This window comes from Podarcis vaucheri (assembly GCF_965113315.1).
Source record: "Podarcis vaucheri genome assembly, chromosome: 9".
Taxonomy (NCBI): Eukaryota; Metazoa; Chordata; class Lepidosauria; order Squamata; family Lacertidae; genus Podarcis; species Podarcis vaucheri.
In genome coordinates this window covers 78515293-78587225 of record NC_138767.1, presented here as the reverse complement: position 1 = coordinate 78587225, position 71933 = coordinate 78515293, and the positions used below count along the sequence as shown (strand labels likewise).

The 71933-nt window shown below is 45.2% G+C and overlaps 1 protein-coding gene across 6 annotated transcripts; it reads left to right on the top strand.

The window, feature by feature from the left end:
* Positions 1-23583: 23583 nt before the first annotated feature.
* Positions 23584-64276, top strand: C1QTNF7 (C1q and TNF related 7). Of its 6 annotated transcripts, XM_082238586.1 has the most exons (4): positions 23827-24192; positions 26167-26290; positions 62340-62585; positions 63259-64276. In XM_082238586.1, exons 3-4 carry the CDS (start codon positions 62348-62350, stop codon positions 63888-63890), a joined length of 870 nt encoding a protein of 289 aa, XP_082094712.1. In that variant the 5' UTR covers positions 23827-24192; positions 26167-26290; positions 62340-62347; the 3' UTR covers positions 63891-64276. The 6 variants fall into 6 exon arrangements, with proteins under 6 accessions (XP_082094713.1, XP_082094712.1, XP_082094711.1 ...); XM_082238587.1 differs by lacking the exons at positions 23827-24192; positions 26167-26290 and adding an exon at positions 23584-23810; XM_082238585.1 differs by lacking the exon at positions 26167-26290 and having other exon boundaries at positions 23828-24192.
* Positions 64277-71933: the final 7657 nt, after the last annotated feature.

Genomic DNA, 71933 nt, shown 5'->3' with positions numbered 1-71933 from the left:
TCATCTCTATACCACTTTCTAGAACAAATCTCAAAGCAGTTTTAAAGAACAAGCTTTAAAGAACAAATCTCAAAGCAATTTGCAACACATTAAAGCATCAAATTAAACAATCCAGGGAGGGGAAATAACAAATTCAAGCTTCAAGGAAAATATTTCAGATCCTTCTCTAAGTGGAGAGAAGTTGCCAGCCTGGTATCCAGAGATTTCCACATGGTCACAACTGGACCTGTTGCAGACACAAAATGTGCCTCGCGCCTGGCTCATTTCTAACTGTTCACATGCGGTCACTTTCAGCTGATGGCTGCTAACAGCAAACCCCCTTAGTAGCCAGTCCCAATGGGGCTTGTTTGTTTGTTTGTTTGTTTGTTTGTTTGTTTCCCACCTTCTTTGTTGACAGGGTCTCAAAGCAGCTTACAGATAAACTCAGAACAGCTAATACATTGCCAGATTTACGTATAAGCTAAACAAGCTATAGCTTAGGGCCCCACTTTCATTACATTTCCAAAATATAAGATAAGTTCAACAATTACATTGATAAAATACATATTTTGTTATGTGCAAATGGCTTTAGATACCTATTAGGTCCATAAATTACCATATAGCATATACAGTGGTGCCCCGCAAGACGAATGCCTCGCAAGATGGAAAACTCGCTAGACGAAAGAGTTTTCCGTTTTGGAGGTGCTTCGCAAAACAAATTTCCTATGGGCTTGCTTCGCAAGACGACAATGTCTTGCGAGTTCCTGCTGGTTTTTTTCCTTCCTTTTCTAAGCCGCTAAGCTGCTTATCAGCTGATCCGATCAGCAGATAAGCCTCTAAAAGCCGCTAATAGCGCTAATCCACTAATCCTTCAATGGGCTTGCTTCGCAAGACGAAAAACCGCTAGACGAAGAGAATCACAGAACGGATTCTTTTCGTCTTGCGAGGCACCACTGTACTGAACACAAAACAGTGACAATTTGTTGTTGACAAAGGACAGCTGGGCATATAAAGGGCCCCATTACCTTCAGAAGCTTGGGGCCTCGTCAAACCTGAATCCGGCCCTGAGCTAATAACACACACAGAGAGAGAAACAATCATTTAAAAACATGGCACCAGCCCTTTTATTAAAAACTGTCAGTTCCCCAAAAACCTGTTGGTGGTGGAAAGACTGCAAGAAGAGAGCCAGTCTGAGCTTCCTAGGGAGGAGTTCCAAAGTTTTAGAGCAGCCTCTGTGAAGGCCTTCTCCTGCATCTCCACCTGTCCCCACCAAGCGTGCCTGGGGGGATGGCATACCATGCCCCCTGCCCAAGACCCCAGAACCTTGGCCAACTTATATGAGTGCTAATCAGCAAGCCCTGCTTGCAAAGGAACAAACAGCAGCTCATTAAAACTCCTGGTCATTCGTTTGCAACTGCATCCTTACCTGCCCCACATCTAATGTCACATCTGACATCAGGTGGGTGCAGTTTCTCCTGGGCAGTTCCTCCCCCCCCCCCCGCCTTATATCTTGCGTCAAGAGGTTTAGCATTCCAAGGAGATAATAACCTGATAGGTGAGCCACACAGACCTGCAGATATTTATTAATATTTTCCTTGTGAAATGTTGCATCGGGGCAGGGTGGGGATCTTCAAATCTACTTTTGGGGAAAGAGATTTAGAAAAGCCAAGTACAATTAATTTTCAGTGTAATCTGCTTAGCCCGCTGGATATTTTCTGCAGAAGCTGAAAGGTATTTCAAAAAGCTAGCGCTCATCAGAAGCTGCAGGTGTTCTGCTAAAGTGCAAGGACCATTAAACCAGAGAGCTCTTTTCTCTATTGAGTGTGACCTTGGCAGAGAAACGGATTCTGGGAAAATAATTTATGATTTTGCAATCAGAAAAGCCGGGGGGGGGGACACAATTAATGAACTGATTCATTTATAAAATGTTTGCAGCCATGTTGTCCCTTTTGGAAGAGAAATCAAAATATCAGCAGGATAATACCATTATTAAGGTAATTTTAAATGTACAAGATATTTAGCATGGTTTGTAGAATGCTGCTTCGGGGTGAGGATTAAGGTGGAACCATGATGGGCAATGGTGTAATTTAGGTGTAACAAACCTGCTCCCCCCCACACACCAAAACCAGACTTCTTGTGTTAAGGGAAGGGATGGGAATTTGCACTGGAATGTGTAGGATAACAATTGCTTGATGCAACTTCATATATACTCCCCACAAACAGAATCAATGCTCAGTAAATAGCTGCCATTGTCTACTTCCAGCCGCCCTGCAAAATTAATGCAAACAAATCAGGCTGAATATTCCTTAAACAGATTGTCTAGAAGCAACTTGCAATCATAGGTGCCGACTCCATGGGGCCTGAGGGGGCCCGAGCCCCCTCAAAAATTTGATTGGGGGGGCAGAGCCCCCCCAATAATTTAAGAAAATTATTAGTGCGCGAACCTTCGTGTAAAGTCTGGCGGGCGGCGACATCAAAAGGACTGGAGAGTCCCGAGGAGATTGCACGGCGGGGGAGAGAGAGAGGGAGAGAGAGGCAGGAGGTACACTCGCTCGCCGCGCGCATGCACACGCAAATACAAACACACCGAGGGAGAGGGGAAAGTGCTGGCTCTGTGGCTCCCGGGGCCTGGGCGGCAGCAAGCAAAGCAAAGGAGCCACCAACCGAACAGCAGCAGCAGCCGCCTGCCTGCCTGCCTGCCTGCAAGCCTGCCTTCTATACCAAGGTCCAGCTTCTATACCAAGGTCCAGGCAGGCAGGCAGGCATGGGACATCCACGCACCCTGGCCTGCTGCCTTCCTGCCTGCCTGCGGCCGCCTAGCACTTCTAAACAGAGGTACAGGTTCTTACCCGGTCTACCTGGAAGAAGGCAGGCAGGCACGGGGGTCCTGCTCAAGCAAGGAACCGACGCCTACCCGGCCAACCCGCTGCCTTGAGGCAGGAGCAGCAGCTGCGCGGGGTCTCACGTTCTCCCTCCCCCAGGACCCGATATGGGCCCCCCCAATATTTTTTATAAGTCGGCGCCCCTGCTTGCAATGCTGCTGCAGAGTGAAACAAAGGGTGGATTTTCCCATTCAGATCAATACAGAAAATAAAATTGGCTCATTCAAAGCCAAGGCAGCACCAGGTGCCTTAATTATCTTTCTGCTGGATGTTGGTTTATTGCTGTGGTCACCAGTGCCTCGTGATCAGCCTCGGCACCTGCGTTCGGCAGAATATCGTGGCATTTTGCTAAGCAAGATGAATATTGCCCAGATGGTGACTCCAGAAGGACGCATTTCACAGAGCATTCTTCCTGCCCTGCAGTTCCCAGTACAGGAATTCTGAATGTCATTCTAAAGATGGAGATGAACCCACATAAACAAACCAGCTAGCCAACAGAACAGTAAATTTGGAATAAAGAACCTTGGCAGAACTTTCACAGGAGATCAGGTGGGGGTGGGCAGATCATAAGACTCGAGAGCAGCTTGCACTTAATTCCCTATTTAGTGACATCATTTATCTTAAGCGCAGCGGCTGGACCAAGCTGAAGACCACTGAGGAAGGCTAGGTGTTTATTACTATGAATAAAGAAAAGCCCAATTTCTTGATTCATTCCACAGCACAGTACAGTGGTGCCCCGCAAGACGAACGCCTCGGAAGACGAATAACTTGCTAGACGAAGGAGTTTTTCGTTTTCTTAGCCACTTCGCAAGACGCATTTCCCTATGGGCTTGCTTCGCAAAATGAAGCTTGCCCCGCAAGCTCCGGGGATAGCGGGGAAGCGCAGCGCGTCTTCCCCGCTGTCCCCGGACCTCTTTTGAAGCAAGGGGTGGCGGGGAGAAGATCTCTTCTCCCCGTTGCCAGCCCCGCAATCTCCGGGGACAGAGTGGAAGGCACGCACAATTCTCCCCGCTGCCCCTTCCCTTGCTTTAAAACAGGTCCGGGGAGATTGTCCCTGGAGATTGTGGGGCAGGCAACGGGGAGAAGCAATCTTCTCCCCGCTGCCCCTTGCTTTAAACAGGTCCGGGGACAGAGGAGAAGGCGCGCAGCGCTTCCCCTCTGTCCCCGGTCGGTCTCCATAGGAACGCATGGATTGATTTTCAATGCATTCCTATGGGAAACCGTGCTTCGCAAGACGAAAAACTCGCAAGAAGAAAAAACTTGCGGAACGAATTAATTTCGTCTTGCGAGGCACCACTGTATAGTTGGTGCACAGAAAGATCCTACAGGAAAATCCAGCACCCTTAGAAGCTTATTCATTAAAAAACTTATTGGTCTTTAAGGCAGTGGTCCTGAAAGGGCGTGACAACCACATTGGTGTGGCAGGAAAGGATGGCAAATGTGGCAGGAAGAATCAAGTACAGTGGTACCTCGGGTTACATACACTTTGGGTTACATACACTTCAGGTTACAGACTCCAGAAATAGTGCTTCAGGTTAAGAACTTTGCTTCAGGATGAGAACAGAAATTGTGCTCCGGTGGCGCAGCAGCAGCAGGAGGCCCCATTAGCTAAAGTGGTGCTTCAGGTTAAGAACAGTTTCAGGTTAAGTATGGACCTTCGGAACGAATTAAGTACTTAACCTGAGGTACCACTGTACAGTCAATATTATAAAGTGAAAGGGACCCCTGACCATTAGGTCCAGTCGTGACCGACTCTGGGGTTGCGGCGCTCATCTCGCTTTATTGGCCGAGGGAGCCGGCGTACAGCTTCCGGGTCATGTGGTCAGCATGACTAAGCCACTTCTGGCGAACCAGAGCAGCGCATGGAAACGTCATTTAACTTCCCGCTGGAGCGGTAGCTATTTATCTACTTGCACTTTGATGTGCTTTCGAACTGCTAGGTTGGCAGGAGCAGGGACCGAGCAACGGGAGCTCACCCCATCGCAGGGATTCGAACCGCCGACCTTCTAATCAGCAAGCCCTAGGCTCTGTGGTTTAACCCACAGCGCCACCCGCGTCCCTATTATAAAGTAGTTGTGTTTTATAAATCAGGCATTGCTAGAAGTTGTATCTTTTTTAAGTGTTTTCCAGTATATTTCTTAACCATAAAAAATAATAATGTGGTGCAAGGAAATTTTTATTCTGGAAGTGTGGCCCAGATAAGAAAGTTTTGAAAACCACTGTTTTTTGGTATCACCAGACTCTGCATACTTTGTAGAGAAAGTTATTCTCCGAAGCAAGATGGTCATACATGAATGCAAGCTTTGTGTGCAACAACTGAAATCCAACAAAGCTGAGGAAGATAACTGATCAGTAACTAAATCTGCAAGAATCCTGTGTACCTCTGAATAAATGTGCATAGAATGGAGACACACAGACACTGGTTAGCCAATCCACACCCCCTTCCCCGATTCCCTGTGCCTTCCCCTACCTAGTGGCCATGAAGCCACTCACAGCATTACTTCATAGTGGGTTTTGTGTCAGCCTGGCGTGAAATCGGAGATGAGAGGCAAGAGAAATTGGTAGCCCTGTTCCTCTCCCTGTAAAGGCCTTGTGCTTTCAGTGGCCAGGTGAAGATGGAAGTGATTTTCAGGAGCCAGGCTTGCCCACTGCAGTTCTTAGAATCATAGAATCATAGAATCATAGAATCATAGAATCATAGAGTTGGAAGAGACCACAAGGGCCATCGAGTCCAACCCCCTGCCAAGCAGGATACACCATCAGAGCACTCCTGACATATGGTTGTCAAGCCTCTGCTTAAAGACCTCCAAAGTAGGAGACTCCACCACACTCCTTGGCAGCAAATTCCACTGTTGAACAGCTCTTACTGTCAGGAAGTTCTTCCTAAGGTTTAGGTGGAATCTTCTTTCTTGTAGTTTGGATCCATTGCTCCGTGTCCGCTTCTCTGGAGCAGCAGAAAACAACCTTTCTCCCTCCTCTATGTGACATCCTTTTATATATTTGAACATGGCTATCATATCACCCCTTAACCTCCTCTTCTCTAGGCTAAACATGCCCAGCTCCCTTAGCCGTTCCTCATAAGGCATCGTTTCCAGGCCTTTGACCATTTTGGTTGCCCTCCTCTGGACACGTTCCAGTTTGTCAGTGTCCTTCTTGAATTGTGGTGCCCAGAACTGGACACAGTACTCCAGGTGTGGTCTGACCAGAGCAGAATACAGTGGCACTATTACTTCCCTTGATCTAGATGCTATACTATTGATGCAGCCCAGAATTGCATTGGCTTTTTTAGCTGCCGCATCACACTGTTGGCTCATGTCAAGTTTGTGGTCAACCAAGACTCCTAGATCCTTTTCACATGTACTGCTCTCAAGCCAGGTGTCTTGTATCCTACCAGTGGTGTAGCGTTGGTTGCCGGGGCCTGGGGCAAACACATGTGTGCGCACCAGATGGGGGATGCCAGCCCAGCCCTCGCTGCTGATGCTGCTGAAGCAAAGCAGGGTCACACTGAGCCCCCCTGCCTGGGGGGAGCCCAGCCAGCCAATGCAGTCCTTGGCAAGTACAGTGGTACCTTGGGTTAAGAACTTAATTCGTTCTGGAGGTCCGTTCTTAACCTGAAACTGTTCTTAACCTGAGATACCACTTTAGCTAATGGGGCCTCCCACTGCCGCCACCGCACGATTTCTGTTCTCAGAGATACTATTTCTGGGTTAGCGGAGTGTATAACCTGAAGCATCTGTAACCTGAAGCGTCTGTAACCTGAGGTACCACTGTAGAGAGGAGCACTGAACCAGGCCACACTGGGGTCACCTACATGGGGTCACCTAGTTGGTGCCCATTCAAAAATTGTGAACCCAGGTCCATGGCCCCTCCTCACTTCTCATGCTATGCCTCTGTAACCTACTGTAGACAATTGTTTAAAATGCAGGTGAGAAGGAGGAAGGCAGAAACTCACAGGCCTCATCCACACTTATCTTTGGCCCTACACTTTAAATCTCTGAGTCTGAGCGCCCTTTTTTTTTTTTCACCCTGTAGATTTCCCTGTGAAAAGCCACGCTTTAAAGGCAAAGCACAACAATCAGCAATTTGGATTTTCCACAGATTGCTGTTTGTTCTGATTCAGCAATAAAGAGCAAGTTTTCATGGGGAAAGTTCCAGGGAAGAAGAAGAAGAAGAAGAAGAAGAAGAAGAAGAAGAAGAAGAAGAAGAAGAAGAAGAAAGCTTGGATATGTAGCTCTGAAGCACAGACTGTGCCTGGAAAGAGCAGAGGAAAGGTTAGTGTGGATAAGCCTACAGCGTAAAACTGCATCAAAGTCCACGTGCAGATTATAAGTGAAAAGAATAATGAATTGTGAAATACAGTTTCCACAAATACAATCGGATGATTTGGAAATGCAAAATCTGAGCAGAAATCTGCACTTCCAAAACCAATACACAAGCCAAAACAGCCATCTTTCAACATATGCACTTCTCTGAATTTTACAACGCAGTTCTCCAAAATGTGTAAAGGTAAAGGTAAAGGTACCCCTGCCCGTACGGGCCAGTCTTGACAGACTCTAGGGTTGTGCGCCCATCTCACTCAAGAGGCCGGGGGCCAGCGCTGTCCGGAGACACTTCCGGGTCACGTGGCCAGCGTGACATCGCTGCTCTGGCGAGCCAGAGCCGCACACGGAAACGCCGTTTACCTTCCCGCTAGTAAGCGGTCCCTATTTATCTACTTGCACCTGAGGGTGCTTTCGAACTGCTAGGTTGGCAGGCGTTGGGACCGAACAATGGGAGCGCACCCCGCCGCGGGGATTCGAACCGCCGACCTTTCGATCGGCAAGCCCTAGGCGCTGAGGCCCACAGCGCCACCCGCGTCCCAAAATGTGTACATCGGTGTAAATAATGTACAAAATGCAGTATGTTGTGGAAAATTGCAAACATATGCACATTAGAACATTGTGCATATTAGAAGCAATGTTTAGAAAAATAAGATTTTCATGGGGGCTTTAACATTCTTCCTCTGCTGCCAGACTGTGGAAATGAAGCAAACTGAGTTTAAGAATGGAAAAAGGAGAAACAGACAGAAACCAAAACAGACAAAAATCTGTCCATCAATAGCAAAGGCACCCTTCTGCATCTGATGTCAGCCTGCATTTGTGCATTTCATCATCAGCTTATTTACGCCCAAGAACAAAGAGTGTACAGGGACTGGGAAGCCAAACTTACTGAGATCAGCCTGCTCTTAACTTCTGCAAAGTTAATCTGCTGAAAGTGATTGGCAATCACCACAGATGGGAATGGGAATAAAATAGCACCAGGCTGAATTTAATTCTCTTCATAATCATAATTAAAAAACCCTGGCAAGGATGCATGCATTATTCATGGCAAGTAAGTGGTTCACCTCGGCAATATGAGCCAGGAAGAGACTGAGCTTGCAGTCTTCTTTGCCTGCTTCAGGAACTGTAGCTGCAAAAGATGGTGACCTCGGGCTTCCAGACAGTAGTTCTCATCTATGAAAATGAAAGAGCAAAGGAGTTTTCACCCCATGATTCGTCCTTTATAAAAGATTTGGGCTTTGGAGGAATTTGGGCAAATCCCATTACAAGCCACCCAGGCTTAAATATGTGCTTGCAGTCATCATCCTCTGTATTCTTTATTGAAATCAAATCAAATTTCCAGTGAAAGCATTTGAGACTTTCATCTCTTGCCCATCTATGGAGGGGGGGGGGAAGACTCTTCATCCAATAGAGTTTATTGCTCAGACTTCCCAGCTGATGGAGATGTTCAGTTGTCATATCTAGCTGCTTGGAAAATTGTGAGGGGGGAAATAAGCTGGTGGTGAGGCATCGCAATAGGTATAGAAACAACGTAGATGGCATCTAAATCAAGACAAAGGGTAACAGTATCATACTGGCATTCAAGAAACTTATTCTTAGATCCAATAACAGTGTGAAAATAAAGTCCAGGAGGCCAAACGCCCGAAATCCTAGCATGTGACATGTTGCAATGTGTCTTTCAGACACATGTAATTAACTTCAGTAAATGATGGCCCCCAATTGTATTTCAAATGCACCTTTGGGGGCTTATCCCCTGTTTGGATTTACTGCAGCTTGCAGGTGTTTGGAGCTGCACTGGAGCCAATGGTCTCTTGTATTGGGGACGCCCTTCTCCTCCTCCCCACAGTCACTGTTGCTCACTCATCTTCATCCTTGGGGCTGAATGCGCACAATGGACTAGAGCGCGAGAGAGCATTGCTTGCATTCTTGGACAGGCAGCAACAGCAAGAAGGAGGGGCAGCAGGACCAGGAAACTCGAAGTCGAGGTGGAGAAGCTCCCATGGGCCAAATTAGGCCTGCCAGGCAAGCCAGATTGGCCCTTGCGCTCATTCTCTGCTGGCCACACCCACCTGTCACTGCCCTGACATCAGATGTGGGTTTAGTAAAGCCCACCCAGGGCTTGCATTCAGCACTGCTTAAATTTGGCACAGAAGGCGAGCCCCGTTGGAACTGGTCCACTTGAGAGCTCTCACCTGGAGCTCCTGGGTGGAGGTGAGCTCTGCCGAAAGCAGCCAAGTGCTCCTTTTGGTGTTGAATTTGAGCAGTGCCAAAGGTAAGTCCTGCTCAGTGGCGTAGCGTGGGTTGTCAGCACCCGGGGCAAGGCAAGTAATTTGCGCCCCCTAACCCGTGGATTTGCGCCCCCTAACCCGTGGATTTGCGCCCCCTAACCCTAACCCCCAGATGTTGCACCCGGTGCGGCCGGGCCCCCCTGCACCCCCCACGCTACGCCACTGGTCCTGCTGCCAAGGAACCATCAGGAGAGCAGGGCTTAAAGGATTCTTCATTTTTTTCCTTTGCAAAAGGGCTTGCCTTTACGTGCTGTTTAAATTCAGCCCCAACTTAAAGCTCCACTCCTTTGGTTTGCAGTCTTGGGTCCGCAAATCTTGGAGGTCATGGGCCTCAAGGAGGTTAAACTGGCCTCAGACAGGGCCAAGGCCTTTTTGGCTTTGGCCCCAGCTTGGTGGAACACTCTATCGCAGGAGACCAGGGCCCTGCAGGACTTGACATCCTTCTGCAGGGACTGCAGGACGGAGCTGTTCCGCCTGGCCTTTGGTCCAGGCCCAGTTTGACCCCCCTCTATGGGACCCTGTAAGTTACCTCTTTGGCCCTTTTATCAGCTCACATGGGACCAACATGGATAGCTGGCCCTGGTGAATACTTGCGGTCTCTAACCCCATGGTTGTAATTCATGGGCAGTCATTTAATTTTATCCTGATTCTAATTTTTAAGCCATATTTTGATCAATTGTTTGATTGTGTTTTAATGTATTTGATATTTGATGTTAGCCGCCCTGAGCCCAGTCTTGGCCGGGCAGGGCGGAGTATAAATAAAATGTACTTACTTACATGACATCAGATGACTGAGAGGCCTGCCCACCTGTCCAAGGTGACCCAGAGAAGCGGCCCCTTCTGGGTTCAGCCTGCTTGACAAAAGTGGTTGCCTACCCCCCCCCCGCTATAGGGACAACAGGGGCACCTTGGCAGGGGTGGTTGAGCCTCAGCAAGTACCCAATGATGTTAATCCCTGGTGACACTAGGTCCAATTCATCAGTTACAAGAATCCTGAGGAGAAATGCCTCTGCTGAGACCTTGGAGAGGTCTTGGGGGGGGGGGCAAAGCTCCATCTTTGCCTGAAGTGAGAGTGAAGAAACTCTCCCATCTGAAAACAAATTCACCAAAATTATTCAGCAACATAATTCACCAAAATCTCTTATCTGGCCCATATCCCACAGTCTTCCCAATTTGTATGATTTATTAACATATAATAATTAAGCTCTCGCAGCTGTGTCTTAAGAATGAGCTATATCTTATTTTAGGGAGCTTCAGCAGCTCCTGGAGACATGAGATTGATGGAGCAGGTCAGGAACGCCAAAGAACAAATGGGAAGAAGGGGAAGCATTAAGCAGAACTACAGCAAGGAAGAACACCCGACCCTTGTCCTGAAAGAACCTGGCTCCAGGGAGATATCACTTTTCTGAAAACAGGTCTGGCACCATCTGGTGGAAGTTAAAAGAAGTAACCCATGAAATAACACCAGTTAGCAGGCGTATATTGCAATAAGGATTTGCTCTGTGGCTCTCTTCCTCTCTGTGATGCGCTGCTTGCTCTTTCTATTTTGAGAACATTCCTGTATCTACATTAGAACAAGAGCAAGCTTTCCCACCTTCTCCTGGTCTCAATAGAATTAAAAGAGCAAAGAAGCTCAGATTGGCATTCATAGGAACTAGAAGCAGAACTGAAGGCCAATGGTTGGGGTGATGTTGGGATATGCATGTTTGTCTGAAGGATCACAGACTCCCCACCATGATATATAGGAAGGTGAATATGAATACATAAGAGATATGAAAAATCAGCAGCACTGGGCAGATCGGCAAAAAACTGCATTTCTGGGTCAGACTAAAGATAAATCTAGCCCATCACTCTATTTCCCAAAATCCACTGTAGTTAGAATTTGCCTAAAACTGAAAATCAGTGGAAAGGGTTTTTTTAGTTTACATTTATAGCTCATTACATCCTGAAGGATTCAGAAAGGTGTGACAAGCAAGACCTCTTCCAAGCAGGGAAGAATCATTTTGAACCAAACTCACTGAAATTTCACTATCTTTCCCCAATTTAATTATAATCTCCAAAGACCAACTCAAACAGGCGGGTCTTAAAGGTAAAGGGACCCCTGACCATTAGGTCCAGTCGTGGATGACTCTGGGGTTGCAGCGCTCATCTCTCTATTGGCCAAGGGAGCCGGCGTACAGCCAGCATGGCTAAGCCGCTTCTGGCAAACCAGAGCAGTGCACAGAAACACCATTTACCTTCCCGCCGGAGTGGTACCTATTTATCTACTTGCACTTTGACGTGCTTTCGAACTGCTAGGTTGGCAGGAGCAGGGACCGAGCAATGGGAGCTCACTCCGTCGCAGGGATTCGAACCGCCGACCTTCTGATCGGCAAGTCCTAGACTCTATGGTTTAACCCACAGCGCCACCCACGTCCCAATTACACTACTTCTTAACTTCTTACACTACTTGTAAAACATACTCTTGGATTTGGGCGAATCTGCCATGGGAGGAAGTTCCATAGCTGTGTCTGAACCTTCCATTATGGTGCTGTCATTTGGAGAGCATCTTCTGAGAGTCTCAGAGATTATAATAGGAAACAAGTAATGAGGTTAGTCCTTGTGCATGTTGGAACTATGGCAAGTCATTTAGAGTTTTTAGGAACCAGTGAGAGAACCGAGGAATTGTGAACAGAGAGACAGACTCCAGCCAAAGCCCCCAAAGCCCTAAGAGCAGTTTGTCCATGTAACAGGGTCTCCATGCATATAGTTCAGATGCAGATCACAGATCTCTCCATCCTGCATATTTTTGTTGGGAGACATGCATTTACCTCTGCCCTCTCATAAGTGTCCCAAAACATCATTTTATGATGCAATTAGGAGTGGATGAATCTCTCAGTTTCAGTTTCTCATTTTCCCAAGATTAAGTTCAATTATCACACACCGCTGTTTTAAGCCATTAGGCTTTGTTTTGACTTTGGATTTTTCTCTTTCCCATTTAGGAATCTTTTCAGGATTCTAGAAGAAGTTTTAAAATTAGGTCTTCTCGTGGCTCAAGTAATCAATTTAATGATTTTAAACAACACCACCCTGCCAGTCTATCTCATATTGCCACAAAACAGGGAAATGGGAAGGTCAGCTATGATATTGTGGTTGCTTATAACTTATCCTCCAAGCTCTGAAACAGTTTTTCTTGGTCTTTCAGGTCCTAATCTAGATGGAGGGGATGCTGCTGCCAGCGACCAGCAAAGATGCCCCACACAATGTCCTGTTCCTATATGGCTTTTGGAAACTAGAGGAATCCCCCTGTGAAATTTCATAATAGGTATTGTATAGAGCACCCACCCTTTGCAGATACTACAATCATGGCAAAAAAAATATATGCTTAACTTTTGCTTTCAGATAAGCATTATTTTGCTGGAAAACCTTCCACAGACTTCAATGGGGTGGAAAACCATTAATAAAATTTTAGTTGGTGATCAGAGCTTCCCCAAACCAAAGACAGCTTGTGCTTCACAACATACCTGAACAAAGCACATTTGCTACTACTATTTTCATCAAAATTGAAAGAAGTATATGATATACTTTCTTTGGGGAAAGGGGTCAAAGTGCCAGTTTCCAGTCCTTTTTACCTAGCTGTATCTTGGGCCATTTTTACCAGAGCAGTTTGAAATCTGGCACTTTCACAGACCACCTGCCAAGTTCCATGTCATTTGTTCAAAAGGTGCCATTTATTATGTTGGCGTCCTTCTGCCTTGGGAGGCAACGAAAGAGTAAAAGGGTGAAGTCAAACCATTGGAGAGTTACAGCGCCTGCTGCGGCTGTAGAGACCGATACAGGAGAGACATGTTTTATTAAGGCTTACAATGATGGAGCCCTGCTGTTGCTATGGGTCTTAGCTATATGAGAACTTCTGTTGGGCTGTGTATGTGATAAAGGCGTCTTCTTCTATTTGTCCCCATGTCAGTTTCAGTTTACTGTTTAGTTTTTCCTAATAAGGCTGTTTCCCATACTATTTGATACCATTGGTCCATGCTTACTCCTGACAGGTCTCTCCAGTGTCTGGCTATGATGCTTCTGGCTGCTGAAAGTAGGTGGGTTATGAGCTTTTTATAGTTCGAATGGGCATTATTATCTTGGAAGATGTTCAGTAGGGCCAGTTCTGGGGTGACGTCTAGTACTTGCTCAACAAGACAACAACAAGAACCCGCCAACAGCATTTGAATCAATCTGGCTAACCTGCTCCACACACACACACACACACACACACACACACACGAAAACAAAGTTCACCACAGCCAATCAAAGACAACCAACCACACCCTAGGCCAACCCCAACCTCTCTCACCACCAAAGGAACACAAGCAAAGAGTAAAGAGAACCCACACAAGTGACGCTGACACAAAACCCCACACATACAATAAGTAGAATTGAAGCATTGCCACTCGACCCCCCCCCCACTCCCCATTCCCCTCTCTCCCTCATTCCCTCTTTTCTTCCTAAAAGGTAAAGGTACCCCTGCCCGAACGGGCCAGTCTTGACAGACTCTGGGGTTTGTGCGCCCATCTCACATCTATTGGCCGGGGGCCAGCGCTGTCCGAAGACACTTCCGGGTCACGTGGCCAGCGTGACAAAGCTGCATCTGGCGAGCCAGCGCAGCACACGGAACGCCGTTTACCTTCCCGCTGGTAAGCGGTACCTATTTATCTACTTGCACCCGGGGGTGCTTTCGAACTGCTAGGTTGGCAGGCGCTGGGACCGAACGACGGGAGCGCACCCCGCCACGGGGATTCGAACTGCCGACCTTTCGATCGGCAAGCCCTAGGCGCTGAGGCTTTAACCCACAGCGCCACCCGCGTCCTTTCTTCCTAATGTAACACTAATGTCTCACAACAGATGAAACTGATCTGTAGAAAATGCAACTGGGGAAAAGAGACCATTGCACATACTTTTGTAAACCAAGAAATCTTTAATAAAAATATATTAAAAACAAACAAGCTATATGAGAACTTCTGTGTTCCTATATTATAGTTTGAGGGTTTTTTAAAAATAAAAACTTTGCCAAATCTCTCTTTCTCTGAGCCTCCTCCTCTGAGCGGCCTCCTCCCCCAAAACACCCGCTTTTATATTTGCAACCATATTCTGAAGATCGCTTCCCTTTGATGTTTGACAGCCTGCCTTGTGCAACCCTTAGTCAGCATTTTTAAGCATGCCACCTCCAGGGGGAAATGTCCCTTTCACAAAACATCTCTTCAGTCTCAGCATGAAATGGTCCTAATCCCATAGCAACAGCAAAAGCCATTTACCAGCTGCAATGTTTAATTTTTTCTTTTTTTAAGAAAAGAACTTTCATCTCCAGTGAAGTAACGCTGGAAAAAATAAGATCTATTTACTGGGGAAGGAATCGTGCCATGAGAAAAAATAAATTAAAAAAATTCATTACCTTTACCATGATGTGCTGTTAGACACCACCCCAATCCTACCAGACTGTGCGCCTTCATTTACTAAACACCACTGCTTGGCTTCTAAGCTCTGCCTCCTGCATCTCAGAGTCTCAGCCTCCAGAGAAGAGTAACCCTAGTAACTACTATATTGCCAGCTATGTAATGAGAATAAAACCCAAGCATTACTACTCTTTGCTAAGGTTGCCATATGTCCTCTTTTTCCAGGACACGTCCTCTTTTTCATGGGTAGAGTCATCATAGCAATCCATAGTTAAAAGTATAAGTCGGCAAATGTTATCTCTTTTTTGCTCTTCGAAATATAGCAATCCTACCCTTTCTCGTTTACGCAGCTTCACCACGCAGTCATGTTGTTGTTGTTTAGTCGTTTTGTCATATCTGACTCTTCGTGACCCCATGGACTAGAGCACGCCAGGCTTCTGTCTTCCACTGCCTCCTGCAGTTTGGTCAAACTCATGTTTGTAGCTTCGAGAACACTGTCCAACCATCTTGTCCTCTGTCGTCCCCTTCTCCTTGTGCCCTCCATCTTTCCCAACATCAGGGTCTTTTCCAGGGAGTCTTCTCTTCTCATGAGGTGGCCAAAGTATTGGAGCCTCAGCTTCAGGATCTGTCCTTCCAGTGAGCACTCAGGGCTGATTTCCTTAAGAATGGATAGGTTTGTTCTTCTTGCAGTCCATGGGACTCTCAAGAGTCTCCTCCAGCACCAGAATTCAAAAGCATCAATTCTTCGGCGATCAGCCTTCTTTATGGTCCAGCTCTCACTTCCATACATCACTACTGGGAAAACCATAGCTTTTACTATACGGACCTTTGTTGGCAAGGTGATGTCTCTACTTTTTAAGATGCTGTTTAGGTTTGTCATTGCTTTTCTCCCAAGAAGCAGGCATCTTTTAATTTTGTGGCTGCCATCACCATCTGCAGTGATCATGGAGCCCAAGAAGGTAAAATCTCTCACTGCCTCCATTTCTTCCCCTTCTATTTGCCAGGAGGTGATGGGCCCAGTGGCCATGATCTTCGTTTTTTTGATGTTGAGCTTCAGACCATATTTTGCGCTCTCCTCTTTCACCCTCATTAAAAGGTTCTTTAATTCCTCTTCACTTTCTGCCATCAAGGTTGTGTCATCTGCATATCTGAGGTTGTTGATATTTCTTCCGGCAATCTTAATTCCAGTTTGGGATTCATCCAGCCCAGCCTTTCGCATGATGAATTCTGCATATAAGTTAAATAAGCAGGGAGACAATATACAGCCTTGCCGTACTCCTTTCCCAATTTTGAACTTATCAGTTGTTCCATATCCCGTTCTAACTGTAGCTTCTTGTCCCACATAGAGATTTCTCAGGAGACAGATGAGGTGATCAGGCACTCCCATTTCTTTAAGAACTTGCCATAGTTTGCTGTGGTCGACACAGTCAAAGGCTTTTGCATAGTCAATGAAGCATACCCTCCATCATTTCTCCACTGAAAATGAGGACGTCCTAAGGAAAACTGGGACATTCCAGGATCAAATCAGAAACTGGGATGGCTTCTGTAAATCTGGGACTGTCCCTGGAAAACAGGGAAATTGGGAGGGTCTGCTCATATAAGCTAGTTTCCACTAGTCTTCTACAGGGAAGGGCATTCCACGAAAGACTGGCATTTTTGGCTAAGCAAGGAATCACCAAGAGCAGTCTTCTTCCTATTGCATGTACTATTCCAGAAACCAGTGTTGCTCATTCCCCACGATCAGATCGCTCCAGTCTTTTTCCCCCCCTGGAATGAGTCTTACAAAGTATTCTTGTTGCCTGCCTCTAAAGCAGGAGTGATTAACACGCAGTTTGAGAGTAAAAAATGCCCCGCATCAGTTTTTTTCTGCGCTCACCCATTGTCGTCGTCGTTCCCCACCCCCCCCCAAATCTACAATACTATGTTATGTATTATATTTTTTCTTAGCCGCCTGAAAATTACACTCCATGCAACTGAAGAAATGCACTGCGGTCCACAAAGGTTTATACCATAACAAGCTGGTGCTAAGAGATTCTTTGTTGTTTTGCAGCAACAACATGGAAATCGTTCGGAAATATTGTGTCTTTTTAAAAAGTACCACTAGAGGGCAGTCATATACAGAAAGCAATCGGAAGGAGTACTTTCAAGCAGCCTGTCAGTTATTCATGAAATGTGCACACGTCTGATCATCATGGGTAACATGCGTGTTGCTGGCATGCTTTATTACAGATTACTTCATTGCAGGAATTTCTTAACGTTTCAAGCCGTTGCTTAAGTCTACAGGTAGCTCATCTTTTTAGTCTTAAGACTATTGTAACCTCTGGAAAGTTAATTTTTTAAAAAAATCTGAATCCATTGACAAATGGAAAGCCAGAAAACATAGTGGAGTGGGGGTGGGGCGGGGAGTGATTGGTGCAGATCCTGCACAATGGAACTGAACATGCACCAAGTCCCTGTCATTTGATCTAGAACTTCCTGGGAAGTATCCGCTCCCTCCTACGCAGAATGGTCTGTGAGCCATTTCCTCCACTGCCGCTTAGTGTGAGATGTCCCTGGTCCATGTCAGTTTGACAATGGGCAGCCATGGCTGCTGTGCCCAGCAAGTCTGGAGACCTGAGAGTGGAAGGTGAGCTGGGAAGCAGACATCAGTTCTGCCTTGTTCTCCAGCCAGCTGTGGCTTGTGCTAGTACATTAGAGGGATGGGCTTCCAGGAGTGTCCCCGTGGTAAGCCATTTTGGGGTAGACAGCAGTTGCCCCCTGCCCTCCTGCTATCAACAAAGGTCTGGTGGACATGGATATCCCCTCCCTCCACCGCCACCACTACGTCAATGGGAATCATAGAATCATAAAATTGTAGAGTTGGAAGAGAGACCCTGAGGGTCATCTAGTCCAACCCCCTGTGATGCAGAAATCTCAGCTGAAGCATCCATGACAGGTGGCCATCCAACCTCTTCTTAAGAACCTCCAAGGAAGGAGAGTCCGCCACCTTCTAAGAGAGTCTGATCCACTGTCTAACAGCTCTTACTGTCATCATCCTGATATTTAGTCGAAATCTCTTTTCTCATAACTTGGTTCAGATTCTACCTTCCAGAGCAAGAGAAAACAAGCTTACCCCCATCTTCTATATGGCAGCCCTTTAGATATTTGAAGATGGCTCATCATGTCTCTTCTCAATCTCCTCTTTTCCAGGCTCCTTCAACCGTTCCACGTAAGGCTTGGTTTCCAGACCCTTGATCATCTTGGTTGCCTTCCTCTGCACACGTTCTGGACTCTAGACTTCTGTTGATGATGCCCTGAAGAGCTTTAGCATTTTTTATTGCTGAATCCCACAGTTGACCCATGTTAAGCTCTGGTCTACTAAGACACCTATATCCTTTTTTTTTGCATGTACTGCTGGCAACCCAGGTGTACTCCATATTATATTTGTGTAGCTGGTTATTTATTGTTATGGTTTTCTTAGAATGTGTGTGTTGTTGCTGTTGCATATTAAATTTATATGCTGCCCTCCATCCGAAGATTACAGGGCAATTCACAACACAACACAGAAATACAAAATGTGTTTAGTGGTTCTTGCTTTTATCTGTAAGCCACCTTGAGTCTCTGTCAGGGAAATAGGTGGGTTGCCTTGACCCCACATCAAACATGAACTAATTCATACATTTAAACACTTCTATGTAGAAAACAGCACTCAACATACATGCTGATGATTATATATGTGAAGCATGTGCACTTTGTGCGGGCTACACGCCGTGGCATTTATGGAATTGCTTTCTTACTGTGATCTACTTTAAATCTTACCCTTCATTGCAGTTTTACTTCCTGTTTCCTGTTTAATTCTCAGTTTAGCAAATGTAACTTCCAGTTACTGCTGAGCTCCCGTGAGCTACTTACGGCAACGTACATTTGCCACGCTTTACACATAGGAATTATGCCAGGTTGTACCAATCCGCAGAGTCAGCCGTAATGCAAGGAAGACGGGGCAGTTATGAGTTTCTGAATGCAGATGTATTCAGTTTGTAGAGCACAAGGGAAATCGCAGATGCCGACATCAAAGACTGAGCCATATTTTATGCCACAGAGTCACATTCCTCCCTGCCAGACACTCGCTGTACATCAAGACACTCACTTGATTCCCAGTGCTGCTCCTTGCGGTGGAAATTACTTCCATAGCCCTGATTAGAACCTCCTGCATCTTGGAACTTCTTGGAAAGAGAGAGAGTGAGGAGCAGCCCTCCACAAGGCACAGCTGCCTGCCACATGAGCCCGTTAAAGACAACAACTACTAAGGGTATCGTGATGGTTTGCAGCCTCTGATACATTCACCTCCAGCTGCACATGTCCCTCTGTTTGGGCTTATTTTATTACCCTCTTACTCAAGAAAAGCATCTATGAACTACGAGGGAAATACTGGAAAGGAGCCATGATTTCCCTTTTTTGTGTAGTTTAAAATTCTTACTTTTAATATGCTTGTGCATTTATATATTTCAACTGCGAAGTGCTCCACTTGCATTACTTCAGAAAGTATTACCAACAGCCTTTTAAGGTAGACTATTATCATTTTCACTTACTGTCCCGTCTCAGGGTTTGGATCAGATTTTTTCAGGGTTTTTAGCTTCCTCCGCTAGTCTCGAATTTGGAGAAAATATCAGGGTGACAGGGCAGAAATCACAAAATAAGACATTAAAATCAAGAAAACGTAAAAATCATTCAAACACATAGACTTTTTGAGCAATGAGGAACCAAGCTGAACCTCCTGTAGGACATTTCACAGCCTAGGCATCACCACCGATAAGGCCCTGCTATTAGTCACTTCACCACAAGTTTCACACAATGGCAGGACTGCCAGCAGAGCTCCCTCTGCAGATCTTTATTGTCTGGATGGCAGATACTCCTTTGAGTTTTGGGGCCCAAGTCATTTAGAGCTTTATAAGTCAGTATCCAAATCTTGAATTGGGACCAATAGTGAACAGGCAGCCAGTATAGTTCATGCAGGAATCAGGCAATTCCAGTAAGATATATAATATTCCAGTCTCTAAGTTACCAGAACATGAATTGGTGTGCCAAAGTTATCTGGATCCAGGAAGCAGCCAAACCACTTGGATCTCGGCAGAGGCACTCCTGGCTACTGAAGCCAGCTAGCAACATTACGTCACTTTAATGGCATTTAATGACTTCATGGCCAAGAAGGGATTTGACACCAGCTGGTTTTATACTGAAATTACAGTCAAACCAATACCCTGCTGTGGCCCAAACATCTTGCAACTCACCAATCACAATGTTATGTACTGAGGTTCTCACCCTGGACCAGCAGGGGGATACTGTAGATAGTTTTCACTCAGGTCCACATATGCAAATAAGGGATTGAAAGTGACGTTCAGTGATTGGAAGGTTACAGAAAATGGTTACTGTTGCGTTCTGATGGAGCTCTATATAAGCAGGCTGGCTGAACCCTTCAGTTCAGTTCAGTTCTGGCCTGTGAATAAATAAGAGCTGTTTGAAGAATCGCTGTGTCGTCTGAGATGTTCACCCACAACTTAACACACAAGGCAGCCCCCCCCCCCCCCAATTTCAGCATTGTGGTCTTTCAGGTACTTGAGAACCCACAGACCCCCACATACACTAGTTTTCAGAGGGTGGGGCAAAAATATTTGAGTGGTGGAATGACAAGATTTTCAGCAATGTTTTAAGGCCCATTCTTGGATGAATTTGAGGTTAGATTACAGAAAGGAAAAGCCCAATATTCTATGTGCTTAAGTTAGCCAAGCATTCATGAGCAAAGTTCTAATGTCCCTCAAGCCAGGAGCGAAACTTTCATTTGCCCAGGTTGAAGACCCAGTTAGGCACCCCAAAACACACACACACACACACACACACACACACACACACACACACACTTGCATAAATGCACAGGCTGGGAGCCTCAGTGGTGCCCCCTAGAGGCTTAACCCAGGGCAGTAAGAGCTGTTAACATCTGGGCCCAGATATGTGGCAAGGCTCAGTCTTGATTTGGTGTTTGGGGCTCGTTTGAATAAAGGCGAGGTGGAGGGTGGGGGATTCCTTTGTTCCTTTCTTGTGGGTAGATCACTAGAAGGTAGAGCTTAGGATCACTGTGAATCCTAACTCAACAGGAATGGAGGACCACGCCAAAAACTGATGGACCCAAGACTGTTTCCTGATGTTTCCAGGAGATTTATTACATCTATTACATTGAATTACTGACATGTGTTCTCCATGGAGCTGCCTTTGGGGGAACATCTAGGATAGTGCCATATGAAGTTGTGTGGCCTTTGACAGGAGCCAATTGTTTGAAGCATCTGCATTGGCTTCTGGTTCATTTCCAGACTCAGTTCAAAGTCCTGCTCACTCCCTTGAAAGCCCTCCTGATATGCGAGTCTGCCCATTCTCTGAGGTTATCTAGAGAGGCTTTGCTGCATATTGTGTTGGTATCTGAGGCTCAAAATGGCAGGTGCTTGGAACAGGGCTTCTCAGTTCTTGAGCTGAGGCTTTGGGAATATCCTGCCCTGGAAGATCCATTTGGCATTCTGTTTAAGACCAAATCCTTGGATAGCTCCACACCATACATTGGAACACACATGATTTTCCTCAAAGAATTCTGAGAACTGTAGTTTCTTGAGGATGCTGGGAAACAATTCTCAGAGAACTACGGTTCCTAGGGTACTTTAGGGAGGGTCATCTGAGTTTCAGCCTATTTCATTGAGCTGCCTTGAGCGTGTCAAGCTGAGGCAGAAAGGTGAAATACAAACTCTCATCACTAACTAACTAAAAGACAACATGTCTTTTGAGCATGTGTTGCACTCACTTCTCGTAATGTTGTAGAAAAGGGAACAGCAACTGGAACTAGCCGGTAAGGAAGGCAGCGAAGGATGGCAGGCTCTACATGGCTACTTGGGAGTAAGCCCTGCTCAACCCACAGGGGGCTGGGTTTGCCTGTGTAGGGTTGCTTACTATGAGTGAGTTGACTGAGCTCCGGAGCATTTTCATCTGGGGCAAGGAAACAGAAAAGAGGCAAGAGGGAAAAGGCTGGCGGAAGCATCCCTGGAAGAGAAAGAGGAGGAACCTGGCTACTGAGGAAGCACAGACTTCCAGTATAAAGTGGGAACAGCAAGTAGGAACAGGCTGTGGCTGCCGGGGGGGGGGGGAGGCGATCTGCCATCCTTCCTGAGACAAGCTCTACCTTGAGCTTAGCCAGGTCATAAAATAGGGCTATAAATAGTCGACAGTGGCTCTCAAACACCATTTTACAACCAGCTGGGAGTACACATTTGAACTTTCTTCCTTTATAAGGCTCCAGCAAAAAGTACAGAAGGAGGGACTGAAACTGGATCAGTGCAGCAGCTCTTGAAGAGGAGCGCTTGACCCTTTCCCTCATGGCAACATCACCCGTCCAATCTTGCAGCGCAGCGGGTGGGTCTTTCCATTCAGCTGCGCCTGTTTGGTGCGCCACCTTCCTGATGCACTTGCGCTCACTGCTAAAACACAGTCCTGATGTGAGCCTATGCACAATGACATTGCTGGTCATTAAAGCACACGTGTGCTTTTGTGCACAGATAAAAACACAGCAATAACAAAAGCAAAGTTGGCTGTATCAATCAGGTGGGGCACAGGTGGTGCTGTGGTCTAAACCACTGAGCCTCTTGGGTTTGCCGATCAGAAGGTCAGCAGTTCAAATCCCCACGATGGGCTGAAAGCACGTCAAGTGCAAGTAGTTAAATAGGTATCTACTGCTGCGGCAGGAAGGTAAACAGCATTTCCGTGCACTCTGGTTTCCATCACGGTGTCCTGTTGTGCCAGAAGTGGTTTAGTTATGCTGGCCACATGACCCAGAAAGCTGTCTGTGGACAAATCCAGCTCCCTCTGCCTGAAAGCAAAATGAGCACCGCACCACATAGTCAAGTTTGACTGCACTTAACCGTCCCGGGGTCCTTACCTGTATCAATAATCTTTTTGCATAGCGGCCAGTGGATGGTCTCAAAGCAGGACTCCCCAGCAGTCAGTCTCCTGCAAGCCTCTCTGCTTCAAGCGCACCATCTAAGCTGCAGCACTGGCTGGCCTGAAAACCCAGTCAGCGGACCTCAAGGACTAGTCCTTGTCTACCAGACACCATAATTGCCTGGCTGCAATACTGACTAATTTCTGGTCCTGCCTGGTTTTGACTATCCACATGCCTGTGGGACTTCTGGACCTTCTTTGCTGTTCTGGAAATGGACCTCTTTCTAGGCTTGACAATATACCTGCCCACTTGGTACTTGTTTTTCTGGAGCCTGACCCTGGCCACAGCCCAGCATGTACAATGTGCAGGAGCAGGTGGATGCACATTGGTAAAACCAACATAGACTTGCAATATGGCTATACTGATGAACAATCACCCTGAGGGTTAGGAGGCAGCTGCCATTCAGGCTGGGAACATGTTGCTGGGAGAATAATTATTATTATTATCTTATTTTATTTTATTTTTTTTACATAGAGTTAACCCTTGTCCCCAGCTTTGTATCTACCATTTTCTAGAATTAAATCATCCACCACCACATAGCTGCATTAAACAAAACAAAACAAAAGCCCCAAAGAAGAACATGTTGGCTGGTCTCCAACCTCAGGTCTCGTCTGGCCCTGAGCCAGCCTTTATGGATGATCCGCTCGTTTGGTTTTCATTCAGAGCCTGGAGGTTTGTAAGGCTTGTTTCGAAACCCATCACCAATTCAGCTTTGGCCAGAAACAACAGGAGTTTCCCTTCTTTTATGTTTTTCTTTTCACAGGAGGAGACAATTTGAAAGATTGCCTTTCCCAAATATTATGTCACATCATTATCCAGAACATATGGTGCACCAGCGGAATCTTACACAGGTCTACTCAGAAGTAGGTCTTCTGGAAGTCCTTGAGCGCCACAGGGCTTGCTCCTAGGTAAATGGGTCTACGATTACAGTCTGTGCTGTAATACTTCAAGCAGGCAGTGAAGCAAGCCGCTTGCAGTGTGCAGGGACCTCTTCCCTGCATTTAAAAGTAAAGTTGACAGTTGCTTTAAATTAGAGTGGCTGGCTCAGGTTCAAGGCAGCGAGTGGGTGTTTATTTAGCTGAAGAAGACAGTTGCAAAACTTGGGAATCAAGCTCCAAATGAATCCAGAGAAATCTATTATTTGACAGAAAGACACCTCTCCTTGTTTTTGGAAGGACTTTTACTCATTTGGGACAGCTATATTTGCGTGAATTTTAACCAGTATGTTGCAGCTCCAAAGGAAACATACGGTTTTGCTGGGAAAGCTGAGATCGGTGGCTCCTAAGCAAGGTAAGAAGAAAGTGGCTTTGTTGCAAAACTTTTTCAAACAACAATTAATGAAGGGAACAAAAGTGGAGAGGGCTAAGATTCAAAATGCAGGTTTGTGCAAAATAATAGCTGAATTCCAGTGCTGTAAAGTTGCTGCAGAAGTTGTGTATACCTTAAATGCAGAGTTGTATATCCCAATAAAATAGGAACATTCCTTTCAGAGCAAACAGGGCTTGTAAAAGCCCTCTGTTGTACAAACAAAACAACTTAGTTTATAGCAGAAGTGTTTCCATTTTTGCAAGTAAGTCCCACCATGTTCAATGATTCTATTTGGGAGGTGGTGGACTCTCCTTCCTTGGAGGTATTTAAGCAGAGGTTGGATGGTCGTCTGTCATGGATGCTTTAGATGAGATTCCTGCATCTCAGGAGGTTGGACTAGATGACCACTGGGGTCCCTTCCAACTCTGCAATTCTATGATTCTATGAGACTACTGGCTAAGGCTTCAATTCTTGCCCTGCTTATCTGGGAATAAGTCCTAACTGAATTCACTTGGACTTACTTGTGAGTAGATATGATTAGTATTGTGCTATAAACATGCTTCAGATTACAGCTTTAATTATATTAGGCACAGGAAGTTAACATTTGAAACTTCTAGATTTCAGTGAAGGGGCTAGGTTTTTTTTGGTTTTTTAATTGCACAAAACCTTTTGGATGTTGCTATAAGAGTTTGGGCTTGGTACGGAAAGTAAGTTTCTCCATTAATTAAGAGGAGGAAATGGGTGCTTTCATATATTTTATATGCATATTAACAGAATGACCCTTTGGAGAGGAATGTGTAAATGATGAAGAACATTTTAGTGTAAAAAAATAATAATTAAAGGGGACACAATACAACCATAGTTAAACACCTTTTGTGTTCATTTGCTTTCAATGAGAATTGAGATCAGCAGGGTTTAAAACTGCTCAATTGCTCTTTCCTTTTTTTTATTTAAAAAAAGGCATACATATTTGGTTTGGCTTCTCTCATTCCTTTACCAACTGACTTGAATGTTTCTGGTTTTGCTTTCCCATGAAAGATGTGAACATAATTCCAAACATTCCCTTTAGCTCAGTTGCTATGGCTCCTCATGCACTTGTTTTTCTAACTGCTCTGTAAATACAAAATAAACGATAAGGCTTTGGAGTCATGCTTTAGCAAAGTTTGAGCAATCCCAAAACAGTTCTCTTTCTCTCTCTCAGACACACACACACAGAGAGAGAGAGAGAGAGAGAGAGAGAGAGAGAGAGAGAGAGAGAGGTTGGTCAGTCAAGCATCATTTGAAACATCTATCACAACATGTTAAAGCAGCAGAACTTACTGAGCTTTCTTGACATTTGAAGGATTGCGGCTGCTTAACACTTGGTGGGAGAAAACATGCCAGAATGAAAGGAAGTCTTCCATTCTCTGCTCACGCCCTCTTACAAAGTGTGAGATGTAGGTTGTGTACACATGAGCATTTACTTTGGCACCTGTGTGCTCCCACTCCTCCTGTTTGAAGCTGCGTACACATGCAGTTGGCCATAACCCAGATGTTTGCTGCAGTTCCTTGAGAAATACTCCTGTTTGGAGCTTTTCCCCTCAAACCAACTTCCATTCAACTTGAAAATGTAAGTCACAATTACAAACCCTCCAGGTATCCCTATTTTCCAGGGACAGTCCTAGATTGACAGAAGACATCCCGGTTTCTGATTTGATTCCAGCATGTCCTGCTTTTCTTAGGATGTCCCTATTCTCATTGGAGGATACGTCTGGAGTTTTGAGACATCCCAAGCTAAGGAAATAACCACACAACCTTTAGAAAACATCTGAAGACAGCCCTGTATAGGGACGTTTTTTAATATTTCATGTTTCATTGTTTTTATATATGTTGGAAGTCACCCAGAGTGGCTGGGGCAACCCAGTCAAATAGGCAGAGAATAATAATAACAATAATATGTCCCTATTTTCATCGGAGAAATGTTGGAGGATATGCAATCAAGCTGAGGTGTGTATATCCGAGGCAGCCGTTGCATGTGTGCAGATGACAGCTTCATTGAATAGGCATTTGGGAGTGTTGCAGGTGCAGGAAAACAAATAAGGTAATGTTCATCAGGTGTGTGCAGTAACAGCCTTGCTACATTTTAAGCCACTATAAATCTCACTGAGAGATTTATAGCTCAAGCCTATACATGTCTACACAGACATAAGTCCCATCATTTTCAGTAAGGCTTACTCCCAGGTAAATTCTATACCATTTTGTTCTGTACAATACAAGATTGCAGCTTTCTTTTACTTAATAACCAGGGCAGGAAACAGTTGGTCAGATTTCATTGTCATTATAAATAAATTGACAATTTAAGCCCAAAGCCTAGTTTACACACTCAGTAAAACCAAGCACTGTAATAAAACTTTCCCTGGTCTGTGTGACTTTAGACTGCAGATTCCCTGGGGGAGAAAGGAGTCTATCTTTGTATATCTGGACGTTCCAAGGGTGCCTTTTCAAACTTGGGGGGATTTCAGTTAGAGGGTGCACAGTTTGAAAGCATGCACCTGCATCTATTCAAAATTAAATGTTTTAAAGTTGTGCATTTGAAGAGCATTGGTTATAGTTTTTTCCTCATCCTTTTTGTACCTAACAATAAATGAGAGCAGAGGTGTGAGTCCTTAGCTTATAGTCACTGTGACGTGCACACCTTATTTGGGTTTTTTCGATAAGCAAAGCAATTTGTTCCTTCCTAGATCACATTTTGCCACCTTTTGAAATAGCTTCTATAACTGTGGTGGGGGCTAGAGACCCTCACCACATGGCAAAGATCTATGCATGTACTGATGCACTCATGTAGAGTCCCTTCATATCATGCTAACTGAAGCATTTGGAATTGGAGGTGCCTACTGTGTGCAGGGGGAAGTGGGTGGCGCTGTGGGTTAAACCACTGAGCCTAGGACTTGCTGATCAGAAGGTCGGCGGTTCAAATCCCCGCGACGGGGTGAGCTCCCGTTGCTCGGTCCCTGCTCCTGCCAACCTAGCAGTTTGAAAGTACATCAAAGTGCAAGTAGATAAATAGGTACCGCTCCGGCAGGAAGGTAAACGGCGTTTCCATGCGCTGCTCTGGTTCGCCAGAAGTGACTTTAAAGATTGAATCTTCCTTTTGGACACAATTTGAATGAGTTTTCTGTTTATGGCTTCTGTAGTAGATCTTGTACCTTGTTCTCTCAAATTTTGGATTATTAATATAAGATTTAGAACGTAGAATGGCTTGGTAGTGTTTTGTGTGCCGTTTATGTGCTGATTACTTCATACTGGTCTACTGTGAGAATTGGCAGCAGAGGTTCATTTCTTCAGTACTTAAATTACCTGTAAGAGCTGCAGGGGACTCACATGTCATGTAAGGCAGGCAGCAGGAGTCTCCCTAGATGTCCTAGTGCTTAGAGCCAAAAGACCAAGAATAAGCTCTCATGGACTCTGCCCACGAGTAGACCTGGGTTTCAGTTAAGCAGACAAGTCTGCCATTATATATCTACTTGATCCCAATACCAGCCATGGGCAAGTGCAGTCTTCATAACTGAGTCACTGCCAGGAGAAAAGATGGAATATAAATGAATATCATCCTCATCAGAGGCACAAGCTGAGACACCCTGCTTTGGGGGGCGACCCACCTGGCAGCTGAAGTTGGCATTGCTTCAATGGAGACACCACATCTCACTGAAATGTGTCCCCCGAAAACGTCTGCCTAGTGCCCATGTTTGTATATTTTAGATGGCCAGAAAAGAGTATTTTGCTTCCCTGGGCATTTTTCTGAATGACTTTGGGATTTCCTGCTGGCTTAGTGCTACCAGTTTTGGTGCTATTTTAACATTTGGCTTGTCTTTATTCATATAACCTCTAATCTGTCAGGCTAGTTTTGTATAGCTTTCCATCATAGACGCTCAATATGTGGTTTAAAAACAGATAATTATCACAGTAATAAATTCATCTCTTTAAATTTGATGTTGTAAGCTAATTTGAATGTAGATGATGGAAAGCTGGAATAAAAGCATTTTAATTAAATAATAGCAGACTTCTACAACCCATCTTTCGCTCAGCTGTGCCTAACCCTACAGAGTACAGGTGTGCTTAAAGAAAGAATACACCTTTGCTGTCTATAGAAAACTAACATCCCAGAAAATAGCTTTATAGGCCTGTGTTTTCTCTGACTCACCATTTTTCTTTACGGGGTGGGGGTATTTCAGACACCTAGTTTCCCCACCTGCAATCTGAAGAGGTGCAGGTCTGCCACACAAGTCTGCTGGTATTGTAGATTAGCCCCTGAGTCAGGCAAAAAATCTGTTTACTAAAACTTGTAGCAGCTATTGAGGGCTGCATGCGCAGATTGCTACTTTGACTAGCCCACATTTTACCAGCTTCTCTGCAAGGATATCATGGGGCACTTTGTCAAAAGCCTTACTAAATTCAAGATATATACTATGTCCTCAGCATTCCCCTGAACCATCAAGCTCATAACTCTATCAAAGAAAGAAAGAAATGAGATTTGTCTGGCATGACTTGCTTTGTGAGAAACCCATGGAACTGTAGAGTTGAAAGGGACCCCAGGGATTATCTAGCCCAACCCTCACAATGCAGAAATATCCAGCTGCCTATACAGGGATCAAACCTGCAATCTTGGAATTATCAGCACCATGCTCTAACCCAGGCTTCCTCAACCTCGGCCCTCCAGATGTTTCGAGACTACAGTTCCCATCATTCCTGACCACTGGTCCTGCTAGCTAGGGATCATGGGAGTTGTAGGCCAAAAAACATCTGGAGGGCTGAGGTTGAGGAAGCCTGCTGTACCCAAGTGAGCTATCATGTAAGGGCATGAGGGTTATTTTGCTGGAAAGCATTTAGAATGTGCTCCACCCATTTGCCCACACTATCAGTGGTTGTTTTAAGCAGCCGGGGCAGGCAAAAATAGAGAATGCAAGTGGGAAGGCTCAAGCTTCCAAGAATCTTATCCACATCCTCTGGTGGAAAAAGCTGCAAAGTACCCACACTAACAAAACCAGACAGAAACCTCCAGCACATCAACTAACTCTACAGTCAACTTGAAGTCTTCGGTTGGAGCAGATGGGTGGTGTTTTTTTCTGCCAAGTGTTTTGCAAACTAGTCACAAGGGGCCTCTCAGAGTCCTACTCCACCTTACAAAGGCCGGGAAATATATATGAGACCCTTCATCGCCCCTCAGAACTGCTTTCACCGCCAACACTCTGCAGATATAGAGATGGAAGGAAGATTTCTTCACTTCCTTCAGGCTTGAAATGAGCTCTCAGCTGAGTCTTACCCCATCTGTTACCCTTGTGTTTTCATCATTCCCACCAGGAGATGTTTGTAAGCTCTCCCAATAATAATCAGAGGGGGTTTTTTTGGGGGGTGGCTCCCAACACTATCCCAGAGACCCCTCCTGCCGACTGAGACAGTGACACTATTGGTTTTCTCCTTTGGATCTGGTGATAGATCTTTTGTAATCCCATCAGTGTTTTAAAAAATCAGAATGTTATTGTGTGGGTGGTGTTCCAAGATATACCAACCCCTCATATCTGTGTCTATTTCCCCCTGTTCCCTACACACCCCTGCAAAAAAAAAAAAAATCAGAGACAAGAGCTATGGCCTTTTTCATTATTGCTATGATCTTCTGTTGCTTTTTTGATGATGGTGACTTCATGGCTAATGTTCCAACTGCCTAATTTAATCTAGATACTTGTTCCCATTGATGAAGAGCACTTTTATGGTGAATTTTTGCTCCCAGTTTGTGTCCGTACTGCAAAATACCATGATGCTGTAGCCTTATGGTTAAGGCCGGCCAATCAATCAATCAGTCAGTCAGTCAGTCAGTCAGGACAGGCTTCCTCAACCTTGGCCCTCCAAATGTTTTGAAACTACAATTCCAAGCATCCTAGCTAGGGATTATGGGAGTTGTGGGCCAAAAACATCTGGAGGGCCGAGGTTGAGGAAGCCTGGAGAAGAATATTGCTGAAAATATAAAGAGCTGTCCTAGTCCTTCTCGGAGTAGACCCATTGACCTCAACTAGTCCTCCTCAGAGTAGACCCATTGAAATTAATGAACCTAACTTAGTCATGTCCCTCAACTTCAGTAGGTCTTCCATACCCTCCAAGTGTCCCTATTTTCCAGGGATAGTCCCGGAATTACAAAAGCCATCCAGGCTTCTGATTTGCTTTGTGTGTCCGTGTCTAGTCTTGCCCCGTTCTAAAATTTATTTATTGGTGTGTGCTTTTCTATTTGCAAATCTACCAAAGAATAAAACCAAATCAGGATTAAGGGGTTTTCTCAGGACGGTGGATGGTGTGTGCGCTGTGTCCCGTTGGTGGTGGGAATACTCTGTGGCGACAAAAAATGGGGGATTGAGGAGGGTCAGTTGCGGTGGAGTGAGAAATCTCCCTGTTTCCATCTGAGGGATGTTGGAGGGCATGGTCTTCTCTGAGTAGGGCTTGTGTTGAATGCCACCTTTTAAGGTCTGCTGATGAAGGTTTGAATGTAGTGAGGCCAGAGGAAAAGTGGGGGGAGGTATCTTTAGAGGAGGGACGGCAACAGTCTGCCTCAAAGATTGCATTGCGTGCAGCCAAAAGGGTTCTGGCAAACTAATTTTAGCTCTCCTGATTTCTAAAGGCCACCTGGCTTAATTGTGCTCTAACCCAACATCTGTTTCAATTGCTGATGTGGGAAGCTTCAGTCTTCATGGAAGATAATGAAGCGGGATGAATATAATGGCCTCACATTTAAAATGTTTTAAATTAGGCAGAAAGATTTGTCAGTGGCTGAAGATGCAGAGTAGCGTATTGTGCTCTGATTGTGCTTGGTTATTTATGCTTATATGTCACTAGTATGTCGGGAATAGCAAGTTTCCTTTATGATCCCCATCAGTGGCCTTAGTCAAAATGCATGGTTCACCGGAATAAGGCCAATTTGTGCAAAAGCCATGATGCAGTGACATCTTATCCAGGAATTAGTTTTTAAAGCCTGGCTAGTCAGTGTACAGAACTGCAGTGTTTAACTTTGGCTAGGGAGTGCTTGGGGCAGTTTCCTTCCCTGAATTTAAAATCGTAATAATAATGTTCTCTTTGAGATCAGTAAATTTGAAGTCAGTTTCCACCTGCTTGATTGTACTCTTGTGTGTCACATGCTGTGTTCAGATACTGCTTTGCCAAATCTAATACAGCAAGGAGCAATGGGCTTATGGCTTGTCCCTGCCTGCTGGTTGCACAAACAATCCCAAACCTGGAGTACAGGAGAGGACGGACCACAGGGTCAGGGAAATTTAAGGTACAGGCAGGTGCTGTGTCTCCTTAACTGGGTGTTAATGTTCTGTGTCTGGTTGTGGAGTCAGTATGAGGGCAAGCTAAGGCCCGAGACTCATCCTTCTCTTATGCCAGATGAACATGCCTGAAGCTAACAGCTGTGGAAGTAGCGCTCAGTTTATTTCTACAACTCTCTCTCTTATAATAATGCAAAGTTGTAGTGTGGATTTCAGGGTTTTTGTTAAAGGAAATGAATATTGGAATCTTACTTTGGAGATCTGGGAAACACGAGACATATAATACTAAAAGCAATGCTAAAATAAACACAAGGAACGGTGGACATCCATCTGGCGTGGGTGGGGGCTCTCAACTTTCTGCCACACTCAACCAATAAAAAGAAGCCCCCCCCCCCCGGTCTTGAAGGTAATCTGGTAGGAGCCCCCTTGATTATCGGTTGCTGGGAGCAGCAGGGGCAAAGCACAAATGTGCCCCCTTCACGCCGCCGTGTCCTTAAGCAGCCTACTTTTCCTTCTGCCATATGGGGGTTGTCCTTCAGTCTTCTGCAGGGCAGGGGGGGGGGTTAAAGATCTGGGCTCTTGAAGAGAAGGCAAATCTGTCCCCTGCCTCTTCGTTCTGCACGGCTGGCCCCCCAACAGGAATTCTGCAGGTGGAGTCAATGCACAAACACTTCCCACAAATGTGCTCCACTGCTTATGGCAGATATTTTGCCAGAGTACTTATACTGGCTTCTGTTTAACCCATGTACTATTTGGGCTTCATCTGTTGCAAATGCCATGCCTTGCTGACCTAAGAATTTATTGCAGCTGTCTGTTGGCAGGTAACGATAGCTTATAGCTGTTGTAATGAGTTGGGTAGACTGTATGCTGAGACCCTTCTAACCCCTAGATCCCTGCAAGTGTTAAAATATGAGCTCGCTTCCTGATGAGGCAATTGCCTGGGCGATGGGCCATTAAGGGGAACAAAGGAAAGGGGCTTTGTGCAAGATGGAGCCCATCCCTCAGCTCACATATAGTTAGAAGGACAAAGCCAGAGTTTAGTATTGCAGTGATGTGAGCTAGAGGGATAGCAGCAAGCTGGAGAAAGAATCAGACTCATATTTGATTTCCATTTGAATCCAAGGCTGTGGCTATGGGATACAAATGCTGTGAACCCCTCTATTGTTGGCTTAGACACCACAGTCTCTGCTGTGCTTCATTCCAAAGGAAACGCAAACCCTGGGTAAACACCTCGAACCCCTGGAATCTCGTCCTGCTCAAAGACTGGGGTTGTGTGCAACAATGTGTTTAAATGAAATGAATCATAGAATGGAATCATAGAATCATAGAGTTGGAAGAGACCACAAGGGCCATCGAGTCCAACCCCCTGCCAAGCAGGAAACACCATCAGAGCACTCCTGACATATGGTTGTCAAGCCTCTGCTTAAAGACCTCCAAAGTAGGAGACTCCACCACACTCCTTGGCAGCAAATTCCACTGTCAAACAGCTCTTACTGTCAGGAAGTTCTTCCTAATGTTTAGGTGGAATCTTCTTTCTTGTAGTTTGGATCCATTGCTCCGTGTCCGCTTCTCTGGAGCAGCAGAAAACAACCTTTCTCCCTCCTCTATATGACATCCTTTTATATATTTGAACATGGCTATCATATCACCCCTTAACCTCCTCTTCTCCAGGCTAAACATGAGGACCACCCCTGGCTATTCTCGGCTCACAACCCTTTCTGGAACACTTTCAGAATCTGGAAAGCAAAGTCTGTGCCATAAGCCAGAACATCTGGGGAAAGACTGTTTAAAAAATAATAATGGAGAGAATTATTGCAATTGTGCACTCTTGCCAGAGTGCTGGATATGGATTGGGAAAGCCTGGTGCTGACTTCGGGCAAGGCTGCCTTAGCCTAACGTAACCTCTCATAATTGCTGTGGCGATAAAATTGGATTGTCCTCTTGCCTTGGAGAAAGGGTGGGAGACAGGTGTGCTGAAGGCACAGCTGCTAGTTGCATGGTAGTATATGACTGTTGAAACCTGTCATTTCTTTAGCAGGGGCAGCTAACCTGTGACCCCCCTCAGATGTTGCTGAACTTCAACCCCCACAATCCTTCACCATTGGCCTTGCAGGCTGTGGCTGATATGAGTTAGAGTCACCCAAAAATCTGAAGGGCCAGTTGGGGAGTGGGGCAGGAGGGTCACCTGGCTCGAGGCCTCAAGTTCAAAGAAGGCTTCAGATTCAGGAACCTGTTACATTTTTGGGCATTTCTAAAGTTTCACAACTTGTTTCTATGGACATGGGACCAACATGTGACAGACACACTCTCAGCTTAGAGATGCAAATGTAAGGAAATAAGAGGTGTGATTTGGTAAAAGTAAGGCTGCCATACGTCCAGGAATCGGACTGTCAAAATGGCGTCCATATGTCTGGGGAAACCTGGACGTATGGCAACTAGGGCGATTTTTAAAAGAAAAATGCTGTAAAAATCCCAGTTTTGGGAATATGGCAAATCTAAAATGCTCTTTGTTTGTTAACTGTTATAGACTGATATGGTCTGCTCCCAAGACAGAATGTTTCCGAAAACTGGAGTTGTTCTCCTGATAAGTGGAAATCTCTCTGCAGCTTCTGCAATGTAAAACTCATTGAGGAGACTACTCTTTCAGCTAGTTAGGGAAGAAAGAGGGAGGGAGGGAGACAGCCTGGAGCCCTTTTCAGCTAGAACAGAGAGACTGAGGGAGAATTTCTAATTGTTAGCTGAGTGGAGAGGAAGTATCCTTGGAAAACAATTGTTCTCTTTGTGGACTGAGTGCATGATTAGTAGTTGTGCTGCCTGCTGAAAGCATCAGTGCTGCTCTGCTTGCTCATTAGTAAATACAGCAAATATAAAAAGCTGCTCTCTCTCATCCAGATAACCCTAAACATTGTAGTGTGGTGCCTGGATTTCTCACTCCTTGAATAAATTGCAGCATATCAAATCTAAAAGTACTAACATTAAAGTGCAGACGATCTCTTGGGAACATTTGTTCCATTTCCATAGAAATGAAACTGTCAGCAAACTTTTTAGCACAGCTCAGTTAAAATTGGCAAAGAGCCAAACAACAAATGTTTTGGGGGCCAGGACTGGTCTCTGTGTTTCTATCGCTTCATTAGATAATATCTTGGTTCCTCAAAAAGTCAACACTTCAGCGCACCTTCCCCCCACAAAATGTCCCTATTGTGACCATCAAGGCATAGCTAGAGGGTGATGTCCTGTCTAAAAGCATGCCGGCTAAAACAAAGAGTCCAAGATCGTCTTTATTTATTCTGTCTGGTTGGATTTGGCTGTGTTTTCCATTTTAAAAACATGCTAACGTCATGCCCTATGGACCGGTGGGTGGTTTCCCATACCTTCTGTATGAGGTGAAGTGACATGCAAAGCAAGTTTGGCATCCAGATTCGCCGAGTGAAGGGGATGCCATATCAGTTTCCAAATTCATCAACCACATTATTTAGTTGAGGGTGGAGGGGGCACCTAGCTATTTTAAACGATACGTGTAGCAGGGCTGTCCTTTGCATATGCAAATGCTTTTGTTTTTCCCATGTTCGACTGACCTCTGAGGTTTTTCTGGAATGTGCTCGGGATTCTTAGAAATTAAAGCTAGATGATCCCATAGGAAGAAAAAAGCCTTGTTTGGACTAAGGCTGCCAAGATATCCTTAAAAGGAAGGGTCTGCCTGACACATAGCACTGAAAGCATTTTGTGGCAGTTTTGGCCTCTGCTGGAACTCAGGACTCGCTATGCCAAATATCAACGGGAGGTTCCAGTCTTTCAGGCCCTGCAAACACCACACAAGGTTTGTAGAGCTATATCCAGTGTTTCCCAAACTTGGGTCTCCAGCTTGATGTTGGATTACAGCTCCCATCCAGTGGCGTAGCGTGGGTTGTCAGCACCCGGGGCAAGGCAAGTAATTTGCACCCCCTAACCCATGGATTTGCGCCCCTAACCCATGGATTTGCGCCCCCTAACCCTAACCCCCAGATGTTGCGCCCAGTGCGGCCGGCCCCCCTGCACCCCCCACACTACGCCACTGCTCCCATCATCCCTGACCAAGTTTGGTCTTGCCAGCTAGGGATGATGGGGTTTGTAGTCGAACAACAGCTAAGGGACTCAGGTTTGAGAAAGACTGCGTATTAAGTCATTATAAGCAATAAGAGCTCACCCGGTTTTAAAAACAAACAAAAAATCTGGGGCAAATCCCCCAGCTTTTAATGTTTAACAGACTATGGTATTTTAATATTTTGTTGGAAGCCGCCCAGAGTGGCTGAGGAAACCCAGCCAGATGGGCAGTGTTAAGTTGTGGGTGAACATATCAGACGACACAGCGATTCTTCAAACAGCTCTTGTTTATTCACAGGCCAGAACAGAACTGAACTGAAGGGTTCAGCCAACCTGCTTATATAGAGCTCCACTAGAATGCAACAGTAACCATTTCCTGCAACTATCCAATCACTGAACGTCACTTTCAATCCCTTATTCGCATATGTGGACCTGAGTGAAAACTATCTACAGTATCCCCCTGCTGGCCCAGGGTGAGAACTTCAGTACATAACAGGCAAGGTATAAATAATAAATTATTATTATTATCATCATTATCATTATCATCATCACAAGGTTCTCTCTTAGAGAAGGCACACTTAAGTTGATGAGAACCACACAAGAGCTCACAGCCATTTCAATGGGGACTAAGAAGGAGGAATTCCAGTAAATTGAGACAAACCCAGAGCCGGCCCAAGAAATTTGGACACCTGAGGCAAAATAGCACCCCCCTCCCCTTCAGGGAAGAAGAGGTAAGTGAAGATCTACATTGGGATTTGCTGCCCCTGTGAATCCTTCTGCCTGAGATCACCTCCCCTTGCCTGGTGGGTGGGCAGCCCCCATCCCACCCATAGAGTGCCACCCACTTCCATCTCCGGCCATAACTTTCGCTTACAGACAAAGGTGAGGAGTAATATAGAGTAAAACAAAGTACCTCTGAGTGTATACAGAGTGCCTTCTTTCACCAGTGAGCAAGACATAATCCAAGTGCTAGCGGCAATTCAGGTAACAGAATTTGTTTGTGGGTGGGATTTTTAAAAACATGAATAGTAATTTTTATTAAGGTTTTCAATATTGCTATACAATATAATAAGGGAAACAAATGCAGAATAAGACAAAATAAACAATCCATTGTTTGTGGGTGGGGTTCAAAATAGCAACACCATAGACAAATGGAAAAGAACTTCTGAAACATCTCTGGCATTGGAACATGAAATTAAAGAGATCAATCTGAGAGGTCAACTCATTTTAAAATATATCCAGTAACATAGCCATGGAAAGACCAGACTCTCTCAGAAATATTCTAAGGCCCTTTGCCAAATGTTCAGCGTTCTTATCTTTTTAATCAAGTTTTCTTCCCCTTTACTTAGAAAGATATCAGGAAAAGTGTGCAGGGAGTATTCTACCCAACTGCTCACTAAGATCTGGTGTACACATGAAACCAGGTGAGCAAAAAAGGACTAAGCCACGCAGTGTAAATGTACTGGGGTCTCATTTAACTCAGGTGCTCAGCTTCTGTGCATCTTTTGTTAGGATCCCAGCACAGCACACACCCAGGCTATGGGTCCCTGACGTGGGGTGGTAGCCCTGTTTGTTTCCATGCCAACTTTCCCCCAAGGAACTCAAAGCAGTTGCAGGATTTTCCTTTCCCAAGTTTATCCTCTCAACAATCCTGTGTGGTCAGTTAGGCCAATTGGTTCAAAGTCACCCATTGAGCTGAACAGGATGCAAATCTGGGTCTCCTCAGTCACAGTCTGACACTAACCACTACATCACACTGTCAGGCTGTGAACCTCCAGCCTGTGGGCTAAAAATGACCCACCAGGCCTCCCCATCTAGCCTGCCATTTCAGGTGTGGGGCAGCTACCAATGTAACTAGAAGGAAACAACAATCACATGGGGGATGTGGGGAGCACACCTTGCTCCAATCGCACCAAGCGGTTTCTGTTGAAACCAGTGCGAAAATGGAGCAAAAAAGCTCTGTTTTAGCAGCAGTTTCAATGGCTTGCCACTGTTGGAGCAGCCAAGTGCTCCAACCAAAGGTGAAAGCTGTCTGTGTGTCCACACGTTGCTTGTGGATAGAACACTTAATCTTTGCTCTTGACTAATAAGAGCAGACATAATGGATTATGAATAGAAACAGAAATGTGGGTGTCAGGGGTTCAGGAGCAGAGACGCAGAGAAGGGAGGAGACAGAGAGCGAGGGGGAGGAATACGAAGGAAGGATGAGTGGGGATGACGACCCGAGATCACCGAGCCTGTCTAGCGAGTCCGAGGATTCCCAGAAGGGAGCGCCAGCAGTCAGAGCAAGGGGGGAGAGCAGGGGGACACCCCAGGAAGAAGGGTCCAGAGAGGGATCAGAGAGCAGCAGTTGGAGATCGGGACCCACGTGCCCAGCCGGGAGTAGCGGGGAGAGAGGGGACCAGATATCGGGCTCAGGAGACTTTCAGAAGGAGGGAGGGCATGAGTCAGGAGTAGTCACGCCCACCTCGGGGAGCGAGGAAACGGTCAAGAGGAAAGTAGAGAGTTGGGCGCGCGCGCCAAGTTCAAATGTAGCGGAAGCTGGCTCAGTAAGCAGCCCAGAGAGTGAGCCAGGTCCCAAAGCCCGCCGCAAGGAGGCGGAAGGGACAGGGGGGTCCGCGTCAGAAGAGAGTAGGAAAGAAGAGACCCCGGGGGGCAGAAGGACCCAGAGACGGAAGGAAAGGCGCAAGAGGTGGAGCAAGGCTAGGGTATTAAGCTGGTGCGCTAGAGGCGGAGACTCAGACGGGTCTTCGTCGTTCTGACCTAGAAGAAGTAGGGCTGCACATTGCAGTTTGGAAAGGGAACCTGTAATCCAATAAAGACTCTTTTAAACTGAACGCTGGCGGACTTGGTCCTATGTGAGCTGGGACTGGGTGGCAGCCCTGACAGTGGGTAATTAATTGGCTCCAAAGGAGGCGAGATAGTCCAAAGATTTGCTCTGAGAATATCCTGAGAACAGGATAGGTCAGATGTAGCTATTCTAGACTACTCTTTGACTCTTAATGCTGTTTTTCAGAAGCTCTGCCCAGATGTTCAGCTGTATAGGCAACTGAACACAGTAAGTTGAGGGGAAGGAAGGAAAGCAAGACTATTTCATAGTCTCTGCCGAGAGACCAGCTACCTTTGGAGGTCTTTAAGCAGAGGCTTGACAACCATATGTCAGGAGTGCTCTGATGGTGTTTCCTGCTTGGCAGTGGGTTGGACTCGATGGCCCTTGTGATTCTATTCTATGATTTGGCTCTCTGCAATAATACCTGCTAGCAGCTGTTCCAGAAAGCTGCAAAGAAGCAAACAGGACTATTCTTTTACCTCTGCTGACAGATCAGCTGCCTTTGATCCCTCATGGCAGCCATTCCAGCAGACTACCTGAACTGTTCCCATCCTGGGTCGGGTCATTACAAGAATGGTAATATTAACAACTGATGCCCAAGCTTGTTTTTTCCTCCCTCCCTCCCTGTGCCCTTTTCCTTATGTGTTGTGCCTGCAAAAGAGACAGCGATCCTGTAGTAAGATACACACCTCCCTGTGTATGCAAGCGACTTTTTCAGTTTCTTTGTGAGTAGAGTGAATATTCTGCACTCAAGGTACCTTCTGTAATGAGTTGTTATTTACAAATGTGTACGTATGCAAGTTGAGCACAGGTTTTGCCACACTTGAATCAGCAGTCAGCCTACACACAAGCAAGTGAGGTGTCCCACAAGTGCCTGTGGCTTGGAGTAGCCACCAGCCATCAAAAGCCATTAGCTGTGATCACCCCCCATACTGAGCTCTGACTCAACAGAAATGGATATTTAAACATCTAGCCAAATTGCTGCAATGTCTGAAAAATTTGTTACTGTGCTAGTTCAGCGGCCAAAATCCCCCGCACTGTGAAATTATTTGATAAAAATGCTTATGTAATCAATTGCAAGAGTGGTTTGCTAGAAAATAAACATTTATGCAAGAAGGCTGCTATATTAATGAAGAATAGGCATGGTTTTAAAAGAAAGCATAAATTTATTTTAAGTGCATGTCTGTGGGGTGCTTGTGATCTGAACAAGACCTGGATGAGTCCCAGGGCAAGAAACCCTTCCTCTGTTTGCTTTCTCAGCATTCCCTACATCTTAACCACCTGTTATTTGTAGCAGAGCCACATATGGGTAAAATGGGAGACATAGCAGCTGTCAAGCAACAGACCTCCAAGTGTCCCTATTTTCCAGGGACAGTCCCGGATTTACATAACCCGTCCCCATTTCTAATTGGATCCTGGAATGTCCTGCTTTTCCTTAGGATGTGCCTGCTCTCATCAAAGAAATGTTGGAGGGTTCTGGCGTGTGTGTTTCAGAGCTCATCAACACATCCATTTCCCCTACCACTTTCCCTCAGGGAAACCCAATCTTTAGTGCTGAATCGGCACAAACTGCAATTGAGTTTCCCGCAGATTGCTCTTTGTTCCACTTCAGAGCTAAAGAGCAGGTTTTCCAGGTGAAAGTAGTGGAGCAAATGCTAAACCACTCCAACTCGTGCCTAGATATTGTGGGACAAGCAGGAAACTGCTTGTACCCGTGCTTTCTAGGAACCGGACAAGCAGAAGTGTGGAAACGCAGGCTTCTGTACATGGACTGGGATCAGTGGTGTAGCATGGACTGCCAGTGCCCAGGGGAGGGAGGGAGATGGAGTACGTATTCACATTCAACTGCCTAACAGTGTCCATGACACCCAGGAGATGGCAGCCACAGAGGTAATAAAAACGAGTTGTTTCATTGTCTGGAGAGGTCACTTCCTGGTTCGCATGGAGAAGCCCATCAACAGAAAAATTCCTTCCAGTAGCACCTTAAAGACCAACTAAGTTAGTTCTTGGTATGAGCTTTCGTGTGCATGCACATTTCTTCAGATACACTGAAACAGAAGTTGCCAGATCCTTCTATATAGTGAGAAGGTGGGGAGGGGTATTACTCAGAAGGGTGGTGGGAATGGGAGATTGGCAGATAGCTGAGATGAGCCTGTTGACGACTCTTAACAACTGTAATAGGTCTTACAGGAAAAGGCAAGGGGTGTGAAGGTGAGAAATGGCTTAGTCATGTATAATGAGATAAGAATCCAATGTCTTTGTTCAGACCAGGTCTCTCCATGGTTTTAAGTTTGGTAATGAGTTGCAATTCAGCAGCTTCTCTTTCCAGTCTATTTCTGAAGCCTGAAGAAGTGTGCATGCACACGAAAGCTCATACCAAGAACTAACTTAGTTGGTCTTTAAGGTGCTACTGGAAGGAATTTTTTTATTTTGACTATGGCAGACCAACACGGCTACCTATCTGTAACTGGACCCATCAACAGAGGTGCACAGCTGTATTGAGGCAGCACCGGGTGTTGAAATTTTGCGCCCCTAGCAATTTTTCACCTAGGGCAACTGCCCCTATGGGCCCCTACGTGATATGCCACTGACTAGGATCCACATGTGCACATGCTTGCTGTGCCCCAGCACACGTTTTTCTTCTTTGCTTTGAGAGATCGGGGGCGCGGTAGGGGCCATTTGGAGGTCTAGTGCACCTCACTGGAGCCTGAACTGGGGTCCAAAAGGTCTACGGTCTGTGTGCCCTGGTGCTTGTCTAGTGATGCCTCAAGTCCCCTGAGCCTGTTGTGCCACTTCCCACATGGATCAAGCCCTTGTTGCTCCTTCCTCTATATCAGGCTTCCTCAACCTCGGCCCTCCAGATGTTTTGGGACTACAATTCCCATCATCCCTGACCGCTGGTCCTGCTAGCCAGGGATCATAGGAGTTGTAGTCCCAAAACATCTGGAGGGCCGAGCTTGAGGAAGCCTGCTCTGTATGATTCTGTGGCATCGGACAGGTGAAGAGCCCCATCCGAGGCAGACACAGATGTCTCTGGTACCCTGAGGCATGCCTGCAATTCGGGAGCCTAGAATCTATCCAGGAAACCTGAATTAATGGCCACGTGGTTTGTCTAACTTTCCCAGAGGAATTCTGAATTAGGCTGGGTGAATTTGCCTATCTCTGAATGCTTTATATTGTTGGTGGTTTCCTCTTTGGGACTGTGTCGTGGCACACTTTGCACATGCTATTCCTACCGGAGTAAAAGTCTTTAGTTGACTCGCAACCCTCCACGGCGGGGCAATGAAATGAGATGCCGCTATACTCCGGGCCCTGGGCTTTATCTTCTGAGGGGTGCAGAGAACCCTTCCTATGTATCTCTTTGAGAGTTTTGCATGGCAGAGCAGGTAAGTTCTACAAACCACACTGCCGTTTTTGTGCTGCAGTTGCTTGTCCTTGTGCCAGTGGCGTAGCGTGGGGGGTGCAGGGGGGGCCGGCCACACCGGGCGCAACATCTGGGGATTAGGGTTAGGGGGCGCAAATCCACGGGTTAGGGGGCGCAAATTACTTGCCTTGCCCCGGGTGCTGACAACCCACGCTACGCCACTGCCTTGTGCTATTGCTCAGCTATGCATTCAGCCAGAAGATAATGTAATTTTGGGGGTAAAAGGGAGTGGGGGTGGTGAAGTTGGGAGATTCTCCTTCTTTCCCATCAGACCAAAGCCGCAGTGAAGTCTTTCCTCTGCATACATTTGCAGGGCACATAGTCTGCTTTGAGTTCTTCTGCTGTCAGGGTGGACAACTGATAAACTATGTGAGAACTTTGTAAGGGGGAAACCAGGAAATTACTTATCAAGCTCCAGCTTTGCAGAGGTTCTGGTGCCAACGTTTGGGGTGGGGAAGGGGGGAAGGCTCGCCCAAACACACAACATCTGCACACATTATAATCTTGAGGCTCCAGCTGTTCAGAACTCTTTCAAGCCATGTAAGTGAGGAAAAAACTTTATTTCTCTGAGGCGAATTGTCATTATTCTCTTGGCTCCTGAAAGCTCTCAGAGAAACCAGATTCCAAATAGGTTTGCTAATACCAGCTCCGGTTTTAACTGGCTTTCTTACACAGCAACACACACCCGTGGGCATGATAAACAGCATACTGTTTTGCTTGTAAATGTAATGATACGCTAGCCTATTCTCTAGGCAGCATTTTCTTCCTTTGCTCTTAAATTTGTGCATTTGTGGCTTCAAGAAAAGGATATCTGATTTAATTTTTAATTTTTTTTGTCTTTCCAGTGCACACAGCACAATTTATTTTCAGAGTAAAGTGTGCTGTTGATAAACTGCGGAAATAAGCAGCTTTGTAATAACCATGCTTTTCTTGAGATTGTAGCTTGTGATTTGAGACAGATGAAACATTTTAAGAAACATAGGGCAGTTTGCTGGAATCATTGCTGCCCTTAATACAAATTACATCTGTTTCTGCTCTGCTATGGGCTCCTGTCAAATGACTGGTTTTGCAGTTTCTGGTATGATTCAGTCAAATGGGAGACAATGGCTGATTCAACCATTGTTTATATGGCTGCAGAAGGTGTCTACTGGTGAGTGTCTATGACATCACTAGATATCTTCCTTGAGAAGTTTAGGAACAAACATGTTTGAAGTGTTTGTATATGGTCATTAGTAGCTACTGGAAGGTATGGCCCATTTCAGTAGCCAATCAGTTTTCTCCAAAATTTAACTAAGCAAGATTTCAATGATTTAACCTGTTTCAAACTCAGTGAAGTCTGTGGAGCTGGCTTGAGAGCAGTACATGTGAAAAGGATCTAGGAGTCTTGGTTGACCACAAACTTGACATGAGCTAACAGTGTGACGCGGCAGCTAAAAAAGCCAATGCAATTCTGGGCTGCATCAATAGGAGTATAGCATCTAGATCAAGGGAAGTAATAGTGCCACTGTATTCTGTATTCTGCTCTGGTCAGACCTCACCTGGAGTACTGTGTCCAGTTCTGGGCACCACAGTTGAAGAAGGACACTGACAAACTGGAACGTGTCCAGAGGAGGGCAACCAAAATGGTCAAAGGCCTGGAAACGATGCCTTATGAGGAACGGCTAAGGGAGCTGGGCATGTTTAGCCTGGAGAAGACTCTGATGATGATTTTTTTGGTGGTATGCTATTTGTAAGTGGATTCATCTTGCAGTTTGATAGCTAAAAAGTATGTGTCTATATTTGGCTTGCAGGTTTGTAGTTACCATTTTATTATTGTGTACATAGTACTTTTCCCATTTTATTTATATATTTTACATCTCTGGATGAATTTTAGTACAATTTACAGTGACTGTCTTGACCTTTTAAAAATTGCTTTTTGTTGTGGTGAGCAGTCTGCACACTTCTTTTTAATCTGGCATTTTTATTATGGAGCTTGAGTATTCATGAGGATGACGTTTTGTGTGGCAAAATATGCTTCCAGGCTCTGGGCCTCTGGCTGGAGAGGGGGCTCCTGAGAGTACACAGAGTGTGCTAATGGGGCTAATTGCTACCGCGGCAGAGTGGATGGAATTTCCATCTGGAAAATGGAGCTGGGGGTTCTTAATTTCCCAAGTGTTTCCATCCTAATCTAAATTAAACCTCTTTGTCCACAGCTGCTTTTTATCAGATTTAAAAAGAAGGGAGATCCAAACTTGGCTCTCCAAAGTCTCTTCTAGTTTGATCTTCATTCAGTTGCACACAGAGACACAGACACACACCGTTTACAATATAAGGATGATAATAAAACTGACTTATTTTACAGGATTCTTCCATGATTATTGAAATGGTGTAAGCAAAGAACTTTGAACACTCAGAAGTGTTTGGTATGGAATATTATCTCAAAAAGCAAAAACATGTACTTCGGTGTTCAGGGTAAAGTATTTTCAGTAGGTCCATAGATCCTTTCATCCTATATAATAAAGCTTTCTGAACCTTTTATTCCTTATCTGTTTGATCCAACAGATGTTCCTTGGTCCACAGATGGTTAGCCTATTTAATTTTCTCTGTAATCCTCAAATGCTCTGCTCAGTGCATTTTCTCTATGCAGGAATGTGCTGGTTTGTATCATATAGACTTCATATACTGAATGAAGAGCCCTTCTGACTGGTGAATGATGTCATTTCCTGGCTCCAAAGCTAATAAGCCACACATGTCATATTGTGTATTTGCGATGGTTAGTTTCTTCCTCTCGCTTAACGCGTGGTTTCCAACTGGCAGCCTTTGCACTGAAATGCTTCAGTGTGGCTCAACGCTAGTTATGCAACCTATCAAATAGGATTTGTTGCGTAAGGAAGTGTTTCGCTGGATATTAGTCCCCAAAAGCTTTATTCAGTGAAGATCCTGAAATTGTATTGCTACAACCCATGCTCCACACCAAAAAGCCCACCAGGAGCTTGGTAATTATTCTGTTTTTGTTACATGCTTCAAAAAAAACCTCATGGCGGAGGCCTGCATTTAGCTTGGTGGATCACACGTGCCGCAGTTCTATTGGTAAAATCTCTCGCTATAATATTTCTAGTACTCTTGTCAGCACACTGAGCTACTAGGGGAGTGAAAGAGGCACATAGACTTAACTGATACTTGGAAGCCGGTCCTTCCGGGAATCTACCCCAGATGCTGAATAGGTCACCTTGGGAGGAAGAGGATAGGAAGGGGAGGCGCTGCCATGACCAGCCAAGGGGGAGGCTTTCCTCCCTCCCTCTCTTTCTTCCTGACACCAAGGAAGGCTTGAAAAAGGAGAAAGGGAAATTGGCAGGTGCTGAGGGAGTGATACCATTGGCCTTTGGGTAAGAAAGAGGGTGGTCCTTCAGAGAGAGAGCGACCCATTGGTGGGTTTGAAAGCTGGGGAAGAAAGAGCACATTGTGATCTGGAGGAAGGAATCTGAGGCAGACAATGAGGGAGAGCATGTCCTCCCTCAAAGAGGGCACTGGCTATATTGGACAGCCACAACATCCGACTGGTAGGTCCCTCGTTGCTGGGTTTAATCTGGCCACTGAGTGCTGTCTCAACAGATCGAGGGACCTATATATACCTATGCACTTGACCCAGAGCTTCCTCTTTTGGCTCGTGCGTTCGGAACACCCGCCCACCTCTCCCTATATTTAGGGCATTTTGCGATTGACTTTGCTATGTCGTCGTGTGTCATCTGTCATTGGGACGGGGGCACGGCAGGATTTTTTCCCACTTGGCTGATTGGCTATAGCCATTTGGGTTTTGCCTGCTGCGTAGCAAATCGTCACAACTTATAAGGTTGCGGATAGGCTCTGGTTCAGGTGATAGGGATGGGAGAACAGTCTCGCCATCCCTATGTGAAGTGTATTCCGTTAAAGGAATCCAGGGACTCAGCTTGGTTTGGTCCACCCCCGAGAGGGGTTGTGCCTGTGCCTGAGTCCAGGGGAGCATCTGGGGAGTGGACATAGCCTGTACCCGGGCTTTCTACCTACCTCAGGTGTTCACCCTTGGCTGACCTATGATAGAGCTCTGGGTCAGCGCTACCTGCAAGGGTGCAGGGAGCTAGTCAAACCAGAGCCTATGCAACCACTCACTTTCTGTAATCAATAAAGTTGTGGCCTAAATTCTGCCAAAATCCAAACTAAAATTTGAGTCAAGTGTGTTTTTGTTTATGGGGGAGTTCTCTGGGTCTGAACACGCAAATATTGTGGCCGGGAAGAGACACAGAGGCTTGCCTTGCTGTCTGTGCTGAATCCAAAAATATGGCCTTGGCTTTGGGGGACACCAAAAGAAACCTAACCAGAGAGCATGTTCTGTTGGAGCATTATGCTGTGTGTTCAGCTCAGCCTATAAAAAGGTAAAGGGACCCCTGGACCATTAGGTCCAGTCGTGGACAGCTCTGGGGTTGCAGCACTCATCTCGCTTTACTGGCCGAGGGAGCCAGCGTACAGCTTCCGGGTCATGTGGCCAGCATGACTAAGCCGCTTCTGGCGAACCAGAGCAGCACACGAAAACGCCGTTTACCTTCCCGCTGGAGCGGTACCTATTTATCTACTTGCACTTTGACGTGCTTTTGAACTGCTAGGTGGGCAGGCGCAGGGACCGAGCAACGGGAGCTCACCCCGTTGCGGGGATTTTGTTTGTAAATATAACCATATATAACACCACCTTCTCCAGTGACTTTCATTCTACTACAACCAGACCTGGGGTATGGCTGTGTCACCCCTGAACCCTGAAATATCTCACCACTAAGAAATCAGGATGCACATAAAAGTACATCTGGGGAATAGAAGTGTTCTAGGTTTTCAGGGGGGACCCCCTAATCCCTAGAAATTAATCAATGGTATGTTTTTAGTTATTTGGAATATGAAGGGGGAAACACAAGCTGCAGAGGAATTCCTGGGCTAGCCTGTGCAAAACGACCTGGCCATTAAGAAACAATACAGGGCCATTGAGGGCCATTGGCAATGCAAGAGAACTGGCCTTCCCCCTGCCCTGAGGTGTGAACAGAGACAGCAGATTTGGAAGGCTGCCAGGGTAACTGGGTGTGAGGTGACAGGAAAAGTGAGTCTTTAGCAATGTGTGCTGGGAAGAAGGCCAAAAATAATAATGACTGGGATCCATCTTGGGCAGGATGGCTGAAGGCAAGCTGGGAAAGATGACTTAGACTCCAATGTTGCACTGCTCTCGGGAATAAGACCTTCTTGATATTACCATGCTGCAAGATCTGGACTGCCACCATCTAAATTCAGGTGTAAATATGTGAATAAATTATATTTATTTATATGGATCTGCCCTTGATCTTTCTGCCTTTCACATGGAAGTTATCTCAATGCAAAAATACATATATGTCTTTGTTTTAGACATCCCTTGTTTTTACCCACAAGATTTTGGAATGGTTGTGATTGGTCAGCCAAATAGTACAAGAGATAGTACAAGAATACTTGGCTAGTTTAGATGTATTCAAGTCTCCAGGGCCAGATGAACTGCATCCAAGAGTATTAAAAGAACTGGCAGATGTGATCTCAGAACCACTGGCAGTCATCTTTGAGAATTCCTGGAGAACAGGCGAAGTCCCGGCAGACTGGAGGAGGGCAAATGTTGTCCCTATTTTCAAAAAGGGAAAAGAGAGGACCCAAATAATTACCGCCCAGTCAGTCTGACATCAATACCAGGGAAGATTCTGGAGCAGATCATTAAGAAAACAGTCTGTGAGCACCTAGAAAGGAATGCTGTGATCACCAATAGTCAGCACGGATTTCTCAAAAATAAGTCATGTCAGACTAACCTGATCTCGTTTTTTGACAGAATTACAAGCCTGGTAGATGAAGGGAACGCAGTGGATGTAGCCTACCTTGATTTCAGCAAGGCATTTGACAAGGTGCCCCATTATATTCTTGTAAAGAAGCTGGTAAAATGCGGTCTTGACTATGCTACCACTCAGTGGATTTGTAACTGGCTGACTGACCGAACCCAAAGGGTGCTCATCAATGGTTCCTCTTCATCCTGGAGAAGAGTGACTAGTGGTGTGCCACAGGGTTCTGTCTTGGGCCCAGTCTTATTCAACATCTTTATCAATGACTTGGATGATGGACTCAAGGGCATCCTGATCAAATTTGCAGATGACACCAAACTGGGAGTGGTGGCTAACACCCCAGAGGACAGGATCACACTTCAAAACGACCTTGACAGATTAGAAAACTGGGCCAAAACAAACAAGATGAATTTTAACAGGGAGAAATGTAAAGTATTGCACTTGGGCAAAAAAAATGAGAGGCACAAATACAAGATGGGTGACACCTGGCTTGAGAGCAGTACATGTGAAAAGGATCTAGGAGTCTTGGTTGACCACAAACTTGACATGAGCCAACAGTGTGACGCGGCAGCTAAAAAAGCCAATGCAATTCTGGGCTGCATCAATAGGAGTATAGCATCTAGATCAAGGGAAGTAATAGTGCCACTGTATTCTGCTCTGGTCAGACCTCACCTGGAGTACTGTGTCCAGTTCTGGGCACCACAATTCAAGAAGGACACTGACAAACTGGAACGTGTCCAGAGGAGGGCAACCAAAATGGTCAAAGGCCTGGAAACGATGCCTTATGAGGAACGGCTAAGGGAGCTGGGCATGTTTAGCCTGGAGAAGAGGAGGTTAAGGGGTGATATGATAGCCATGTTCAAATATATCAAAGGATGTCACATAGAGGAGGGAGAAAGGTTGTTTTCTGCTGCTCCAGAGAAGCGGACACGGAGCAATGGATCCAAACTACAAGAAAGAAGATTCCACCTAAACATTAGGAAGAACTTCCTGACAGTAAGAGCTGTTTGACAGTGGAATTTGCTGCCAAGGAGTGTGGTGGAGTCTCCTACTTTGGAGGTCTTTAAGCAGAGGCTTGACAACCATATGTCAGGAGTGCTCTGATGGTGTATCCTGCTTGGCAGGGGGTTGGACTCGATGGCCCTTGTGGTCTCTTCCAACTCTATGATTCTATGATTCTATGATTCAAATCTAGTAGTCTCCCCTCCCCCACCTCTGCATACTTTCTTCTGCAGTAAATAAATGCAGATTTAATTTGGTTCCCTAAAGGATAATTCAGACAGGAATTCATCCTGCCACATGACATGTATGTTATTGAAGCATTTGTCTGCTAGGACAGCGTTTTGTTTTTGAACAGATGCTGTTTAATTGTAGCAAGAGGATGAATGCATTCAAGCGCCAGGTGGAATTCCGCTACCAGACAGCAAAGGACAGCTGAAAGAAAGGAGCTCCAAAATAAATCCCCTATACCATGGAAAGATGTCATCATCCTCAGGTTTTGGCTGCCAAGCTTTTTTTTTTTTTTTAGGTCAGTCTGTAGCCTAAAAGATGAAACTTCATTGCTTACGTAAATCACTAATAAGCAACAGGCCTTGAAGGGGCCGGCATCAAGTTTGCAGCTCTGCGTGAGGATGTAGCTTAAAAGGGCTGGCCAGGTGAGCAGGCATAAGTGGGGTGGCTCAGATTTATGACTTGATAAATGCCTGGAAAATTGGCTGAATAGTGATGGAGTGGGGTGATCTAGAAATTGCAGGCCCTTCACTCCCAAACGTCCCATTTTTTCCTCTCTCCTTGTCCTCAACTCACCTACTGTCAGGATGCTGTCAGCGGCTCCCGGCTGGTTGCCCAGGAAAGTATAAAGACAAGGAAAAGTTTATTACAGTCTTTTTTTATTCCAATCTTTACAGAGAGAGGCTATAGAACCCAGCCTCTTGGATAATGGCGTCGTCCTGAGTGAATCTCCACCCCCCATCTCTCCCACTTCCTCATTCGTCTACTCTACAGTTGCTGCTACATGCCCTCTGTCTTTGAGCTCTTTGCTCTCCTACTTTTAAGGCTCACCGGGTTCTGGGAGATGGAGGGTCTGGAATGCTTTCTAAAGCCAACATGTCAACTGGGTGTTGTTCCAGCTCTCCCATGAATTCCCAGCTTCTCCCCTCATCTGCCTCTGAGCTGCCACCTCTCTCAAACCTTCCTCTTCCTCTTCCTCTTCCTCCTCCCTGAAAGGGTCAGGATGGGGAACCGGTTTCCACCATTCCTCCTCTGCCCAGTCCCTGACTCCTGCTGAGGCTAGCCTCTGTCCTTGTGGGCAGCTGTGGTGGTGTTGCCTTCTGCAGCCAGCAAAAGAAATATCGCTGGGAGAAATAATTGAGACTGGAAATATAAGCTTGGGTCCCAAGATTCCCATACATGAGTGGAAGGAACTTCTGCTGGTGAACTCAGGGGTAGGATCACTGATTCCTCCCTCTCTGCACCTCCAGAAAGCCCTCTCGCCCTCTGTTGCATGGTGCTCTGGACAGATTTTAAGCCCTATATGTGCAGGTGCAACAGCAGAGCAGATTCAGCGTTCCTCCTGACCACAAGTAGGAGTGCCATGGAAATTCTTATGCTACCCCCAGAGGCAGTTCGGATTCCTGCCACTACCTGCAGTTTCTTGTCAACATATGGAGACTTAATGGAGCCACGTATAATGAGGAGGAAGAGGGGGGAGACCTGATATTGTCTGTTAGACTTTGTAAAAGCTGCTGTGTTTGTGACTGGAATGCTGTCTGTATTGTGCTTTGACATACAACCAGGAGTGCCAACTTGAATAAAATATTGGGGGCAGGCAGGTAAGCATCACCTCACATAACCGATCACATAATGAATGGCAATGCCCATCAATTTTGGGGAGGCCTCTCAAATATTTTATGGGGGGGGGACCAAAGACCCCTTAGCCTCCAGAAATTGGCTCCTACACTCGCAACATTTTCTACAGTCACTCTTCTGCGATAAACTATTTCTTTTCATACTTGGTATATTATTCTTCAGCAATAAGGTCAATTGTGCTACAGTGCTTCAACATGTGTATTTCTTTTAAATGAAGGTTTCATTAAAAGCTAATTATGATCATTCCGATTACTGTGAATGTGGCAGGAAAATAAAAAAGGCATTGAGGGGTCTAAATGACCTCAACATGGTAAACTGTCATTTATACTGGTGCAGCTTTATGATTATTGCTATTATTATTATTATTATTATTATTATTATTATTATTATATTTTACTGAAGTCTCCTCACCCCCCCCCCCGCACTCCCAATCTGAGTAAGGAATATTAGAAAAAGAGAGACATTAAGGTACCGTGCTTTTGTTGCTTGAGGTATGGCAGTAACTAGTTATCCAATGTACCTCTGAGTATACTTGTGCAAATTCTTCAACTGCCTGCTATATAATTGAAACACCGTGGTGCATCTGTAGCAGCGAAACCAGGCACCTTCACCTGCCCCAGATGTAACATAACATGTCTCTCCCTTATTGGTCTCTACAGCCACAGCAGGTTCTGTAACTCTCCAATTGTTTGACTTTACATCTAGTGGTGCAAACGTCCATTGTCTTTCGAGACAGGCAGATAACAGTAATTGTCTGGAATCTCTTGCTTTCAGTCTGCTAAATTATATCTTGTGTGAGGATGTATAGACATAGGGACTGAACCACAATGGAAGCAGAATCCGATACAGTGTTTCATTGATAGCATGTTTTACTGATATGCATGTTTATAGCTCTACAACAAAGCAAGCCCTGATACTTCCTATTGTCCTGCAGTTTTCCCACAGGAAAAACCACTCTTTAGTGCTCAGCTGGAGCAAATGGGCAATTTGGGTTTCCTCTGGATTAGCATTTGCTCCCATTTAGCCCTAAAGAGCAGGTTCTCTCTGGTTTGTAGTCCTTAACCCTACAAGGGCTGCATCAACTACTGAAGGCAACAAACCTCTGAATAGCAGCAGCTGGGAAATGGGGAAGGTTCTCTTGTGCTCAGGTCCCGCCTCCTGGCTTCTCACAAACATCTGGTTGGCCACTGTGAGACTAGGAAGCTAGACCAGATACGCCACCAGCCTGATCCAGAAGCCTCTTCTGATGAAACTCTACTCACATTTTTAATATCAGACCTGGTGTGGATGAAACTCATAAACTCGCAGCTTTTGGCTTAGTACCTAGATCTTGTTACAGATAGGTAGCCGTGTTGGTCTGCCATAGTCAAAATAAAAAAATTCCTTCCAGTAGCACCTTAAAGACCAACTAAGTTAGTTCTTGGTATGAGCTTTCGTGTGCATGTTTCGTGTGTATCTGAAGAAGTGTGCATGCACACGAAAGCTCATACCAAGAACTAACTTAGTTGGTCTTTAAGGTGCTACTGGAAGGAATTTTTTTATTTTACCTAGACCTTGTTTCACTCAGCTCTGATGTGGCAGATACTGTCTCCTTAAGACCACCTGGTCTAAAAATGGCTTTAAGGCTTTGGATCATTGGTCTTTGGTGGGTGGGTTGGGATCTACTCACTGATCTACAGAGAGCTGCTACAGCAGCACAACCACCATACACTACAAATACATGGTAAACAAAAATATTAAGAGAGTTCCCAGGTGCATGTTTGTGTTAAATATGGTTTCTGGCCTGAGAAGGTGGAAGACCAGTGCTCTAGATTATATTTAATGTGGCAGTAGTGCAGCAGTTTTCTAAGCTTGGGAGCCCTGGGTTTTCTTTGCGTTCATGCTCAGTATTTTCTTTTCTGTTCATGTACAGAGGCAGATGACAATTTAGCTGGTTGCTGCCTAGGTTAGTTCCAGATACCACTTATTCTTCATAGCTGCCAAGGTCTTCTATGACCTCACTGAGGACATGACATGAATGCTTTGAGAAGGCTCTCTTCAGCTTCCATATGGAGCAGCTTCTAGGTAGCAGCCATGAGTTATTCCTATGCAACTCTTTCCTTAGCTGGCATTGGCTTACAAAGAACTAATCATTAAAATGGTTGTTTCCATTCATTCACTTCCTCCTTATGCACACACATAACTCTTCAACTCAATAAGCTTTCAGGGGAACTTCACAGCTTCCACAGTTTATTCAGATTCCCCACCAAATTTGCCATAGGTTATGAGGTTTCTTCTTCTGCAATTTTCCCAGCCCAGCTCTTTTACACACAGATTCCCTCTCTGCTGAAGGGTCTGGAAAGGGTGGGGAGAATACATTGCAGATATCAATATTGTGCAGCTTGAAGCAATTGGATGCATAAAAACCAACTCCTCTTGGGGAAAAAATTGTCCAGACCTATAAATATTATTCAAACCAGAACTGCTTCAAAACGGGTACAAAGACAAATCAATGATACCTCCAAATAGTTCCATAAGACACGTGCTTGGCCTTAGTCACTTAATTCATTTCAGGGTGTGTCTCAGCTGCAGACCCTCCAAGTGTCCCTATTTTCCAGGGGCGCCCCTGATTTAGAGAAGCCGTCCCGGTTTCTGATTTGATCCTGGAATGTCCGACTTTTCCTTAGGATGTTCCTATTTTCATTGGAGAAATGTTGGAGGCTATGGAGTTATACAACCCCCCGAGCCATCTGAAGGCAATCCTGTTTAATGTTTTATTACGTTTTCATATGTTTTGGAAGCTGCCCAGAGTGGCTGGGGCAATCCAGTAAGATGTGTGGGGTATAAAGAGTAAAATTATCATTATGGAATGGGACATCCCTATTTTCATCGGGGAAACGTTGGAGGGTATGCAGCTGTAAAACAAGGCCAGTGATCTCCATATGGTGTATGGCTAATACAATCGGAGTGACTGTAGTCTGAGCTGTGCCTTGGAACCATCCGCCTGCAGGGACGCTGAGCACCCACTTTCTGCTGGTGACAAATCTGAGTGTGGCCCAGCCATAGAACAAGCTCTCAGTTGTTAAATGGGGCTGTTGTATCACAAATTAAGGCAGCACCCCTGTCAAATGCTAAGTGGGGCAAAGCCGTGCTCTAGCTACGGAAGTGCACCCATTGGCCCCACTCTGGCAATGGTGCCTTGCTTTGCCTTGCTGTTTTCACCATCTGGGGCCGCGCCATGTGATATGCTTGCATGAACATCTAACTCCCAATTTCTGCTTATGATACTTTGATGCCAGGTAGCATTGATCCAGCCATTGCTTGTCAAGCCACTTCTCTGAGGTGCTTGAATCTTATGCCTAGCCCCACAAACTCATGTGCTAAGAGTGTTCCTACTTTGACCATTAAACTTGGAGGATGCAAGAATGTTGTGCTCCTAGTAGTGCCAGAATCATGAATCACTTTGAAGAGTCTTGGACTTGTCATTCCCATGTTGTGCATGTGTCAAATCTTAATACACAGAAATTCAGACTGCTGGCCTGTAGTCTTAAGCATGCATACCTAAAACTAAATTTATTTTGCTGAAAAGAATGGGGTTTCCACCCAAATAAATGTGTTTAGGATCAGAATACCAATATTATATATTTCTAGCTCAGCTTTTGATACCTGTTTATTCTCCCTTTCCAGAGCAGCTTTTTGTGAAGGCTGCCAGTTTCCTTGTGCTGAGAGAGCATGAAGGCTTGCACTAATTCATTTGGTTTATTTACAAAGCAGGATGAGGACCATAGAAACACCTAGACAGAATATATTTAAAGTGGTGGTGGAGAACCTGTGGCTCTCCAAATATTGTTTGATACATGGCTACTGACCATTCCGACTGGGACTGATTGGTGGGAAGGGCAGCCCATCAACATATCTTAGAATCATAGAATCATAGAGTTGGAAGAGACCACAAGGGCCATCGAGTCCAACCCCCTGCCAAGCAGGAAACACCATCAGAGCACTCCTGACATATGGTTGTCAAGCCTCTGCTTAAAGACCTCCAAAGTAGGAGACTCCACCACACTCCTTGGCAGCAAATTCCACTGTTGAACAGCTCTTACTGTCAGGAAGTTCTTCCTAATGTTTAGGTGGAATCTACTTTCTTGTAGTTTGGATCCATTGCTCCGTGTCCGCTTCTCTGGAGCAGCAGAAAACTACCTTTCTCCCTCCTCTATGTGACATCCTTTTATATATTTGAACATGGCTATCATATCACCCCTTAACCTCCTCTTCTCCAGGCTAAACATGCCCAGCTCCCTTAGCCGTTCCTCATAAGGCATCGTTTCCAGGCCTTTGACCATTTTGGTTGCCCTCCTCTGGACACGTTCCAGTTTGTCAGTGTCTTTCTTGAACTGTGGTGCCCAGAACTGGACACAGTACTCCAGGTGAGGTCTGACCAGAGCAGAATACAGTGGCACTATTACTTCCCTTGATCTAGATGCTCTACTCCTATTGATGCAGCCCAGAATTGCATTGGCTTTTTTAGCTGCCGTGTCACACTGTTGGCTCATGTCAAGTTTGTGGTCAACCAAGACTCCTAGATCCTTTTCACATGTACTGCTCTCAAGCCAGGTGTCACCCATCTTCCTCATCACAGATTTAAAGCACCATTACTTCTCCCCAAAGTAAATATGGCACTGAAGCCCCTGCCAAGCTCCTTCAGTGCTGGCTTCATTCCATGTGCCAAAATGGTTCCTTCAGTCAGTGGGGTTTGTCAGATAACTGGCAGTTAATAGGCATCAGTGACTTATGTGGCAAGTATGTTCTAGCCATCAGTATCTATTGAGGAAGCATTTTAGGTATTAGCTAAACAAAATCTGATGGGACGTGGGTGGCGCTGTGGGTTACACCACAGAGCCTAGGGCTTGCTGATCTGAAGGTCAGTGGTTCAAATCCCCGTGACAGGGTGAGCTCCCGTTGCTCGGTCCCTTCTCCTGCCAACTTAGTAGATTGAAAGCACGCAGCGCAAGTAGATAAATAGGTACCGCTCCAGCGGGAAGGTAAACGTGCACTGCTCTGGTTCGCCAGAAGCGGCTTAGTCATGCTGGCCACATGACCCGCAAGCTGTTCGCCGGCTTCCTCAGTCAATAAAGCGAGATGAGCGCTGCAACCCCAGAGTTGTCCGCGACTGGACCTAATGGTCAGGGGTCCCTTTACCTAAACAAAATCTGGGAGAGAATGGCGCCATTACAATACTTTGTTTCATTCTATTGGCCTCATTATGTTTCATCGTTCCCTTTAAGAAATCCTTTTTATAGTGGATTTGTGATGATTTGTGCTCAAGATGGTACTGGGGCAGTTATATGTGATCCCACTTTCAGTGTTTTTTGTGCATGCAAATGGTTCAGGGCAGACATACTGCTTCGTTTCCCATCCATGCATGTCCTTAACTTCCTGCTAAAGTTGTGCTGTGCAATGTTTTATATCACAAATGTTCTGGAGTGGGTGGGCTCTGTTTTGTTTTCATTGTGTTATATGGGGCAAGCACTGTCAGGAATCCGATAAGCGCACCCTTCCAAAGCAGACATATTTCTGTTTCCACACCATTCTCTGCTTTTGCACCATCCATGCATGGAATTGGATCTTTTCTCTTACTGGACAATGCTTTGCTCCTTAAATCTTTCATTGTTTATCCTCTTTCCTGGTCCACAAAGCTGTCAGTTGGAGTTTTGTTTATATGACTTACCCATAATGCTTGGAATTCACACTTAACTTGGCAGACACCCCCCAGTGTGGAGAAAAATTGTAGCATTTGAATGAGGTGGAGGTTCAGTGTCCTGCAGACTCTGTCAGCAAGTCTTTTTGTGGTTTGAGTGATGTTGGGCTTCCTTTGGCTTTTGAAAAAATCCATAACCACAGAACTGGATGGCAACATAGTGGAATACCAATATGGTGAAAAAAGTAATTGTCTCTGCCTTGATTTCAGCCCAAGTTTTCAGCGACAGAATGCCATGAGCTTATGCCAGCTATTTGGTGGTCTGTATGAATCACTCTATCTAGCAAGCAACAATGCAAAAAATATATTTGTGCCACCATGTCGTAATTACTTTACTGTGATTAATGCTTATTACCAGATGTTAAGTATTGTGTTCCAAATCCACACAACAAATCTGAAAATATAATATTTTATCTTTCTTCTTTGCCATCCTTCATATTATTGCCCACATATTTCCCCCTTGAAGCATACGTAGTTCTATCACTGGTGTCAGGGTCATGCAGACACAAAAGAACCCCAAATTCCGCACCAAGAAAAGGGAAATTATGTGACTTGTATGAAATGTGCATGCAGGGAGGGGTAGCTTAAGAGTAGTGATACATAATTTAAAATGCTTCAGCTAGTTATGGGAAGAGACAAGGAAGTACATCTCTTAGAAATCTTACTCAGCCAACTCTTTGGCATTAGAATTGAGTAGACAATGAAGAAGTGAACCTTCGGAGGTGACGTCAAACTGTTGGAAGGTGCCTGCGGTGGCTGTAGAGACCAAAACAGGAGAGACATGTTTTGTTACAGCTAGGGCAGGTGAAGGCGTACGGTTTTGCTGCTACAGATGCACCATGGCGTTTCTGCTCTCTGCGCTCCTCCCTGCAGTCATTCCTTCTCTGGTCACTTTGGATACATGATCTGACTGTCTGTTTCCAAGCACTGTGGTCGCCTGCAAGGGATTCCCCTTCCCTGACACCTGCATAGGAAAGGACCCCCAAAACACACATGGGTACTGTTGACTCATTTGTGGCACAGGAAGTTCAATTGGTTGCAACAGCTTAGTCTTTATCAGCTTTCTAGAGTGAGAACGGAAGTGTATGCTAAACTGGAGGGGAAAAGTGGTTTTGTCAGCTGAAGGAAGGTGGTTTTAGGAAAGCACTTCTAGAGATACAGATGGAATTTGCACGGCAGACTAAAAGAGAAGGTGCTGGGACATTAACTAGCAAAACCATGTTATACAACTGTCTCTGGGATGCTTTGCTTACTGTGAATAAATGGGCAACTGATGAGTGTTCAGGGACTTCCACAAAAGTACCACCATGTTTCTTGATATCCATTAATCTTTTGCTAGCCTCTGGCTGTTTCAAAGCTACAATTTCTGCTTTAAAAAAACCAGATTATTAGGAAGCCAACAATTTTCATCTAATAAAAGGAAAAGAGAAACGGCATGAATGCAGTTTTGCAGTTGAAATCAGGGAGCATCAGGGGTAGGCTGAGACCTTAGCAAGTGTTGACTAAGACTAGAGTGCAGAGTTGGAGCACTGTAGACTTTGGCGGAGGGGATCTGTCACCGAATGAGCAGCTTTGCTGCCTGATTTGACGAGTCCCCTTCCAACAGATTGTGCTTCAATATTTGTAAATAAAACAAATATTTGTTAATAAAGCAAAAAATAGACTATAACTCTCCAGTGATATCTCATACAAAGGAAGCTAAGTACTTCAACCCTGGATTTCTCACCCATGAGATAAATTGAAGCACATAATGGCAGAATATTTTTTTTGCTTAGCTGGTTGTGCCAAACCACCAACTTAAAACAACAACAACAAGATTCCATGCATATGTTGTGAGTCATGTACTGGGTCTGTTGCTCTATATTCCTCCTTATAGCATCAGTATGGAACAAAGATGGTTTGGTCTACAATTTCATCTGTATTAAGTGGTACCTCCTGCAGCAAAAGCATTAATTCTTGTTTTGGCTATAACAGCTGATCAGATTTTAGTGGCCCATAAGCCTGCAGGGGAGAACTTCACAAGAGCCCATGGTGCATCCATTATATTCAATTTTACTGCTTTTAATTTTAACGACCAGTAAAGTTGTCCCACCTCCAGCATTCTAGAACTGAGATGTAGAAATATCACTGTAGCTGTGCCGCTTTAATAACAGAACTTGCCACAGTTTGAATGACTGTTTTCATAAGTAAAATTTGGCAGGGGTTCTGTATTTGCTATAGAAAATATTTGACATTTCAGACATTTGTATTTCACATGTTTGAAAGCAGTTGACAAGACAGCTAACTTCCAAGTTCTGCAGTGCCTGAGTCAAGAAAAACACAACCAACTTGTTCAAGCACAGGTCTACATGCCAAAATACTTTGATGATATTATTTGCCTATTATGTGATCAAATGACTTTAAGCGATTTTATGAGGGGAAGGAGTATTGTATATTGGGAATGAGTTAGATTGGTTAGATTGTGGAAACAGAGCTTCGAGAGGCTGGTGGACAAGTGAGCCGCCATTGCTGAAGGTGCTCATCTGATTTATTCCAACCAAATGGCCCTGTTTGGATATTTACCCGGCCAAATATCCTAATACTGAGACAAGGGAGCAATCAGTGCAATGGCAGCTGGTGCCCGTGGAGCCTGACAGGGCAGAGGGCAGAGAGACCAACAGCAGATTCCAAAAGATTTTTAAAAGGATTCATGTACGCCACCACCGCAGCAAGAGTTGTGATTGCACAGAACTGGAAAAGGGAATGTTTACTGACCAAAAAAGATTGGTTGACCAAATTAATGGAGTACGTGGAAATGTACAAGTTGACTGGGCAGATAAGAGATCAAACAAAACAAAAATTTAAAAAAGATTGGAGCATATTCAAACAATATTTGAAAGACTATTATAGGGAAGTTGAAATCTGTAAGAATAAAATACTAAATACTAAAGTACTAAAATATAGCGGAAAATCAGGAAAACAAACTCAAAGACGTGTTAAGAGAGGCATTCAAATGAGTAAAACTGAGGACCCAAGTAAGAAGGGGGAGGGAAGTCAAGTATAATAGGAATACGAATGACTCAAGCAATTAAGCACAAATTTTTGTTTTTGTTTTCTTTATTTTTTACTATTTAGAAATACATGTTTTGCCATGAATGTAAATTAAAAGAAACCAATAGAGATGATTTGCAGAGAGAGAGTTGATGACCAGCAGAGTTGAGGGATTCTACCTAGCCCCTTCCTCCTCCCTGCTGAGTTCTACAAGCGGCCACACAGAAACTAAGGGGAAAGAAGTCAATGCAATAGCGGTGGAGGCAATGACTATTGGTTGTAAGTCAGAAGAGAGGTCCGTGTGATTCCACCACCCGAGACAGCTGCCTCAGTCCGCCTCACGGGTGGGCCCTCGGCCTAAAGGATCGTTCTCCAATGAGCACAGGCCTGAGATGCGTCCAACGCGGGGGGGGGGGGTGACGTCACACATGTGCATGATGTCACACGTGTTGCACGGGAGAACTGTTGTATCAGGAGAGGCTGCTCAGACCTCCTCCTGATGTGACATTCGTGTGCCAGGTCACGCTAGTCTGTGCACTGTCTCCTGACGCTGTGGGGCCCAGGGCAACATTCTGCCAAGCATCCTCTGCCCCCTCAAGATGGAGGGGGAGCTGAGCCCCACCCTAGATGACCTGGGGGGGATGTAGAGGCCTCAGCCCCATACAGTTGGCATACCTGCCACTGAACCAGCCCCCTTCCACACCCCTCTGCTGTGGTTCCCCACCCCCACCCCCATTACCTGAGTCTAGAGGCTAATAATAAGAGAGACACCTTATTTCTGTGGTTTAAAGTTGTTTTAAAATGTTTAATATTGTGCCTTAATTGGTGTAACCTGCCCTGGAATCTTATGGTGAAGGGTGAGTTAAGTAATAGTAGTAGTTGTCATCATCGTTATCATCATGATGATGAAGATAATAATGATGATAATAATTATGACAGACCATCCAGGTGTCCCTATTTTCCAGGGACATCCCTGATTTAGAGAAGCTGTCCCACTTTCTGATTTCCCGGAATGTACCACTTTTCCTGAAAGGTAAAGGGACCCCTGACTGTTAGGTCCAGCCACGGACGACTCTGGGGTTGCGGTGCTCATCTCACTTTATTGGCCGAGGGAGCCAGCATTTCTCCGCAGACAGCTTCCAGGTCATGTGGCCAGCATGACTAAGCCGATTCTGGCGAACCAGAGCAGCGCACAGAAACGCCATTCACCTTCCCACTGGAGCAGTACCTATTTATCTACTTGTAATGGTACAGTACACATGAACACACAACCACAGAGGCAGACTCTGGGGCTAAACTGATGTCTATGAAAAGTATGTGGTCTCATCAAGGTCAACTGGTTTAGGTAACGGTAAAGGTAAAGGACCCCTGGACAGTTAAGTCCAGTCAAAGGCGACTATGGGGTTGTGGCGCTCATCTCACTTTAAGGCTGTGGGAGCTGGCGTTTGTCCAGACAGTTTTCTGGGTCATGTGGTCAGCATGACTAAACGGAGCGCACAGAAATGCCATTTACCTTCCCGCTGCAGCGGTACCTATTTATCTACTTGCACCGGTGTGCTTTCGAACAGCTAGGTTGGCAGGAGCTGGGACTGAGCAACGGGAGCTCACCACCATCATGGGGATTCGAACCACTGACCTTCTGAACCACAAGCCCAAGAGGCTCAGTGGTTTAGACCACAGCGCCAGCTACATGGCCTCAGTGAATTGTATAGAAGTTATTATGCAGAAGGTTGCTCTACAAGCTGTTCAGCATTTCTCCAAGTTGATCCTTGACAGATTCTGTTGGCTCTAGTAACCGGTGTGTATTTTGTAATGTTTTTGCTGGCACATACATTAATTATTTTACAGAAAGAAAAGGAAAACGATGAAAACAACATCCAGCTACATTCATATTTCTGTATTTCATCTTGGCATCATGTACAAAATGCGGGCAAAATGCCACCTCTTGCTTTGGCAAAGTTTGCAAGGCGTCTGATTGCTCTGTCTTAGGGCCGAGCTGGATGTGTGCAGGAAGATGCTTAGCTGAGGACCCCGCTACACCCTAACAGCTGTAGAGCAGTGGGCAGGGTGTAGTTTGCAGCAGAAGAAAGCAGTGTGAGGCAGAGCTACACAGGCCCGGCAGCAGAGTCAAGCAACTGGTTTCAGGCAGCGTCATGGAGCATAGACAGGAATTGGTGTCTGAACGGTACAGCAAGAATAGAGGCCATATGGTGTGGAAGGGTGCCACTTGACTCCAGTTTAGGCAGCAAAATCTCTTGGGCCAGCCCTGAACTCTTCCACAACCCTCCTGCCACCATGTTATTTATGGGTTCCTAAAATGGAAATGGTTTACTTGTTTTTTTGCAGATTGCCAGATGACTTAACACAGATTTTCTGTCAATTTTCTGTTCCCTGCCATCCCATCCTTTTGCTGTATAGCATTGCCAGGCATAACCTTCTCTTCCAAAAGTAAAAGCTGGCATAAATTAATTGGTTGTCACAAGCCACATAGTCATACACATGTAATGTTTTTCAGGAGCAGAGCTGTCAAATCTTTTTTCTTAATGCAAGCTATATATTTTCGCAAGAGCACCGGGGGAAATTGCCCATGGAAAATAACGCTTTTAAGGTTGAGGCCCAAATTGCCTGCCAAGCAAATACAGTAGGTGGGCCTCCACAACTGCACATAATTTGGTCTTCTAAAATAAGGTATGCTATTGAGATTCGCATAGTATATTTAGGTATTTTTTTCTGCCTGAAACAAAGTCTGTTGGTAAGATTCTTACAGCCTAAGCTTTAGCGCATTTACTTAGAAGGAATTGCTTAGAAATTAATTATTTTCATAAAACCATCAAGAAGAACCCTAACTGATGGAACATAAAGATGTACATAATTTGTGTATTTTGATATGTGTGCACCTAAAATGTGTTATGTACCTATATGTGTGTATAAATGCACATATTTTAAACAAGTGCCCATCAACTACTGTTAAAGTTTGAATTAAATAAGATGAATTGATTGTCTGCACATTTTGCATTTTTTCCAGCACCAGAGATGTTTGTGTTGTTCTGTGTCACAAGTTTGGCCATCTGTACAAGTGGGCAGCCTCTTCTCAGCCAGTTTAAAGGCGAGCATTATTCCACAAGATACGTATGTAGCATACCTGGGTTGCCAGGTGCTGCAGGTCTTCCTGGAGATAATGGATTACCTGGACCTCACGGGCGCATTGGGATCCCGGGCCGAGATGGCCGAGATGGCAGGAAGGGAGAAAGGGGCGAGAAAGGCAATCCAGGTACTGAATATTCATTCTCTTCTTTCTTTCTTTCTTTCTTTCTTTCTTTCTTTCTTTCTTTCTTTCTTTCTTTAAAAAAACAAAACTCTGTCAAAACCATTTTATAATACTGAGTGGTATTCAGCTAAGTTTTACTCAGTGTAGTCACAAGGAAATTATTGAGCCTGGCTAAGTTAGGTTCATTTATTTCAGTAGGTCTACTCTGAGTTGAATACCACCCCTAGATTCCAATGCCAGCCCTGTAAAATGCTTTATTGGAAGTATTCAGCACTACGTAATTCAAATTTGTTTAATTTTGTATTGATTGTCAGGAGTTCATTGCATTTCTTCCATTCATTTGATTCTACTTGACGCAGCTCTAAACTAAACTTAACTTGCTCTCTTGGAAATGAATATTTTAAACTTAAAAAAAGGCAAGATTCACATTGTATACTTTGATAGCCTATGTATTTTGGTGGAGACAGTGGGAGTCCTGCTATCAGAGAAATATATACCTTGGGCAAATAAAGGAAGAGCATTCTTTAAAGCTATATTGCCACTGGCTGTGCGCTTCATTTGTATCTAATAATCCTGGATTATTTGTGTGCTTAATAATAACTGGATGCTAGCCAACTAAGTCACATATTAGAGCCTTTGGAAACAATGGATTTAAGTGACTTTCTTCTCTTTTAAGGTTTAAGAGGAAAGACTGGCCCTGTAGGACCAGCTGGGGAGAAAGGTGACCAAGGAGAAGCTGGCAAAAAAGGACCCACCGGGTCAGGAGGTGTGAAAGGCAGCGTGGGTCCCGTGGGTCCCGTGGGTCCCAAGGGGGAGAAAGGAGACAGAGGAAAGCCAGGATTACCAGGAACCTGCAAGTGTGGGCAAATAGTTCTGAAATCCGCCTTCTCTGTTGGGATCACGACGAGTTACCCGGAGGAAAGGCTGCCAATTGTTTTCAACAAAGTCCTTTTCAATGAAGGAGGGCATTACAACCCTTCGAACGGGAAGTTCATATGCGCCATCCCAGGGATCTATTACTTCTCCTATGACATCACTTTGGCAAACAAACACCTTGCCATTGGCCTGGTCCACAATGGGAAGTTCCGGATAAAGACCTTTGACGCCAACACAGGGAACCACGATGTTGCTTCCGGGTCCACCGTGATGTACCTTCAGCCGGAGGACGAGGTCTGGCTTGAGATCTTCTACACGGATCAGAACGGTCTCTTTGCCGATCCCACGTGGGCAGACAGCCTGTTTTCAGGATTCCTCCTGTATGTTGATACAGACTATCTTGACTCTCTATCAGATGAAGATGAACTGTGAGGCTGGAGATAAGCAACCTCTAAGTGAACTCAAGACAATGAACAGAATCTGGCCTGAGACAAATCAAGGGAGGATTTTTGTTTTGCTGATGAGGCCTCCGCAGCAGAGGACTTCTCCTGCAGTAACAAATGCTGTCTGCTGCTGCTTTTATGAAGCAGGTGGTTCTACTAAGTCGATGTACATAACAGTCCTCTCAGAAACCATGCTTATAATATTTAAGCAAATGTATGATAATGTATATGCAGTTTTATATAAAATATGTTGAGTAAATGGCTGGATTACTATTTCTGTAAAACTAAATATAAATGATATCTGTGGTAAATACTTTTATGGTTCAAGGGAGGTAAGTGTTAATAAAGTAATGCAGGAAAAAATTGTAAATGCAATTATACTGCTGTTCACTCTTTGAAATGATTTGACCATAGTCAAGACTTTTCTAAGTGTGTAAGCTGATTCCAGTATGCCTTCCCTCCGCCTTACTTGCCACCCAAATAGGAATGGAATTTTCTGGGGAAACTCAGAGCCAAACGAATCCACACAGGTTTTTACCTGTTAATCCACACAGGTTTTCACCAATTAGCTAAAAATACAAACAATTCTATGCATAATATGTTTGTGTTTATAAAGGCCAGGTTTCCTAAGTTAAGCTGCCCATAAGCATATAATATTAAAAGGTTAAAAAAAAAAGGTAAAGGACCCCTGGACGGTTAAGTCCAGTCAAAGGTGACTATGGGGTTGCAGCCCTCATCTCGCTTTCAGGCCAAGGGAGCCGGCGTTTGTCCACAGACAGCTTTCTGGGTCATGTGTAGCATGACTAAACTACTTCTGGCACAACGGAACACCGTGATGGAAACCAGAGCACACAGAAATTTACCTTCCCGCCACAGCGGTACCTATTTATCTCCTTGCGCTGTTGTGCTTTCGAACTGCTAGATTGGCAGGAGCTGGGACAGAGCAACGGGAGCTCATCCCGTCGTGGGGATTTGAACCGCCAACCTTCTGATCGGCAAGCCCAAGAGGCTCAGTGGTTTAGACCACAGCGCCACCCGCATCCCTGCATATATTATACATAAGAACATCAATAGGAGTATAGCATCTAGATCAAGGGAAGTAATAGTGCCACTGTATTCTGCTCTGGTCAGACCTCACCTGGAGTACTATGTCCAGTTCTGGGCACCACAGTTCAAGAAGGACACTGACAAACTGGAACGTGTCCAGAGGAGGGCAACCAAAATGGTCAAAGGCCTGGAAACGATGCCTTATGAGGAACGGCTAAGGGAGCTGGGCATCTTTAGCCTGGAGAAGAGGAGGTTAAGGGGTGATATGATAGCCATGTTCAAATATATAAAAGGATGTCACATAGAGGAGGGAGAAAGGTTGTTTCCAGAGAAGCGGACACGGAGCAATGGATCCAAACTACAAGAAAGAAGATTCCACCTAAACATTAGGAAGAACTTCCTGACAGTAAGAGCTGTTTGACAGTGGAATTTGCTGCCAAGGAGTGTGGTGGAGTCTCCTACTTTGGAGGTCTTTAAGCAGAGGCTTGACAACCATATGTCAGGAGTGCTCTGATGGTGTTTCCTGCTTGGCAGGGGGTTGGACTCGATGGCCCTTGTGGTCTCTTCCAACTCTATGATTCTATGATTCTATGATAAGGCGAGCCTCCTGGAGCAGACCAATAGCCCTTCCAGTCCAGCATTCTGTTCTCACAGTATCCAACTAGATGCTTGAATCCACCACTGGTTCAAGACAGGGTGATGCACCACTTCATCCCGGAATTGATGACTAAGATTCTACCCAGTGCCTTAGCTGCCACATGATGCTGAGGGTGCTCAGCCAGATTAAATGCATTGCTGGCCAGCAGGGTATGAAAGCAGACAGTGCCTGGCCAACCAGTGAGACCCTGACGAGAAATAAGGGCTTCTGATTTGCCCACTTGAAATTAAGGTTTTGTCAGGCAATCACGCCCAGCAGACCAGCCACAACGTGCTCTCTTACCACCCGGGGATGGTTGCTAGGAAAAAGGGGGAGGCCGTAAACATGGCCCACCCAGGAAAGGGGGGGAGCCGCCATTGCTGAGACTCCTTACCCAATGGCACTCTCATTTCTCATCCTTGCTTATAACACATTTTCATAGCAGCTACTTTCAAATTTATCATCGAAGTGATAACATGGCAAAAGGCAAAAATAATTCATTAATTCCAGCTGTGCTCCTGCCTCTAAGTGCAGCTACTCACCCTCTGTGTTAACAGCCACATAAAGCTAAAATGAAGTGTGGACTCACAAGTGTCTTAACCACACCTATGACTGAAATTGAGTCACTAATATACATAGCGGGAAAGACAGATGTTACCCTTTAACGGGGTCATGACAGCACTGGAAAAGTGAGTTCAGTTTCCTTAGATTTCCCCATGTGGATTATGTATTTTCAACTGCTGAATAATATTGGCATGCATTTCCTTAAACAAGAAACATCTTGATCATTGCTCTTGTAGGTACTGGCAAAAACTGCTTGGGAATATGGGTGTATTTTGTTAGAGACACACACAGCGTGCCCCACAGCTACCGCCCATATTCAGCCCGGCCGTGTTTACCTCAGCGTGGCTGGCATGAGGAGAAGCCACATCCTCCATCACAGACTGAGCCCATTCCAACTGCTCAGCCCCTCTCCCTTGCCTCAGGAGGGCTTTGGCATGGACTGTCTCATAGGGCACCAGGGAAGAAGGTGGATCACAGCCTGAACGATCCTGGTCCCACATGTTCCGGTACCAGATTTCAGCATGAAGCTGCTCCAATGAGTAACAGCTACAGAAATAAGCAACAAATATAGAATAAACAATGAGTAGCGACTATAGAATAAACAGCACATCCCCAACTTCGTAGCTTTTCTTGAAATACACATAATGGTGATTTACAACAATGGTTTGTTTGAAAGCCCGGCAATTTATTTGGTAACAAATATGGGTCGCAACTGACCCCTTTAGACAGAGAGCATGCACAAATCATTGCAGGTTTTTCTGCTTGCTCTTGCTCCCCACCATCATTCTGCAACCCATTTGATTTGTAGCTGAATGCTGAGACAGGAGCCTGTCTTGCCCCTCCTGGTGGCAGAACACAGTCCCTGGCGTCTCCAAGTAAGGCAAGGAAACACGGCAGCCTGAAACAACTGCATCAGTATATAGACACAGTGGCGTAGCGTGGGGGGTGCAGGGGGGGCCAGCCGCACCGGGCGCAACATCTGGGGGTTAGGGGGCGCAAATCCATGGGTTAGGAGGCGCAAAATACTTGTCTTGCCCCGGGTGCTGACAACCCACGCTACGCCACTGTATAGACAACAGTCAGCAGCAAGCTTCAGGATAAGAACAGAAATCATGCTCCGGCGTCGCGGCGGCAGCGGGAGGCCCCGTTACCTAAAGTGGTGCCTCAGGTTAAGAACAGTTTCAGGTTAAGAATGGACCTCCAGAACGAATTAAGTTCTTAACCCGAGGTACCACTATAATCTGACTCACAGTGGGGCAGCTTTGAATGTTTACATTTTCTTTCTTTAAAAGAAATTTAAAATAGTGTGTGTGTGTGTGTGTGTGTGTGTGTGCATTCATTCAATGTTATGTACATTTGTTTTATTGCTCCTTAAGGTAGCATTCATTTTTAAATATTAAAGAGTCTTCTTTGAGAAGTGAGTTAGTGACCTGACTTGTTTCCCACAAGCCACTGCTGTGTACAACAGCTTTTGCTGCAAAGAACGTATTTCCAAGAGAATTACATCAAAGTTCTATGAAAAACTTATTTCCTTCAAATTTAGAAACTTCAGGGAGGAACAAAAATATAAATAAAATTATTGGGCACACTGAATTCTTCCCTCCCCCAACTGCACAGCTAGGCATGAAGAAGATGTAGAAGAGATAAGCAACTCTCATTATTCACAGGTATTCCATGGCAGATACAGAAAAGCTCCTCAGAAAATATCAATACTGGCAAAATAACAGCAAGATGGCTTGAGTGAGTGCTTTCTGATGGTGCCTGTGGCATAGCATGGGTTGCCAGTGCCCAGGGCTGTGCGGGGGGTGGGGGGAGGAAAACAGACGGAGCATGCTGTCCTCCACCACCCCACATTCCCAGCTGTCAATAAAGGTAAAAGAACACATTTCTAGCATTTCATAGAATCAGAATTATAGAGTTGGAAGGGACCCCCCACAAAGGCCATCTAGTCCAACCCCCTGCAATGCAGGAATCTCAGCCAGAGCATCCATGACAGATGGCCATCCAACCTCTGCTTAAAAACCTGCAATGAAAGGCAATCCACAACCTCCCAAGGAGGACCTTTCAATGTCGGACAGCTCTTACTGTCGGAAAAAACTGATGGACTTTTGGTACCAGACAAAATGAGTGGGAACTATTCTGAGTGCCTTTCCTTGCCACCTGAAAAATCCTTCCAGGTGTTCAGGGCCTTTGTACTAGGGTTGGGGAAGGCTGGGAAGCTGTGGCTCTCTAGAGCTTCCATCATCCTGACCACTGGCCATGGCTGGCTGGGAGCTGGGAGCCCAACAACATATTGATGGCCACAGGGTCCCTCACGCCAGTTTTGTACCACCAGTGGCCAGTTCCCGGTCTCTTCTCATGTCTGTTTGCACAGTTAAAACACTTTTCTTCTAGCTGATAAGTGGTGCTGGCAAGTGTCCATGCTCCACCATTCATTCCAAAATGCTGCCTGGCAGCTGAAGAGTCTGCAGTCAGAACTATTTACATCTGATGGGGCCTGTGACATAGCATGGATTGCCAGCGCCCGGGGCTCTGCAGAGGGGGAGGGAGGAAAACGGATGGAGCATGCAGGCTTATTCAACTGCCTAATGATGTCCATGACACCTAGGAGATAGCAGCTGCAGAGATAAGAAGAGTCATTCCTATTTCTGGGGAGGGCACTTCCTGGTTTGCATGGAAAAGCCATTTTCAATGGAGCCTGTGATGGAAGCGCACAGCTCTATTGAGGCAGCACCGGGTGTTGACATTTTGTGCCCCTAATAATTTTGTGCCTGGGGCAACCGCCCCAGTGGCCCTCCATGCCCCGTGCTGGATAGCGCCCAAAAACACTTCCATAGCCATTTGGGAACTGCACAACTCTGGCAGTGTAAAGGAAGGAGATCTAGTGATAAGGAGAGTGAGGCCACAAGTAGACATGATGTGGGAGATTGCCTGTCTCGTACTATCGGTCACAGGGGGAACCTTTAGATATTATACTGGTATCTATATTATTTTTAAAAGAGCAAAAGTAGCTGTGTTGGCCAAATTCCACAGTAGGTCAATACCATTATTAAATCAGCCAAAATATTGCAAAATAGTGAGCAAGCTCCCCGTAACTCTATATAAGGCTAGTTTACCTCCCCCTGAAAAAAGTTCTGAAAAGTTTCCAAGTATATTCATTAGGTTATAGTGGCTGTCAAGACATAAAACCTGTTTACATAAGAGAATGTGAACTAATGCTGTGTTCTAAAATACCCATCCACATGACTGGCTACTATGAAGCGCCCATTGGACCTTCTGTTCCCTGGTAGAGGCTGAGCACATTTTATTGTAGGATATAGGGGAAAGTGTCTTGCGTGTGTGTACATTACGGCCTTGCTTCCCATTTTCAATGAAACCAAACATTTAAAAAACAACACCAACGCCACTTTTTGGCAGTAACAGATTTAGCATTTGATACATCTTTAATATGCAGCATGGGTTTATTTATATTTTCGTGAGAAATTTGGTGAATCAATAAATGGTAACTGTGGCTTAATGTAGAGCATCCAGTTCATTTTTATAAATCTGTTCCAGAAGGTGATAAATCTGACTCAATAGGCCATTAATCTGAACCCCTAGGTGATAAATATGGCTAGGAAAGCCATCTATCTGAGTCAATAGGTTATATATCACCTACTGAACTGCATCTGCCCTGTCTTATTTAATAGTTATATCTTTCCCTTTGGGTAATTTATCTTTTCAAGAAACAATTTATTGCTTGCTGTTTAAATTCAGCATGTAGGACATTTATTGAAGGAAGCACACACGTTTCAGTAGCATGTAATCTGCCACGTGTGATTTTTAGAAGCATCTCATGCACACATCCCATTAGACTGAGTGCTTTAGGGATGGTCTTTCCGTGAGACATTTTTTCTTGTTTTGTTACACACTTTTGACTTGCCATCCATCATCTGTAGAACAAAACGTTAGTTTATAAAGTAAATTAAAATCAGAGCTATTGAGAAATGTAATCCAGTGTACTTTATTGCTTTTTTTTTACTGAACTTGTTGATAGTAAATCACTTTCAGCTGCTAGAGGGTGCTAAATCCCATTGATTTGACCAAAGTCCAGTTCCTCAATTAGCTCTTTGCAATTCAGAGCCATATGTAAATTAGCCAAGGTGTAGTGCAGTGTTAGGAATAGACTCCTCTCGGGAGGAAAACTCACTTGGTAAAGCCACCTCTCTCTCATGGAATTTCTGATTGCCTTCCATTGTATTCTTGCACATAAGAGAATGGCTTCTGTTTTCCCACATAGGATAATTCTAAAAAACCAGACTGCTGCTTCTGCAGATACCATTACAGAGGCAGCAAAGTACTGTATATTCATGACTCTGCCAGTAGATGGTCTCATGTGTGCAAGCACAGTATATCTTTAAGAACAGACTGCACACATATTTACTGCATTCCTCTATCTAATGCACACAAATATTTATTGCACATATATCCCAGCTGTCATAATGGGAGTCAGTGAATCATAGAACTGTAGAGCTGGAAAGGACCAGTGGGGTCATCTAGTCCAACCCAAAATGCAGGAACCTTTTCGTCCAACATGGGGCAGAAACCCACAACCCTCATGCTCTCCTGACTGAGCTCTCCCACATAGTTGGCAGCCTGTTGGGCCAGAGAGATCTAGGATTTTAAATCCCTGCCCATCCACAAAGCTTAAAAGGTGACCTGGGGCCAGTTACACTATCAGTATTACCTGCCCCACATGCTTGTTGTGAGGACACAGAATAAATTAAATCATAAAGCAGCAGCAGCAGCAAAGGGGCACACTGCTTCTGACGTGGCTGGCAGCAGTCCTCGACTTTGCACAAGTCTCTGGGATCCTGTTTCACATATCCTGCCAACTCTTTATCCTCATAGCACTGACATGAACATTGGGCTTTGCCATCACTCCCTGAAGCGGTCTGCCAAATGTGATAGATCTTTCCTTAGCTGAGAAGGAGAAGAACTAGAAGAAGATATTCCATAAACAGAGTTGCCAACTTCTTATACTAACAGGGCTCTTGTGCCAGCAGAAATTCCCACTTCTGTTGGGACTAGATTTATGCCTGCTTGGATTTTTGTCTGCTACATGGTACTTAAAGCCACACAAACTGTATAGCAGTGGCAATCCCAAAGATGAAAACTAGGATAGCTGGTGATATCTATTTTTCTTTAATTTCAAACATTTAGATCTGATAATAGATCATTTACAAAAAGGAGGTTATGACTGGAAAATGTAACGTTGTCATCCTCTTCTGTGGCAAAAAAAAGAGCTCTTAATTTACTTGAAAAACTATTATTATTGTATTTAAAGACATTTTGGACAAATGCATGCATGTCAACAGAGCACAATGCTTTTGCATGCAACTAAGTACTGGATGTGGCCTGGGAAAAGGTACAAGGGGGCAATTTTATACTGCTCTTTGAAGAACTGAGTATTTTGGGGGGGGATTTTTTTGGTTGAAAACCTAGATTTCAGCAACCTGCAACATGGATTGAACTCAAAATTTTAGATGAATTATAGCCTCACAACTCTATTGCGCCCACTGTCCTGCAAACGGTGTTGGCAAGAGTCTGGTGCTGATAACGCCAGTGTTGCAGGTTCGATCCCTGGATGGGTCAGCTGCATATTCCTGAATTGCAGGGGGCTGGACCAGATCTTCCTCAGGGTCTACTCCAACTCTAAAATTCTATGATTCTAAGAGTGTGGAGGATTGCGGCCTTATTTATTTTTACAGGGAAGACTGGGCTTTGTCTGGACAGGGCTGAAGG

Excerpts from the sequence above, each read along its gene's own strand:
- C1QTNF7 (XM_082238585.1), top strand. The coding sequence starts at position 24,126 with ATGTTGCAGCTCCAAAGGAAACATACGGTTTTGCTGGGAAAGCTGAGA. Across the intron at positions 24,193-62,339 it reads ATCGGTGGCTCCTAAGCAAG|CACCAGAGATGTTTGTGTTG; the intron begins GTAAGAAGAAAG and ends CATTTTTTCCAG. Across the intron at positions 62,586-63,258 it reads GGGCGAGAAAGGCAATCCAG|GTTTAAGAGGAAAGACTGGC; the intron begins GTACTGAATATT and ends TTCTCTTTTAAG.